At 39.1% G+C, this 72089-nt stretch overlaps 1 protein-coding gene, 1 non-coding gene and 2 pseudogenes across 2 annotated transcripts; 3 read left to right on the forward strand and 1 right to left on the reverse strand.

Moving 5' to 3' along the window:
* The first annotated feature begins 18892 nt into the window (after nucleotides 1–18892).
* Nucleotides 18893–20707, forward strand: LOC148545056 (uncharacterized). The gene is made up of 3 exons (XM_088499039.1): nucleotides 18893–19106; nucleotides 20019–20182; nucleotides 20381–20707. The coding sequence occupies exons 1-3, from the start codon at nucleotides 18893–18895 to the stop codon at nucleotides 20705–20707; spliced, it is 705 nt and encodes a 234-aa protein (XP_088355165.1).
* Nucleotides 20708–39538: 18831 nt separating this feature from the next.
* LOC148545057 (small nucleolar RNA R71) lies at nucleotides 39539–39646 on the forward strand. Its single transcript, XR_015901531.1, has one exon. It is a non-coding gene; the product is annotated as a small nucleolar RNA R71 (small nucleolar RNA).
* Nucleotides 39647–40550: 904 nt separating this feature from the next.
* LOC148545058 (pentatricopeptide repeat-containing protein At3g61360-like) lies at nucleotides 40551–42073 on the reverse strand (annotated as a pseudogene).
* Nucleotides 42074–69811: 27738 nt separating this feature from the next.
* On the forward strand, nucleotides 69812–70360 carry LOC148545059 (uncharacterized; annotated as a pseudogene).
* The last annotated feature ends 1729 nt before the right edge of the window (nucleotides 70361–72089 follow it).

Genomic DNA, 72089 nt, shown 5'->3' on the forward strand with positions numbered 1-72089 from the left:
ATTGGTTATTATAAATATTTTTTTTTTATCATGAATTCTTGCAAGTTGTTTTACTTTGATGAGTTGAATCAATTCTGTAGATTTTGGATGCGTTGGATTATTTCCTTGCTTGGCCCTAATTGTCTATACATGCTTGGAAACTTGATTGTTTGTTTTCACCAATTTCATATAGATACTATATATAGATATAGATAGTATATAATACACCTGCATGCATATAGATAGTTGCATTTAATAAGTTGATTACCCCTTTGATCATTCTCCTTGTTAGTTTGACATGAGGACATGCTATTGTTTAAGTCTGGGCGAATTGATAAGTCCATATTTGATTATATATTTTGACTCAATTTTGGATGAATTCTAGCACATGAACTCACACTTAAGCACCAAAATAGCATACTCTTGTCTTTTGTCCCTACTTTGATTCTAAATGAGAAAACATGCAATTTTGTGCTTTAATAGGCAATTCAATCCCACTTTCATGTCATTCGATGTCGTGATATGGTTTGTGAGTGATTTCAGGCCTTGGAGGCAAGAATAGATGGGAAAAAGTGGAAGAAAGCATGTACAAGGAAGAAAACATGAAGAAGCTAGATTAGGAATTTCATTTAATATGTAATTTGATTTCAATTTCAATTTTCATTTTCATTTTGTAAAGTCTATATAAAGGCATCAATTCCATTTCAAAAAGGAGGCTGGCTCTGCTAGAGAGCAAGAGGAGTAGGGTAGAATAGAAAGTCCTCTTTGGAATCCTTTAAATATTTCTGCACTTTCTATTTTTTAATCTTGAATTCAATTTATGCAAAATTTCAATTTCTTACACCTCTCTACTGCAATTTTCTCTTCTGCTACAATTTCCTATCTGCAATTATATACTTCAGTTTACATTGAGCTTGAATTTAAATCTTCTGTTCCAATTACTTCCAATTTACTTTCATGAAATTTAAATCTTCCCATTCCTCTGCACTTTACATTTGAGTTTGCTGTGAGCTTGATTTACATTTCCTGTAAATTTACATCTTCTGCAATTGTTTTAAGTTCTAATTTACTGCTTTCTTTAATCTCCAGCACCCAGCCCCCTTTACATTTCACGCAATTTACCTTTCTTGTCATTTAAGATTTTGCCAATTTACTTTTCTTGCTCTTTAAGCTACTGCCAATTTAAGCTTCTGTCCATTTTACTTTCTGCAATTTACAATTCATTGCAATTTACTTTCTGCCAGTTCAATTTCATCCAATTCACCAATGTTAGCTTGACTAAACTAATCACCCACTAAAGTTGCTTGATCCATCAATCCCTGTGGGATCGACCTCACTCTAAGTGAGTTTTACTACTTGATGCGACCCAGTACACTTGCCAATGAGTTTTGTGTGGAAATATGATTTCCACCCATCAAGTTTTTGGCACCGTTGCTGGCGATTGATTTAGATCGACAATGATTAAGTGGGTGAGAAGTCTAGATTAAGCATTCTCTTTGTTTTTGTTCTCTGTTTTAAATTGACACCAAGGTGTTTGAGTTATTGCCTCACTAAGAAATTCTTCTCTGAGATATGAATTTCAATTTTCAGTGGTTATGTGTTTTACAAAATTCAAATGGAGTTCAACTCATCTTGTGATCAAACAATTTTTATGGGATATTCACCATCACCAATTGACTATTCTAATGGTGGCTGGGAATATCACCAAGAGATCAAAGATTCTGAGCACTCCAATCAATAGAGATATGCCTCAGAGCCATAAGATGAGCAAGAAAATCATATGGGATATTACCCACCACCACAATATGATTCAATTTATTATCCTAATGGTGGCTGGGAGTATCACCAAGAATTGGAAGACTCTGAGCAACCCAATCAATAGGGAGATGCTTCAAAAAATGATAAACACAATTTCATGAGATATTGCTCACCACCACAAGATGATTCAAGTCATTATCCCAATGGTGGATGGGAATATCAATAAGGAATGAGGGAGTATGAACAATCAAGTGAAATGAACTATTTCCCAGAGCCACAAAGTGACTCATATTGCTATGATACTGACATAAATTGTGGCTGGGAAGGGAATTTCAATGTTTCATCTTCTGTTCATCAAGGAACATCATCATTTGATTGTGCTATCAATGCATATATGGAAAATTGTTCCCCAATGCCACAAGATGATTCATACTGTGATGAATTCAATAATTCTTCAAGTTGTGCTTGGGAGAATCAAAATCAGAAAGCATTTGACAATTCATACTCCACTTATCAAGAGCTATCATCACTTGAGCAAACCTTTAATTCATTCATGGAAAGCTATCAAACCTCACCTCCCAGTTTTTCATCTGAAAATTCTTCATCACTTAACTATCCCTTGACACAAAATCTCTTCCAAAACTCACAGTCCATACAAACTTCCATGAACCAAAGCCTCTCAAGGCTTGAAACCATGCTTGAAAGATATGAAAAGGAAGCACAGAGGTCCTGGAATGACCAAGAGAACTCCCTAAAAAACATGGAAGTGCTACTAAATCAAATGTTAAGTGTGAAGGAGGAAGTGAAAGAGCAAGAAGAAGAGGCCCCTATGTCAAGCAAATTTTTAGTGAAGAATGAGGTTGTGGAGATAGTTGAACCTGAGACTTCATATCTACAGAAGCCACTTGAGATGACAAAGGAACATGAACATTCACAACCCTCACAAACTGCCCTGAACCAAAACGTCTCAGCACTTGAATTCATGATTGAAAGATATGAAGAGGAGATGAAGAAATCTTGGGAAGATCAACAACCCTCCTACATGAAAGAGCTATTAAGTCAAATGTTGAGTGCAAGGGAGGAAGTAGAAGAACAAGAAAAGCTCAAGGGGAGAAAGTTAATCAAGAAAATTCACACTAAAGTAAAGCAGAGAAGTACATAGAGGAAAAGCTCATGGAACCACTAATTCAAAAGGCTCTTGATGAAGAAAACACTCTAATAATCATACAACAACCAAGTCTTGAATCCAAAGAAGTGAAGGCAACTAACAAGAGCACCAATCCTACCCCTGATCCAGCAAGCAAGCTCAATCAAGCCATTTACAAAAGAAAGCTTGCTGAGGAGAGACCGAGACAGGGGACACTAGCTGGTTCATCTCTCCCCTTGAGGTCATTCCTCTTAACAAACTGGAAGAAGAGGAAGAAAGTGAAGAATAACATGTCAAGCTAATGACACTAAAAGAGCGCTTGTTGGGTGGCAACCCAACCGTAGGTAACATTTCATTTCTTTGCTTTGTTTACTCTCTTTGTTTGCTTTGTTTATTTTCTTTCTTTGCTTTGTTTAAATTTCAATAAATTAGCATATGATTACATTCTAAGTCTGGTGTTTCCCTGCAACAATTTGTTTTCAATCCTTATGGATGATTGCCTCAAATAAAAAATGAAAGTGTCACACTAAGATTCTAAGTTTGGTGTGCCACTTATTTTCTATGCAAGAAATCCAGCAACACCACTTGTCTGCATAATCATAATGCCTCTGCAGTGTTATTCTTTTCTTTTGGTTTGACACTTTGTTATTCTATTTGCTTTAGTTATTTCTTTGTTTTTAATGTTTTCATTTATTTTACTTCTTAACTGTTTTTGTTAAATACCTCATCAAGAAATCCTTATTCATGACAGATTCTTTGCTTGGTGATTGTACTTAACATATAATAGTTTCATTTGCTTAGTTTTAATTCAAATGAATTGACATATGATTGTATTCTAAGTTTGGTGTTGCTATGCAACAAAATTTGGTTCCAATCCTTACTAGATACTTGCATCAATTCCAAGTGAAAGTGTCACACTAAGTTTGGTGTGCCACTTATTTTCTTTATGCAATGTATCATGCACACCCTCTATATTTGCAATCACAATGTCTCTGTCTCTTGTGCCTTGATTGTTATCCTTAATTTTGCTTGCTTAAACACATGTATTGCTAACATTTCATTGTGTAAGACATACATGATCCATCTTAGCCCCATAGCCATTGTTCTCATTGCTGCTTGAGGATGAGCAAGCATTCTGAGTTTGGCAAGGAAAAGGGGGAAGGATGAGAAGAAAATGACAACAATAGAGAAGATGAATTAAAAGGTTGTAAAGTTCCTTTTCCTCTCATTTATTTCCAGCACTTTAAATTGCATGATTGTCTTTATCTTCTCTGTTTACATGTGTGTATGAATAAGCATAACCTGCATCATGATTTGTAACATGTTGCTGTGCCACTATAACTACCAACTTGAGTTTTGTAAAGTTCAAAGCAATAAAGTATCACGATCATTAACAAACAATGAATTAAAGAAGAACTTAGTATGTGCATACAAGTATTGGAAGGCTAGTATGATTAATTGTTTCTCAATTGCATTAGATTTTATTTAATTGAAGTTTGCATCTAGAACATTTTGTGAACTCTTCAGAAATCATAAAAACCTTGAAGAAGCAATTGCAAATTAAGGCAAGAAAAAAAAAAGGGAAAGAATGAGAAAGCTGAAGGCTCTGAGTACCAATGACAATTAAGTTGTTAAGTACTTGTGGTGTTTATGTATCAAGCAAAAAGCTTAAAAACAAAACACTTAGAGTCAAGGTTAGGCTCAAGTGCAAATGCACTCCCTCAAAGCTCAAGGCTCTGAGCATCAATGATTAAAGAGTTAAGAAAAGAAACAAATGAGCTTAAAGAAGTCCTCTAATTAAATGCTTGTGGTGCTTATGTGTCAAGTGGTAATACTTGAAAACAAAGCATTTATAGTCGTAGATTTGTTATCAACTCATGGGGCAAAGCACCCAAAAGGAGAAGCTAATAAGAAAATCAAAAGCTTGTTTCAAGGAAGAAATATAAGGAAAAGATTTCATAAATTGAGCTAGATAGAAGCATCAATCATTTACATTTCTTTTGTGATTGTAGCATGCATAGAAAACTAGCCAACCATGAACATTGAGTTGCTATTCTTCTTACCTTGGATTGTCAATCTTTATTGCATGATTCTTTTCTTGCTTGGGGACAAGCAAGGTTTAAGTTTGGTGTTGTGATGACATATTTTTCTATGCTTTTTCATACAAGAAATTGATGATTAGTGCTTAAATATTGCATTCTTTTATGCTTAAATGGTATATTTCCTTAATCTTTTGATTTTATAACTTTTGTAGGAAATAAGTGAAAAAAGAAGCAAAATAGCACAAAAATAGCTCAAAAGAAGAAAAGAAAAATTTTGTGGCACGCTTTGAAGATTGAGCACGTTTTGGAACCTTAGGCCACACTTTTGAAAGCGTGGCCCATGACCATGAAGCCATGGCATGCACTAATGCCTTATGCATGCATGAATTAATATCTAAGGCATGCATTTAATTAAGAATGAATTAAATGAATGCATGCTACGTTGGCTTAGTCATACTAATATCATTGGCTTATTCATTAAATGAATAAATGCCACGGCCAATGAAAGTATGCATGCATTTAATCATTAATGCTAAGTGTTAATGAATGCATGCATAAAATCTTCATTAGTAAATACCCAATTGTCACTAACGGATCAAGTTATGCTAATTGGCATTTTTAATTGATTAAACAAATGAAAGCATGCATACATTATTAAAGCAAGCATTCATTAAAGCAATTGGAAGCCTAGCGTTCATTAAATTGAACGCCACGTTCAAAACAATGAACGTTTTCTGCTTATGGAAGCAAGAAAGCAAGCATTCATTAAGCAAAGCTATGGGCGCTACGTTAAAAAGAGAAGCCTAGCGTTCAAAAAAGCAAGCATTTTTGGGAGGCACACACCAAGGCTCAAAGAGGGAAACCAGCGCAGCATGTGAGCGCTACGTTGCATCTCTTCACTGAGCGCTATGGGCAAGGAGAATTGGCACGAGGGAGGCACACAAGGCAAGTGAGCGCAACGCTCACTAACTCAACGGAGCGCTCTACTGGAGCCTCACCAAGCAACCCTGACTCACCTATCCAAGGCCAAAATCCAAATCAACCCATTTCATTGAAGCCCCAAAGCAAGAAAAGCCTATTGACATGACACAAAGGCACAAGAACAAGCTAGATTAGGAATTTCATTTAATTTGTAATTTGATTTCAATTTTATTTTCATTTTCATTTTGTAAAGCCTATATAAAGGCATCAATTCTATTTCAAGAAGGAGGCTGGCTCTGCTAGAGAGCAAGAGGAGTATGGTAAAATAGAAAGTCGTCTTCGAAACACTTTTAATTTTTCAGCACTTTCTATTTTTCAATCTTGAATTTAGTTTATGCAAAATTTCAATTTCTTACACCTCTCTGCTGCAATTTCCTCTTCTGCTACTTGATGCGACCTGGTACACTTGCCGGTGAGTTTTGTATGGAAATCTAATTTCCACCCATCACCCATTTCAATTGATTGTTCACACTCTTCTTGACATGTCCAAACACCTTGAGGGTAATGACATAATTATCTTATGGTTCTGGATCATATCTCATGTGAACTGCTTCATCATCTGTCATTTCTTGGTGATACTCCCAGCCACCATTAGAATAATGACTTGAATCATTTTGTGGTGGTGGGAAATATTCCATATGATTCTCTTGCTCATCTTGTTGTTCTGAAGCATATCTCCATTGATTGGAGTGCTCAGAATTTGTATTTTCTTGGTGATATTCCCAGCCACCATTAGAATAGTCAATTGGTGATGGTGGATAATATCCCATAAAATTTGTTTGATCACAAGATCAATTGAACTCCATTTGAATTTTGTAAAACACAACACCAATGAAAATTAAAATTCATATCATAGAGAAGAATTTCTTAGTAAGGAAATAACACAAACACCTTGGTTTCAGCAGAAAATAGAAAATTAAAAAGGACAGAAACAAAGAAAATGCTTAATCTAGACTTCTAACCCACTTAATCATTGTCGATCTATATTAATCCCCGGCAACGGTGCCAAAAACTTTATGGGCAAAAATTAGATTTCCTCACAAAACTCACCGGCAAATGTACTGGGTCACATCAAGTAGTAATAACTCACAAGAGTGAGGTCGATCCCACAGGGATTGATGTATTGAGCAACTTTAGTTAGGTGATGAATTTAGTTAAGCGAATATTTGATAATTTGATTGAAACTTGATTAACAGAAGTAAAATTGCAGGAAAATAAAAGGGAGAGGGTAAATTGACAAAATCTTAAAGTGCAAAAGAAGTAAATTGCAGAAACTTAAAGTGCAAGAAAGTAAAGAGCTGAAACTTAAATTGCAAGAAATGTAAATAACTGAAACTTAAAGTGCAAGAAATATAAATTGCAGAATCTAAATTGACAAGATACTTAAATTGCATATAAAGTAAAGGGAATTGGGTATTGGGATTCAAATTGCACTAGAAAATGTAAATTGAGTAAATCAGAGAACTATAAGATGTGATCTAGATCTCAGTAGCAAAATAGAAATGGAAGATTTGCAAAGGAGTTAAAACGGAATGAGAACTTGGATCAAATCTAAAATCTTAAAGAGAAATCAACAATTGCCTTCAAATAATAAAACAGCAAGAAGCTTAAATGTCAATTGCTCTCTTGACAAAAACAGAAAAGGAGAAATTGCAAAAGAAGTAAAATAAAACAGGGAAGAAGATTTAGATCCAATTTCCAATACTTATAACTATAAACAGAAAAAGTAAAAGATGATTCTCAGATGAAGAGATTCAGTGGTGTTCTTCAATTTGAATTCAAAACCCAAAACTCGAAAATAGAAGTTGCAGAAGAAAAGAAAATGAACACTGAAAGCCAAACTCAGATCTAATCCCAATTCCCCGAATTCCAAAGAAAATTCAAAGAGAGCCAAAAGTAAAAGTAAAATAAAAATGAAGTCCCCCCCTCAAATCAAAATTTCTCCTATTTATACACTTTCTATTTTTAGTCATTGAGCAATTGGAATGGGCTTTTGATTTGGCCTTAAAGAAGTGGATCCGGATTTGCTTGGTTTAATTGGATCAGGGTGTATTTTGTGGTCCCAGTGGAGCGTTCAGTTCACTTTGTGAACTCCACGTTCACTTTGCTTGCATGCTTCCTCACGTGCCAATTGCCTCCTACTAGCGTTCACTTAGTGAACGTTAAGTTCACTTGTTGAGCGCTCTCTTTGTTGCGCGCCCTGGTTCCTTGGCCCATTTTCCCGAAAACGTTCACTTGGTGAACGGTACGTTCACTTGTTGAACGTTGCCTAGTGCGTGGCCCCTTGGTGCGTTGCATTAGTGAACTCCAAGTTCACTCATTGAGCGTTGCTTAGTGCGTGCCTTCCTTGCCTCCCATTTGTGAAAGTCACGAAAAAGGTGACTTATTGACAGCCAAGTTCACCTTTTGAGCGCCACCCTTTTGCTCCTTTGGTGTGTGGTGGCACAAGCTTTCTCCCCAAGGTTTGAGAATCACGAAAACGTTGGAAAAGTGAGCGCTACGTTGAGTATTTGAGCTCTGGCTCTAGTACGGATGGCCAAAAGCTTACCTCCCAGTCTGAACTTCACAAAAACGTTCACAAAGTGAACTCCACGTTCACTTCCTAAGTGAACGATAAGCCCAAAAGCGTGTCCGTTGAGCGTGGCATTGCTTCTTTGAATGCAACCCTTCCCTGATTCTTCATTTTGATAATTTCTTCACCTATAAGCAATCAAACAAGCAATCAAAGTCTCACCAAATTCAAAAGATTTTTGCATCATTCATGAAATTAGTTAATTCTAGCATAAAACCTATGATTTTGTTGAAAATAAATGATGTTTGATTGATTCAAAATAATCATGAAAATCCACTCCAATAACTTACTTATTGTGCAAGAAAGTGCATAAAACCTAATGAAACAAGTAAAAAATGCTTGTAAAACTAGCATAAGATGACTTGTCATCAAAATTCAGGTGAAAAAGACATCGGAAAGGGGAAGAAAACAACAACAAAAAAGCTGGGCGTGTGAAACTGGCGTCCCACTTGGATCAAACGCCACAAAGATGTATGGGCGTGGCACGCCAGGAGCTGGGCGTGGCACGCTAGTATTGAATTCCGGTCATCAAGTTTTATGGCGCCATTGCCGGGGATTGGTTTGAATTTGACAATGATTAAATTGATTGGAGAGCTAGATTAAGCAATTTAATTACCTTGTTATATTTTTTTGTCATTTAATTTTCTTTTGTTCTATTCTATTTTAATTTTACTTTGGATTTTAGTTATTCATTGTTCATATTTCCATTCTTCTAACTGTTTGATTAATTGCATCAACCAAGCTAACCATTGATGAGCGGATAATTTATACGCTTTTTGGCATTATTTTTACTTAGTTTTTAGTATGATTTAGTTGGTTTTTAGTATATTTTTATTAGTTTTTAATTAAAAATCACATTTCTGGACTTTACTATGAGTTTGTGTGTTTTTCTGTGATTTCAGGTATTTTCTGGCTAAAATTGAGGGAGCTGAGCAAAAATCTGATTCAGGCTGAAAAAGGACTGCTGATGCTGTTGGATTTTGACCTTCCTGCACTCAAAGTGGATTTTCTGGAGCTACAGAACTCCAAATGGCGCGCTCTAAATTGCGTTGGAAAGTAGACATCCAGGGCTTTGCTCAAGGATAGATGACGTAAACTGGCGTTCAACGCCAGTTTCATGTTGCAGTCTGGCGTCCAGCGCCAGAAACAAGTTACAAGTTGGAGTTTAACGCCAGAAACAGGTTACAACCTGGCGTTGAACGCCCAAAACAGCCCAGGCACGTGAGAAGCTTAAGTCTCAGCCCCAGCACACACCAAGTGGGCCCCAGAAGTGGATTTCTGCGCTATCTATCATAGTTTACTCATTTTCTGTAAACCTAGGTTACTAGTTTAGTATTTAAAGAACTTTTAGAGATTTATTTTGTACCTCATGACATTTTTAGATCTGAACTTTGTACTCTTTGACGACATGAGTCTCTAAACTCCATTGTTGGGGGTGAGGAGCTCTGCAGCGTCTTGATGAATTAATGCAATTATCTCTATTTTCCATTCAAACACGCTTGTTCCTATCTAAGATGTTCATTCACGCTTTACTATGAAGAAGGTGATGATCCGTGACACTCATCACCTTCCTCAATCCATGAATGTGTGCTTGACAACCACCTCCGTTCTACATCAGATTGAATGAGTATCTCTTAGATTTCTTAATGAGAATCTTCGTGGTATAAGCTAGAATTGATGGCGGCATTCATGAGAATCCGGAAAGTCTAAACCTTGTCTGTGGTATTCTGAGTAGGATTCAAGGATTGAATGGCTGTGACGAGCTTCAAACTCGCGATTGTTGGGTGTAGTGACAGACGTAAAAGAATCAAGGGATTCTATTCCGACATGATCGAGAACCAACAGATGATTAGCCGTGCTGTGACAGAGCATTTGGACCATTTTCACTGAGAGAACGGGAAGTAGCCATTGACAACGGTGACACCTTACATACAGCTTACCATGGAAGGAGCCTTGCATGTGTGAAGAGGAGTACAAGAGAAAAACTGAAATAAAGAAGACAAAGTATCTCCAAAACCCCAACATATTCTCCATTATTGAGTAACAAATATTTGTTTTATGCCCTTTGACTTTTTATAATTAAAACTAAGAATTATTATTGATATTATATCCTGACTAAGTTACAAGATAACCATAGCTTGCTTCAAACCAACAATCTCCGTGGGATTCGACCCTTACTCGCGTAAGGTATTACTTGGACGACCCAGTGCACTTGCTGGTTAGTGGTACGAGTTGTGAAAGGTGTGATTCACAATTCGTGCACCAAGTTTTTGGCGCCGTTGCCGGGGATTGTTCGTGTTTGGACAACCGACGGTTTATTTTTTTGCTTAGATTAGGAAAAATTTTTCTTTTTGGTTTAGAGTCTCTTATTATTGTTTTTGGTTAAAATTTTAGAATCCTTATTTTCTCTTTCAAAATTTTTTTTCGAAAATTATTTTTTTTTATTGAATTTTTCTTGTTTGATCTTTAGTTTTTCTTGTTTTGTGATTTTTCTTGTTTTTCTTGTGCCTTTTCAAAACATTAGTTTTCAAAAAAAAATATTTTTTCATTCTTAGTTATTTAAAAATACTTCTTCAAAACAAGTTTTACATTTATAACTCAGTTGGCTAGAGCGTTAGTCTGTGTTCTTGGTAATTGGGTCAGAATCTTTTATATTCTTTTCAAAATCTTCTTTTTCAAAAATAATTTTTCTATTAAATCTTGTACCAAACTTTAAGTTTAGTGTTTTCTTGTTGATTTTTCTTTGTTTTTCGAAAATTTTAGTTTGGTTTTCTAAAAATTTTAAGTTTGGTGTTCCTTCTTCATGTTCTTGTTGTTCTTGTGAGTCTTCAAGGTGTTCTTGAGTTTTCCTTGTGTCTTGATCTTAAAATCTTTAAGTTTGGTGTTCCTTGGTGTTTTCCCTCCAAAATTTTCGAAAACAAGGAGCATTAGATCTAAAAATTTTAGATCTTGTGTTATTTTATTGTTTTTTCTCTTTCCTCATTAAATTCAAAAATATCTTTTTCCTCTATTTTAAAGCAATTTTTCAAAAATCAGTTTTAAAATTCAGATTTTTTTTCAAAATTTAAAACCCTTTTCAAAAAAAATCATATCTTTTTCAAAACTTCCTAACCACTTTCTCTCTCCTCATTTTTTCAAAAATCTTCAACCATTTTTATTTATTTTATTTTCAAAATAAATAAATAATTAAATAAATAAAAATATTTCTTCTCTATTTTACATCATCTCCCTTTCTCCATCATGGATCTAAGTGGAAATGAACAGTCCAAAAGGACTCTGGGGTCATATGCTAACCCCTCTACTGCTTCATATGGGAGTAGTATCAGTATACCCTCCATTAGAGTCAGTAGCTTTGAGTTGAATCCTCAGCTCATTATCATGGTGCAGCAAAGTTGCCAGTATTCCGGTCTTCCATAGGAAGAACCTACAGAGTTTCTGGTACAGTTTTTACAAATTGCTGACACAGTACATGATAAGGAAGTAGATCAGGATGTCTACAGATTATTACTGTTCCCATTTGCTGTAAAAGACCAAGCTAAGAGGTGGTTAAATAACCAACCTAAGGCTAGCATAAAGACATGAAAACAGCTGACAGAAAAATTCCTGAATCAATACTTTCCTCCAAAACGGATGACACAGCTAAGGCTGGACATCCAAGGCTTTAAACAAGGAGATAATGAATCTCTTTATGATGCCTGGGAGAGATACAGAGAGATGCTAAGAAAATGCCCCTCTGAGATGTTTTCAGGGTGGGTTCAGCTAGACATCTTCTATTATGGGCTTACAGAAAGAGCTCAGATGTCTCTAGACTACTCAGCTGGTGGATCTATCCACATGAGGAAGACAATTGAAGAAGCTCAAGAGCTCATTGATACAGTTGCCAGAAATCAGCATCTGTACTTAAGCAGCGAACCTTCCATGAAAGAAGAGGCTAAAACAGTGACTACTGAACTCAGTCCTGCTGAACAAGCTACTGAATTCAATCAGCAATTGGATTTTTTAACAAAGCAGTTAGCCGAATTCAAGGAGAGACTACAAGAGACAAGAATGGCTAATATAAATATGGAAGAACAATTAAAGCAAACAAAGAAGTAGCTGTCAAAACAAATAACAGAAGAATGCCAAGCAGTTCAATTAAGAAGTGGGAAAACATTAAATACCCCACCTCAAGGCAGCAGGAAGCCAAGAAATGAGAAAACTACCCAAATTCCATCTGAAGACAGTAAGAGCCCAGGGAAAAATAATTCTGGCGCTAAAACGCCAGAAATTGGGTGGAAGGCTGGCGCTGAACGCCCAAACCATGCTCAGGACTGGCGTTCAATGCCAAAAACAAGCAAGGAACTGGCGTTGAACGCCCAAAGGAAGCACAGTTCTGGTGTTCAGATGCCAGGAATAGATGAGGAGTTGGCGTCTAACGCCACTCTAGCTTCCAACCCTGGCTTTCAAATGCCAGTGAGGGATCAGACACCTGCAAGTGCTGATAATAAATCCCTCAAGAAGGCTTCTCAACCTACCTCTGTAGGAAATAAACCTGCAGCAACTAAGGTTGAGGAATACAAAGCCAAGATGCCTTATCCTCAAAAACTCCGCAAAGAGGAGCAGGATAAGCAATTTGCCCGCTTTGCAGACTATCTCAGGACTCTTGAAATAAAGATTCCGTTTGCAGAGGCACTTGAGCAAATACCCTCTTATGCCAAGTTCATGAAATATATCTTGAGTCATAAGAAGGATTGGAGAGAAACTGAAAGGGTTCTCCTCACTGAAGAATGCAGTGCAGTCATTCTGAAAAGCTTCCCAGAAAAGCTTAAAGATCCCGGGAGCTTTATGATACCATGCATATTAGAGGGTAACTGCACCAAGACAGCTCTATGTGATCTTGGGGCAAGCATCAACTTAATCCCTGCATCCACTATCAGAAAGCTTGGCTTGACTGAAGAGGTCAAACCAACCGGGATCTATCTTCAACTTGCTGATGGCTCCATTAAATACCCATCAGGCATAATTGAGGACATGATTGTCAAGGTTGGGCCATTTGCCTTCCCTACTGACTTTGTAGTGCTGGAAATGGAGGAGCACAATAGTGCAACTCTCATTTTAGGAAGACCATTCCTAGCAACTGGACGAACCCTCATTGACGTCCAAAAAGGGGAGATAACCCTGAGAGTCAATAAGGATGAGTTTAAGTTGAATATTGTCAAAGCTATGCAACATCCAGACACATCTGACGACTGCCTGGGCGTTGATATTATTGACTCCCTGGTGGAAGAGGTCCATATGACTGAGAGTCTCGAATCAGAGCTAGAGGAAATTTTTAAAGATGTTCAGCCTGATCTGGAGGAACTAGAGGAAATAAAAGAACCTCTGAAAACTCCTCAAGAAGAGGAAAAACCTCCTAAACCTGAGCTCAAACCACTACCACCATCCCTGAAGTATGTATTTCTGGGAGAAGGTGACATTTTTCCTGTAATCATAAGCTCTGCTTTAGGGCCACAGGAAGAGAAAGCACTAATTCAGGTGCTAAGGACACACAAGACAGCTCTTGGGTGGTCCATAAGTGATCTTAAGGGCATTAGCCCAGCCAGATGCATGCACAAGATCCTATTGGAGGATGATGCTAAGCCAGTGGTTCAACGACAGAGACGGCTAAATCCCGCCATGAAGGAGGTGGTGCAGAAAGAGGTCACTAAGTTACTAGAGGCTGGGATTATCTATCCTATTTCTGATAGCCCCTGGGTGAGCCTTGTCCATATTGTCCCTATGAAGGGAGGAATGACAGCGGTTCATAATGAAAAGAATGACTGGTTCCTACAAGAACAGTTACAGGGTGGCGTATGTGTATTGACTACGGAAGGCTCAATACAGCCACCAGGAAGGATCATTTTCCTTTACCATTCATAGACCAGATGCTAGAGAGACTAGCAGGTCATGAATATTACTGCTTTTTGGATGGCTATTCCGGTTACAACCAAATTACAGTAGATCTTCAGGACCAAGAGAAAACAGCATTCACATGTCCTTCTGGAGTGTTTGCCTACAGAAGGATGCCTTTTGGTCTGTGTAATGCACCTGCAACCTTTCAGAGGTGCATGCTCTCTATCTTCTCTAATATGGTAGAGAAGTTTCTGGAAGTCTTCATGGATGACTTTTCAGTATTTGGAGACTCATTCAGCTCCTGCCTTAACCATTTAGCACTTGTTCTGAAAAGATGCCAAGAGACCAACCTAGTTTTAAACTGGGAAAAATGTCACTTTCTGGTGACTGAAGTGATTATCCTTGGGCATAAAATTTCAAACAAGGGAATAGAGGTGGATCAAGCTAAAGTTGAAGTAATTGAAAAATTACCATCACCTGCCAATGTTAAGGCAATCAGAAGCTTTCTGGGGCATGCAGAATTCTATAGGAGGTTTATAAAGGATTTTTCAAAAATTGCAAAACCTTTGAGCAATCTGCTAGCTGCTGACACGCTATTTGTGTTTGACACCAAGTGTCTGCAGGCGTTTGAGACCCTGAAAGCTAAGCTGGTCACAGCACCAGTTATTTCTGCACCAGACTAGACATTACCATTCGAACTAATGTGTGATGCCAGTGACCATACCATTGGTGCAGTATTGGGACAGAGGCATAACAAGCTTCTGCATGTCATTTATTATGCTAGCAGTGTTTTAAATGATGCCCAAAAAAATTACACAACCACAGAAAAAGAATTACTTGCAGTGGTTTATGCCATTGACAAGTTTAGATCCTACTTAGTAGGATTAAAAGTGATTGTGTACACTGACCATGCTACTCTTAAATATCTACTCACAAAGCAGGATTCAAAGCCCAGGCTCATAAGATGGGTGTTGCTTCTGCAAGAGTTTGATATAGAAATAAGAGACAGAAAAGGGACAGAGAATCAAGTAGCTGATCACCTGTCCCAGATAGAACTAGTAGCAGGAGCATCCCTCCCTCCTACTGAGATCTCTGAAACCTTTCCAGATGAGCAATTGTTTGCTATTCAGGAAGCTCTGTGGTTTGAAGACATTGCAAACTATAAGACACAAGGTTCTCCTTCTGTAACCATGGAAAGGAAGCATGAAAAGCTTCTCTCACTGCAGAGTCAACCAAAGCCCCCACAGTCAAACTCTAAGTTTGGTGTTGGGAGGCCACAACCAAACTCTAAGTTTGGTGTTGGGAGGTCCTAACCTTGCTCTGATTATCTGTGAGGCTCCATGAGAGCTCACTGTCAAGCTATTGACATTAAAGAAGTGCTTGTTGGGAGGCAACCCAATGTTATTTAATTATATCTATTTATTTTCCATTGCTATTTTATGTTTTCTTTAGGTTGATGATCATGTGAAGTCACAAAAACAAATGAAAAATCAAAAACAGAATGAAAAACAGCACACCCTGGAGGAAGATCATTTTGGCGTTTAAACGCCAGAAACAAGCATCTGTCTGGCGTTTAACGCCAGAAACAAGCACCAAGCTGGCGTTTAATGCCAGAAACAAGCATCAGTCTGGCGTTAAACGCCAGAAACAGGCTACATTTGGGCGTTTAACGCCAGAAACAGGCAGCAGTCTGGCGTTAAAAGCCAGGATTGCACAGTAAGGGCATTTTGTACGCCTAATTGGAGCAGGGATGCTAAATCCTTGACCCCACTGGATCTGTGGACCCCACAGGATCCCTACCTACCTCACCATTCAAATTCAAACCATTTCCCTCCCAAACCCACCCATTCACACACTTCTATCTCCTCCATCTTCTCCACTTCTTTCTTCTTTTGCTCGAGGACGAGCAAACCTTTTAAGTTTGGTGTGTTAAAAGCATTGCTTTTGTTTTTCCATAATTTAGTGGTAGAGTAATTGACTGCAGATCAAAGAGCTATGAGGAAAGAGCAACAAAGGCAAGGAAGAGACATAAAGGAGCTCAAGAGCACCATTGGTTCTTCAAGAAGAGGAAGACGCCACCCTCATTAAGGTGGACCCATTCTTAAATCTCCTTGTTCTTATTTTCCTGTTTTTCATTTACTATGCTTCATATTTAATTATGTTTGTGTCTTTACTATATGATCACTAATACCTAAGTGTCTATGTCTTAAAGATATGAATGTCCTATGATTCCATCACCTTTCTTAAATGAAAATTGTTTTCTGAAAAAGAAAAAGAAGTACATGAATTTCGAATTTTAAAATAGTTTAATTATTTTGATGTGGTGGCAATACTTTTTGTTTTCTGAATGAATGCTTGAACAGTGCATATGTCTTTTGAATTTGTTGTTTATGAATGTTAAAATTGTTGGCTCTTGAAAGAATGATGAGAAAGGAGAAATGTTATTTGATAATCTGAAAAATCATAAAAATGATTCTTGAAGCAAGAAAAAGCAGTGAAGAACAAAGCTTGCAAAAAAAAAAATACGAAAAAAAAAGAGAGCAAGAAAAAGAAAAAGCAAGCAGAAAAAGCCAAAAGCTCTTTAAACCAAAAGGCAAGAGCAAAAAGCCAATAGCCCTTAAAACCAAAAGGCAAGGGTAATAAAAAGAATCCAAGGCTTTGAGCATCAGTGGATAGGAGGGCCTACAGGAATAAAATCCTAGCCTTAGCGGCTAAACCAAGCTGTCCCTAACCATGTGCTTGTGGTGTGAAGGTGTCAAGTGAAAACTTGAGACTGAGCGGTTAAAGTCGAGGTCCAAAGCAAAAAACAGAGTGTGCTTAAGAACCCTGGACACCTCTAATTGGGGACTTTAGCAAAGCTGAGACATAATCTGAAAAAGGTTCACCCAGTTATGTGTCTGTGGCATGTATGTATCCGGTGGTAATACTGGAAAACAGAGTGCTTAGGGCCATAGCCAAGACTCATAAAGTAGCTGTGTTCAAGAATCAACATACTGAACTAAGAGAATCAATAACACTATCTAAATTCTGAGTTCCTATAGATGCCAATCATTCTGAACTTCAAAGGATAAAGTGAGATGCCAAAACTGTTCAGAAGCAAAAAGCTAATAGTCCCGCTCATCTAATTAACACTGATCTTCATAGATGTTTTTGGAATTCATTGTATATTCTCTTCTTTTTATCCTACTTTGTTTTTAGTTGCTTGGGGACAAGCAACAATTTAAGTTTGGTGTTGTGATGAGCAGATAATTTATACACTTTTTGGCATTGTTTTTACTTAGTTTTTAGTATGATTTAGTTGGTTTTTAGTATATTTTTATTAGTTTTTAATTAAAAATCACATTTCTGGACTTTACTATGAGTTTGTGTATTTTTCTATGATTTCAGGTATTTTCTGGCTGAAATTGAGGGAGTTGAGCAAAAATCTGATTCAGGCTGAAAAAGGACTGCTGATGATGTTGGATTCTAACCTTTCTGCACTCAAAGTGGATTTTCTGGAGCTACAGAACTCCAAATGGCGCGTTCTCAATTGCGTTGGAAAGTAGACATCCAGGGCTTTCCAGCAATATATAATAGTCCTTACTTTGCTCAAGGATAGATGATGTAAACTGGCGTTCAACACCAGTTTCATGTTGCAGTCTGGCATCCCGCGCCAGAAACAAGTTACAAGTTGGAGTTCAACGCCAGAAACAGGTTACAACCTGGCGTTGAATGCCCAAAACAGCCCAGGCACGTGAGAAGCTTAAGTCTCAGCCCCATCACACACCAAGTGGGCCCCAGAAGTGGATTTATGCGCTATCTATCATAGTTTACTCATTTTCTGTAAACCTAGGTTACTAGTTTAGTATTTAAACAACTTTTAGAGATTTATTTTGTACCTCATGACATTTTTAGATCTGAACTTTGTACTCTTTGACGGCATGAGTCTCTAAACTCCATTGTTGGGGGTGAGGAGCTCTGCAGCGTCTTGATGAATTAATGCAATTATCTCTGTTTTCCATTCAAACACGCTTGTTCCTATCTAAGATGTTCATTCGCGCTTCACTATGAAGAAGGTGATGATCCGTGACACTCATCAACTTCCTCAATCCATGAACGTGTGCCTGACAACCACCTCCATTCTACATTAGATTGAATGAGTATCTCTTAGATTTTTTAATCAGAATCTTCGTGGTATAAGCTAGAATTGATGGCGGCATTCATGAGAATCCAGAAAGTCTAAACATTGTCTGTGGTATTCCGAGTAGGATTCAAGGATTGAATGGCTGTGACAAGCTTCAAACTCGCGATTGTTGGGCGTAGTGACAGACGCAAAAGAATCAAAGAATCCTTGTCTTGAGGTTACATGAAGAAAAGATGGTCTTCAATGTCTTCAAAGGAATGAGTTACCCCAAGGAATCCATAGGAGAGTGCATGATGGTAGATACCATAGAAAAGATAGTTCAAGGAGTTTTGGAGGAAGAACAATGTGAAGATATTATGGATCTAGAGCAATAAGCAGAAGGTGGTGAGTTATCACAAGAAACCACAAAGAATACAATCATGCTGAACAAAGAAGTGGAGGCACCAAAACTAGAGCTGAAGACCCTGCCTCCAAGCTTAAAGTATGCATACTTGGGTGACAACAACACTTACCCAGTGATCATCAATGCAAGCTTGAGTGTGGAGCAAGAGGAGCTTATCCATGTGCTGAAGCAACACAAAGATGCTATAGGATGGACACTTGCAGACCTGAAGGGAATCAGTCCTTCAATGTGTATGCATAAATTCTTACTTGAGGAACGTGCCATGCCCTCAAGGCAGCAGAAAAGAAGATTAAACCCAACCATGAATGAAGTAGTCCAAAAGGAGGTGTTGAAATTGTGGCAAGCTGGGGTGATTTACCCTATCTCAGACAGCCCTTGGGTAAGCCCAGTGCAAGTAGTCCCTAAGAAAAGAGGGATCACTGTTGTACCAAATGAGAAGAATGAGCTGATACCTACAAGAATAGTGACCGGCTGGCGCATGTGCATTGATTATAGGAAGCTTAATGAAGCCACCAGGAAGGATCACTTCCCCCTACATATCTTGGATCAGATGCTGGAAAGACTAGCGGGACATGAATATTATTGCTTCTTGGATGGTTACTCTGGTTACAACCAAATAGTTAAAGACCCCAAGGACCAAGAAAAGACCTCATTTACATGTCCCTATGGTGTTTTTGCTTATAGGAGAATGCCTTTTGGATTGTGCAATGCACCTGCAACATTCCAAAGGTGCATGCTCTCCATATTCTCAGACATGATTGAAAGTTTTATTGAAGTATTTATGGATGACATTTCTGTATTTGGTAATTCATATTCTAACTGCTTGTACCACTTAGCCTTGGTGCTAAAGAGATGCCAAGAAACCAACCTTGTTTTGAACTGGGAAAAATGTCATTTTATGGTTACAGAGGGGGTGGTTCTTGGCCACAAGATCTCAAAAAGAGGCATAGAGGTGGACAAGGCTAAGGTGGAGGTGATTGTAAAGTTACCCCCACCTTGCAATGTCAAGGCAGTTAGAAGTTTTCTAGGACATCCTGGCTTCTATAGGAGGTTCATTAGAGATTTCTCAAAGGTTGCCAAACCTTTGAGCAACCAACTTATCTCTAATGTACCTTTTGTTTTTGATAAATATTCCATGCTAGCCTTTGAAGAGCTTAAGAACAAGCTTTCCTCTTCACCTATCATAGCACCACCTTGCTGGGATCTACCCTTTGAGTTGATGTGTGATGCATCTGACTTTGCTGTTGGTGCTGTTTTAGGACAGAGGAGGGACAAATTAGTGCATGTTATTTATTATGCCAGCAAAGTCCTCAATGAGAATCAAAGGAACTATACCACTACAGAAAAGGAATTACGTGCCATTGTCTTTGCTTTTGATAAGTTTAGATCATATCTTATTGGCTCTAAAGTAATTGTGTTCACTGATCATGCAACACTCAAATATTTGCTTACCAAACAAGAGTCCAAACCCAGACTAATAAGGTGGATCCTACTACTCCAATAGTTTGACATTGAAATAAAAGATAGGAGTGGAGCAGAGAATAAGGTGGCTGACCACTTATCAAGGATCCCACAAAACGAAGATGAGACACACCAATTTGCAGTGAATGAGAGCTTCCCTGATGAGCAGTTAATGATGATACAAGAAGCCCCTTGGTTCGCGGACATAGCCAATTTCAAGGCTATTGGGGAACTACCAACTAACATCAACAAACACATGAGGAGAAAGCTAATAAAAGATGCTAAACACTACATTTGGGATGAGCCCTATTTATTCAAAAAATGTGCTGATGGGATCTTGAGAAGGTGTATTTCCCATGAAGAAGGGTAGGAAGTGCTTTGGCAATGCCACGGATCCGCCTATAGAGGCCATTTTAGTGGGGAAAGAACTTCAGCCAAGGTGCTACAATGTGGGTTCTATTGGCCAACCTTGTTTAAGGATGCAAAGGAGTTGGTATCAATGTGTGATGAATGCCAAAGGGCTGGCAATCTACCAAAGAAAAGTGAGATGCCACAGAGGTTTATAATGAAGTTAGAATTATTTGACGTGTGGGGATTGACTTTATGGGACCTTTCCCATCTTCCTATTCAAACAATTATATATTGGTGGCTGTAGATTATGTGTCAAAGTGGATAGAAGCCATAGCCACAACAACAAATGACAACAAGGTTCTGATGAGCTTCTTGAGGAGGAATATCTTCAGCAGATTTGGAGTCCCAAGAGACCTCATTAGTGATGGAGGAACACACTTCTGCAGCAAGCAACTTGAAGCACTCCTCTCTAAATATGGAGTGAAACACAAAGTGACAACTCCATATCATCCACAGACTAACGGACAAGCTGATATTTCAAACAGGGAGCTCAAAAGAATTCTTGAAAAAACTATTGGAAGCTCAAGAAAGGATTGGTCTAAAAAGTTGGATGATGCTTTATGGGCCTATAGGATAGCCTTCAAAACACCTATTGGGATGTCTCCATACCAATTGGTGTTTGGCAAGGCTTTTCATTTACCAATTGAGCTTGAACATAGAGTATTCTGGGCTCTAAAATGCTAAATTTTGATGATCAAGCCGTTGGAGAAAAGAGACTAATGCAACTTAATGAGCAAGAAGAATTAAGAAATCAAGCCTATGACAATGCAAAGATTTACAAGGAAAACACAAAAAGGTGGCATGATCAAAAGATAGTAAGGAGAGAGTTCACAGAAGGACAAAGAGTGCTGTTGTACAATTCAAGACTTAAGTTCTTCCCGGGAAAGCTTAAGTCTCGATGGTCTGGACCCTTCACCATTCTCAAAGTGTCACCTTATGGTCATGTAGAGCTCATGGAAGACAAATCACAAAGAACATTCACTGTGAATGGCCATAGACTCAAGCATTACTTGGGAGACTCACTGGATGAGAAGAGAGTGAGCTACCATCTCAGCTAAAGAAGGAAGAACATCAAGCTAGTGACGATAAAGAAGCACTCGTTGGGAGGCACCCCAACACTTTATATCCATTTGATTTACTGCTTTCCTAGGAGTAGTCACAAGTGTCAACTTAGATCGTTTAAGTTCCAGTTTAATATTTTGATTTCATTGCTTTCTGAAGGTAGATTGTAGGTAGTAGATTAGGAAGTTTAAATTTTAGTTTTTGATAGTTAGAAGATCTTCAGTTTAGTTTCTTTTTCTGAAAGTGCAATTTGATGAATATATTTACTGATGATGAGTGATTGGGCTGAGAACTAGCAAAAAGCTAAGTTTCGTGTGGCCACCAATCTACTTAATCTAGGCTTACAACCTATTGAACAGATTAAATTTGAAAGTAAGCCCAGAGATTAAGTTTGTTGTGGCCACCACCATACGAAATCCCACCTAGCAAGCCCAATACCATCCAAATTGAAAGCATTTAATAAATTGGCAAGTGTATGAAAGTTGGTTTTAATTGTGTCCGGAAGGGGGTTAGAAGCAAAAGAATGTGAAAGGATTAAAGTTAATTCACCCTTATGAACACATTAAAAACCCAATGATGAACACAATTTATTAGATGCAAGGGAATTAAGTTTGGTGTCCCAAGGGACACTCATAAGTTGCAATTTTAATTACTCATATTAAAAAGAAATGTGAAGGATTCTTTTGTCATTACTAATGGGGTTTCAGTTTTTATTTTTCAAGAGAGAGAATGGGGCAAACATGATTGATATCTCATAAAGCAAGAAGTCAAAGTGTACTTGCACTTTGGAACTCAACACATGCAGGAAGCAAAGAGGGGTAAGGATTGGCACCTTTTTCCACGCTAGGCGCCATTCCCCAAGTGGGAAAACATTGAATTGCTTCCACTTTCCACCATTCAGACCACACTTTCCACCCCTATAAAAACCCCCTTACTTTTCCCACCTTTCCCCCCACTTCAAACCCCAACCTCACACACGAAAAGACCCTCACAATTCCTTCTTTCTTTTCATCTCCTTCTTTCTTCTCTTTACCTTTTTTTCTTCTACTTGATTAGGGACAATCAAGCCCTAAGTTTGGTGTCGGAGCAAAACTGTGTTTTACTTGCTCTCTCTCTTGCAACTTTCTTCAACTTTCTTTAACACTTCAAACACATTTTCTTTACCACAATGGCACCACCAAGAGCCTCATCAACAAGGAAAAGAAAGACCAAAGAACTAACCTCAGGGTCCTCAAGCCACAATGAATACAAGTTCCTCTCATCATTCAACTAAAACCAATTTTATGGTAGGGTGAGTGAGAGGCAAATCATTCCACCCTGAGATCAACAGGAAGATAAACAGTAGAGGCTGGGCACTCTTGTGCAACCCACCAAGGAAGGTGGTGGAAAGCTTGGTAAGAGAGTTCTACGCTAATGCTGTTCCTCAGCCAGGGCAACACTATGGCTATTTTAGCTATGTTAGGGGAAAATCCATTGACTACAGCCCCTTCAACATAGATAGGATGCTCATGGTGAAGCAAACAAGCTTCACTTAGAGATATTAAGAAAGAAGGAAGCAAGAAAACCCAGGATTTAATGAAATCCTTAATAAGATTTGTGTGTTGAATGTGCAATGGATAAATGACAAAGATGGGAGATCCAACCAGCTGAGGAGAAGAGATTTAAGCCCCCAAGCTAGAGGGTGGCTGGATTTTGTAAGAAGATCTCTCAACCCAATATCCAACACATCTGAGGTAACACTTGAAAGAGCTATGCTCATATACAGCATCATCAAAGGTGAGAATGTGAATGTTGGGGAGATGATAGCCAACAACATCAACAGGGTACTGAAAAGTGCCAAAGATAGCACAAGGCTAGCATTCCCCAGCATCATCCAAAGGCTGTGTGATGAAGTAGGGGTGGAGAAGATTATTGATGAGGTACTGGTAGAACAAGACAAGCCCATAACTGCCAAGAAGATGGCCAAAGTAGTGGCTGTCAACCCACTTGAGAGGAGAAGGGAGCATAGAAGACATGCTCATGTGCCACAAGGCCAACCACAACAAAAAAAGGAGCAACCACATCACCTATCACTTCAACTTCCACCATATCAACAATACCAACAATTTCCTGAAGGTTTCAACTAGGAGCAATTGCAAGGAGACATACACCAAATGAAGGGAGACATACATCATCTGAGAGAGGATGTCAACCAACTCAAGGGTAATCAACAACAACAATAGGACCAAGTGAATCAGAACATACAACAACTCCAAGGGAGTTTGGAGCACATGAGGAAGTAGCAGCAAGAACAATTTGACTGGGGAAAAATGCAAAGTGCACTCAACAAGATAGTAGAGCAAAATAAATGGCAGCAGAGGAACCTTGCTGAGTTCAGAATTCTTTATAATGCCAGAACTATTTCAAGGAGGTAATATGATATCAACACATAAGCGAAGCTGAATCACTTGTGTAATGCGGTGGCTGCCTTAAACCCTGGATTCCCAACATTCATGCAAGGAATGGAGGAGTTGAGTGCAAGACAAGAGGAAATTCTGGCCAAGAACAAGGAGGATGAAAGAAATTACATAAGGAGGCTAGGATTTTGGAAGCCCAAGGACACAAAGGCTCAAGAGGGATCCTTTAAAAAGGATGAAGATGACTCCTCCCCTTCCACAAAGAAAGACAAAGGAAAATGGCCAATGAACTGAAACTGCTAAGGTTGTTGAGTTCCATGGTTGACACTCTCAAATTTCTAAATTTCTGTTTAGTTTCTTTATGTTTTAAATTTCTGTTTAATAATAAATAGCAATGCTAGGATAGTTTATGTTTATGCTTAGTTTTTTTAATATCCTGAAGTCTTGTATGAGTCATTTGAATTACAAGAAAGAAAATGCAATATTAAAGTTCAAGTTTCTTCAACATCAATAAAAGTTTAGTTTGTTTCCTTAAGAGTTATTGTGAGTGTTACAAAAATAAGAGCAAAAGAGACTAAGACCAAGTCTAACTGTAAAAAAAAAACTAAAGAGATAAGGAACTAAGTGTAGAACCTTGAATTAACTGAAAAGAAAATGAGTCATGAAAAGCAACTAGGCCTAGAAGGTATGACAAGTAAAAGCTAAGGGGTGTTCCTTGAATATCTATAGTACCAAGAAGTAGTAAGCAATAAAGACCCAAGGCTCTGAGCATCAATTACTAGGATGGAAAGAAACACTAAATAGCTAAAAAAGAGTTAGAAAACCTAGTAGATGCTTGTGGTGAAGATGTGTCAAGAAGAGACCTGGGCAAGTAAATTTTTATAGGGGTATCTCAACACCTAGTACCTTAAAGCCAACTGGTTTAGGAGTGCTAATTGAAAGCCTAACTAAAGGGTTGTCTTGAGACAAAATATTTTGAGTCGTGGTCAATAAAAAAGAAAAAGTGAAAGAATAGAACAATCAAAAGAGAATGAAATAACTTTTACTACTTCAAAGTGACAATCAATAAAAAGGACCCCTGAAACTTAAACTTAGAATAACCTTCAAGAACCTAGGAGTTCTTTGTGACATTGAAATAGAAATGTTCATGTTTTAAACACTTAGCCTCATCCTTAGTAATGTTGCATCCATTCAAGGTCAAGTCTCAATTCATCTAAGAACTACTCACATTGATTTGCTTGGGACAAGCAAAGCTTAAGTTTGGTGTTGTGATGACTTGCATCATCTACCCTTTTTTCTTTCATAAAAAGGACCATAAAAGAGCATAATCTCATTTGATCATTGCAATTCATGCACTATTTGATGAATATTATGGTACATTACTTTGAAATGGGTTTGTGCTGAATTTCAGGTGAAAAAGACATCAAAAAGGGGAAGAAAACAACAAAACTAGCTGGGCGTGTGAAACTGGCGTGCCACTTGGAGCAAACGCCACAAAAATGTATGGGCGTGGCACGCCAGTATTGAATTCCGGTCATCAACGCGCACGCGTCAGGCACGCGTACGCGTGGGTTGCTGCACGTGACTCACTAAAGGCAACTCGTGGTCAGCAATTTCTAGAGCATTTTGGGCCCAATCCTACTCATTTTTGATGCTATTTCATGCAGAATTCAAGCTTGGACAAGGGGGAGCAATTGTTTTGGAGTTTTTGAATCATGTAGCTTAGTTTTTAGAGAGAAAAGCTCCATTTTCTCTCTAGAATGAGGGTTCCTAGGGTTAATTGCATCATAGATCCATGTTTAATTCCTTGCTTTCATCTTGTTTCTTCTACATTTTTATGCTCAAGTGATGTAACTCTCTTGCTCTCTCTTGTTAATTTTCCTTTTTGCTCTCTTTTGTGATGATGAACTCTTGATGGATTTGGATCTCTTTTAATGAATTTTGATATTTGATGTTTCCTTATTATTTTATTGAGTTCTTGATTTTACTTTCCTTGCAATTGGTAGTTGTTAGATTTTATTATCCCTGCACATTTACCATGATTTTCATTTATACCCACCAAGTGTTTGACAAAATGCTTGGTTGGGCTTTAAAGTAGACCTTGAGCATTCTTGGCTTGGAAAGAGTAATTAGGTGATCTTGAGTCATGAATACCCAACTCATGTTGGTGACCTAGAGTTGTTTGCTAATATTGTTTCTATTGACACTAATCTCTTGCTAATTCAATTAGTAGGTGATTAGGACTTTTGGATTGAGATTAGCTAGTCTTATTAGACTTTCTTCAAGTATGAGGATAACATGATACCTTCCTCCATCATCGGGGATGACGTAATAAGATAAATTCTTGTTTATTATTTTGATATGATTGATTAGTCTTATTTGACGTTCTCCCTATGTGAAGATAACATGATACCTTCTTCCATTTGCTGGAGCTGACTAAATTGGATGAATTAATCATTGTATAACTAGGATAGAGAGCCTATGTTCTTGATCCTTGCCATGAATATCTCTCTTTAATAATTGCTTTCTTTAAATTGCTTACTTGATTTATTTTTCTTTCCATTTAAATTCTTGCCCATTTAATTTCTTGCCCTTTTATAAATCAAACCCCCTTGCATCTTCATAGCCAATAATCATTCACTTCATTGCAATTCCTTGTGAGATAACCCGGAGTTTAAATACTTAGGTTAATTCTTATTGGGGTTTGTACTTGTGACAACTCAAATTTTTATGTGAGAATTGTTTGTTGGTTTGGAGCTATGCTTACAACAAAGTTCTTATTTCTATAAGAGAAATTCTAAACCGACACGACAATTCTTCGCTATCAAGCCCGTCATCTTCATCATCCAGAGCAGGCACTATCTTGCCATCCTCTACCAAATTGTCCAAGCTGAAGAGAGTCAGGTCGAGTTCAGGAGCAAGAACTTGGACCTGTGCCTTTAAATTGTCATAAGCACCCGTCACAGTATCGACCAGATGACCTTGGAGATCGGCGTAATCCGCATGGGTAGAAGCAAGTCTCTCCTTCAACTCCAACAGCTCGGCATAAGTATGGGTATAACTTTTCTTGTGTTTCTTCGTCATCTCCTCCGCCAAATTTGCAGCCGCCTCAGCCCTGGTAGCTCGAGAATTTTCCATCTCCAAGTCCAAGTCTAGCTTAATTACCTTGGCATCAAGCTCATCCTTCACCCCCTTTATTCTATCGAAATCCAATTTAGCATCCTCCAGAAAAGCCTTAGTCGTATGGACTAGGGAACTCTGAACAGTACGGAATAAGGCTGCACCCATATGGGCCATCCGAATACTGTTACTGGTGATGAAATTCAAGTGATGAAGGATGGACACATCATCCATTGGAAGTCCACTATAAGGAGCAATTTGGTTATCAACAAACCTCACAGCATCAAAATCAGGAGCATCCAAGTCATAAGGATCCATAGTCTTCTGTGTTTTAGGAGGAGGACCAGCAGTAGGAGAGGAGGCAACACAACAGGTTGACTGGAGAGGAGCAGAAGGAACCACACGAACCTGAGGAGTCAGGATGATCTTCCTCAGTCTAGAAGTGTCCAAGGTCGGCTTCTTCAGAGGAATATGAGTAGATCCTTCTCCAGAAGCTTTCGCCGAGATGTTTTGAGCAGCAGTCGCCTTCTTAGCCCGACGATAGGTCTTCATGGAATCTGTAGACTTCACCATTTCTGAAAAAGGAAAACGGCAAAATCAAGTCGCAAGTAAGAAAGGGATAGATGGAAAACAAACAAACAAATAAAGAAAAGCTAAAAAAAGAAGTCGGCAACTACCCAATTCGGCCCGAAGAAGGGAAGGATCTCCTAGAAACTTCTTCGTGTCGAAATGGGGGGCTCTCCCCAATTTTCCTCCAATACATGCACAAAGGCCTGCTCGACCTCATTCAGACTTTCCCAAGAATACCTAGCCACTACCACATTCTTTTGCCAGCACAAAAGGAAGGCAGGTTCATTATTTTCATCCAAAAATAAGGGCCGAGCTCCCTCAACAACTCGAACCTTGAAATAGTAATTCTTAAAATCCATAAAGGATTCGTCATACATGGAGAACACTTTCTTCCTTTGGGTAGCTTGGAAAGAAATCTAGGAAGCTTTCTTCTTAGCTACCCTAGGCTTCGTCAACACAAAAAGGTAAAGGAAGAAAGTTTGGGTAGGTCGGATATCCAATTCCTGACATAACAATTAGAAGATTTTTATGAAACCCCGTGAGTTCGGATGGAGCTGAGAAGGAGCTACATCGCAGGACCACAACAGCTCGGTCTCAAAAGGGGTAAAAGGAATGGTAATGATTAATTGACTGAAAAAGTAGTCATAAGCATAGAAAAAAGGACACTCCCCTTGAGTCAAAAGAGGAAAACTAACCCTTTCCTCAGGGTCAGGTGACAACAACTCATAATTTTTATCCTGGTCCCTATTACTACAAATTATATGGTGCCTCCTAAGTCGCACACAGTACTCAGGATCAGCCACAGTAACACATGATGTAGCGGAAAACGATCCGACACAAAACTCACCGGCAAGTGCACCGGATCGCATCAAGTAATAATAACTCACGGGAGTGAGGTCGATCCCACAGGGATTGAAGGATTGAGCAATTTTAGTTTAGTGGTTGATTTAGTCAAGCGAATCAAGGTTTGGTTGAGAGATTTGTGATTTGCAGAATTTAAATTGCAGAGAAAGTAAAGGGAGTGGGTAAATTGCATGGAAGTAAAGAGAACTGAAATTTAAAGTGCTGAATCTTAAAGAACAAGAAATTAAATGGCAGAAACTTAGAACGCAAGAAATGTAAATTGCAGAATCTTAAAGAGAAAGAAATGTAAATGGCTTGAATTGTAAAGGGAATTGGGAATTGGATTTGCAGAATTTAAACAAGGAAAAGTAAATTGCAACGAACAGAGAAGTAGAAGATAACTTGGATTGAACCGGATCTAAAAACAGAATTGTAAATGTGCATGAAAAGCATTAAACAGAGGATGTAAAATTGGAATTCAGATCTCAGGACCCAAGAGACTAGATAACCATGTCTAGATCTCAATGCCTTCCTAGATCCAACAAGAGTAATTGCAAAGGAAATGTAAATTGCAGAGAAAGTAGATGAGAGAGCAAGTAACAGAAACTGAAATTCAATTAAGCAGAAAATTAAACAAGATCCCCAAGGTGAGATTGAAATAGAAGTTCTTCAATTCTCCACCCAAGATCCGAAGCAAGGAAATTAAAGAGTGCTGGGCAAGAACAAGGAAGAAGAGAGATCAATTCTCCTCCCCAATTCTCTTGAATTAAAACAACAATGCTAGAATGTAAAATGAGCTCTCTACTAAGTGCACTAATCAAACTGAAAAGAAAAGCTCCCTAAAAACTTAAATCCTATGCTATTTATACACTTTCTTCAAATGGTCTTCAAGCCTTCAATTGGGCCTTTTCTCTTGATGGAATTGGGTTGATAGAGGCCTTGGTTGATTGCTCTTGGAGTTTGGAGAAGAACCGAATTGAACCGGGTTTGGAATCATGAAAGCTTGAGTAAAAGTTTGAGTAAAAGTTTGAGGCAAACTTTTACTCCAACTTTTCACATCAGCCACCCTCTTTTGCTGATACCAACGTTGGGGCAAAAGTTTGGGGTCTAACTTTTGCTCCAACGTTGGCCTCCCCTTGCACACTCATGGCGCCAACGTTTGCCAAAAAGTTAGAGGCAAACGTTGGCGCAAACTTTTGCTCTCCAGGGTGTGTTGTTCATGCGCCAACGTTTGCCAAAAAGTTTGAGGCTAACGTTGGAGCAAACTTTTGCTCTCCAGGGTGTTGATTTGTGATGCCAAAAGTTTGCCAAAAAGTTTGAGGCAAACTTTTGCTCAAGCTTTTTGCCCAAAAGTTTGCACAAAAGTTTGAGGCAAACTTTTGCTCCAGCTTTTTGCCCAAAAGTTTGCCCAAAAGTTTGAGGCAAACTTTTGGTCAAGCTTTTTGCTCCCTGGTACGTTTTCAATTAATCCAAAAGTTTGAGCTAAAGTTTGAGGCAAACTTTTGCTCAAACTTTTTGTCCTCTCTTCCTCCTAGCCATTCCTTCTTGCTTCAACCTTTCTCCAAGCTTTCTTCACCTATCATTAATCAACCAAACACATCAAAGCTATGCTCAAAATCATGAGATATTCATTCTTTCATAATATGTGACAATTATAGCATAAAACCTCATGAAATTGCATTAATTCATCTATGGTTGATTAAATCAAAGGAAGCATGAAAATCTACCCAATTGGCTTGCTTATGGCTCAAGAAAGTGCATAATTCAAATGAAAACAAAAGAAAAAGGCTAGTGAAACTAGGCTAAGATGACTTGTCATCACAACACACATCAAAATAATGGAGTCTAGCCAGTCAGACATGCCATCCGAGATCTTAGTAGACATCTCAATAATGTTTTTGCAAGAAGACATGGGTCAACTATTCCTACAGTAAGAAAAAGAAAAAATGGGTTACTACCAAACAACTCGGGCAAATATGGAAATAATTCGAAAAATAACATATGAACATCAAGATTCAGACACGGCAGTAAAAGGGAAACCCCAGCATTCATACTAAAGTCCAGGGCACCCTTTGGAGGCAGTAACAAAGCAAGAACCAGGAAAGTAGGAAATCGACGGTCTATGCCCTAAACATCTCGCAACAAGAAAACACAATCCTTCTCTAGTAACATCACTCCACACAAAGCAGCAAGAAACCCATCATCATTAACAAAAATCATCAAAAGCTACAATCTTTCTTTTCCAACAGTTCAGACAAAAGTAGTGAACCTAGAGATGAGGACATGCAAGGATGAAAGAAACAGGAACAGCGAGAATAAAACCCTAAGAAAGAAAAAACTACTAGGCACACATCACAGCCAAAGAATGCAGGGATCACCACAAGGTTGCAAGCTTTTTTAGAAAATCGTGAAAACAATATGTCGAAAGGAAAGATACAATCTTTTTTCAAAGAGGTCAGGATTCTCAGAGACAAAATCAGTAAAAATCACACGCAACAATGGAGACATACAAGAAGGCGAATATCAAAAACATAAAAGGGAAAGAAAATGCCAACCTGTAGAGGATGAAGAAGCAAGCGCGAGGGAAGGATCAGGAAGAAGCGAGCGACCAAATCTGCGCCAACAAAATGCTCTCGAGCAAAGGAGATGGAAAGCTTGGGGGCGTGTAGACCAGAAGATATCAGAAGGAGCAAAACGCCTTGCAAATGATGAGTAAAGAAGACAAAGAGGAATTAGAGAAAGAAATTATAAAATGACACTTTGAAAATTTCAAAAATGAAGGAGCAAAGAGGGAAAAAGGAAACGACGAAGGGGTATTTATGAGCTTTTAAACCCTCGCAGATTCCCAAACAAGCGCAACGCGTGCTGCAATTAAAGAGAAAAAAGAAAGAAAAATGTTCCACATTCAAATCCCAGCAGGAGTCATACTAGAGGACGACCTAAGGCGAAATGCTCAAGCTCGATTTTCTCAAAATGATCGAAGTCTAAAGGACATGACCTTAAGGGAAAAAATCGAGCTCAAGCAGGGGCACTGTTCATACCCTGGGTCGAGCTATCCGACCTAGGCTGATTGAAGACAGAGCAACCGACCTCTTCAGGTCAGGTCCCCTGACCTCTTCTTCAAAGAGTTCGGCCAAATCACCACAAAGAAGCCCAAGTAGGCCCAAACAAGGGATATAGCCCAATCTAAAGACAACAAAAGCCTAGAAAGATAAAGGCGATTCCCCTTAGAGATAAGATGACTTCACTTAAAGATAAGATAAGATAACTAACTTATCTTATCCAGAAAGGCCAGCCCACACTACTATAAATACACTGAGCACCCAGGTATAACTCATACTCTGATTCTATTAAAAACCTGCTTAAAGCCCATGCTAACTTAAGCATCGGAGTCTCTTGTAGGTACCACCACCCTCTGGTGATCAAGGATCAATAGCACCACCAGGCTCAACAAGTTAGACATGACAGCTCCGGCGACCATAGCAGATCTCATCCGAGACCGACCTTCAGTTTCAAGTAACCCTCGGAACACTATGTATGTGAATGCAACTATATGTTAAGATGTTTCTGCCTACTTTATTAAAAGTAAATAAGTTCTCCAAGACAAACATAAATCAGATTTCACAAATTTAAATCACACAATAAAAGATAGGTAAACTTGTGAGAAGATAGCTTATGAAAGCAGCGAACATAGAATCAAGCATTGAACCCTCACTGGTAGTGTATATGCACTCTAATCGCTCAAGTGTCTAGGGTCAATCCACTCTACTCTTCTCTAGTCATGCTTTCTAAACTTTGTTCTTCATCTAACCAATCAACAAATATTTACTGTACCAATGCAAACATCATGAGGTCTTTTCAAGGTTGTAATGGGGCTAAGGTAAGGGTGAGGATATATGTATGGCCAAGTGAGCTATAATATGAATCTTTGACTAACCTAAACTCTCACCTAACACACACACACTCTATGTAATTCTAAGCTAACCAAAGATTGAATTGGGTAATTAATTATTTTTCCGCTTAAGGCTAGTGATGTAGTAAAATATAGAACAAATGGGGATTAAAAGCTCAAAGTGGCAAACAAAGATAATTGAAATGGTAGGCTATTTAGGATAAGTGAGCTAATAACAAATGATGGCCTCAATCATATGTATGCATGTAAATATAATAAACAATGGACATATAGAATGGAACAAACTATAGATTACAATCATAGAGAAGAAAACTGGTACGCGGAATCGTGATTACACTTTAATTATGTAAAGTTCATTGCTCTTTCTTTCCCTGGAAATGGCGCCAAAAACATGATGCCAAAACCACGGTTCACAACTCCGTGTAACTGACCAGCAAGTGCACTGGGTCGTCCAAGTAATACCTTACGTGAGTAAGGGTCGAATCCCACGGAGATTGTTGGTATGAAGCAAGCTATGGTCACCTTGCAAATCTCAGTTAGGCGGATCTAAATTGATAATGGTGTTTTCGAATTTAATATAATAAAATAGGGATAGAAATACTTATGTAATTCATTGGTAGGAATTTCAGATAAGCGAATGGAGATGCTTTCGTTCCTCTGAACCTCTGCTTTCCTGCTATCTTCATCCAATCAGTCTTACTCCTTTCCATGGCTGGCTTTATGTGATACATCACCACTGTCAATGGCTACTTTCGGTCATCTCTCGGGAAAATGATCCAATGCCGTGTCACGGCACGGCTAATCGTCTGGAGGCATCACCCTTGTCAATGGCTTCATCTTATCCTCTCAGTGAAAATGGTCAACGCACCCTGTCACGGCACGGCTATTCATCTGTCGGTTCTCGATCATGCTGGAATAGGATTTACTATCCTTTTGCGTCTGTCACTAACGCCTTGCAATCGCGAGTTTGGAGCTCGTCACAGTCATTCATTCATTGAATCCTACTCGGAATACCACAGACAAGGTTTAGACTTTCCGGATTCTCTTGAATGCCGCCATCATTCTAGCTTACGCCACGAAGATTCTGATTAAGAGATCTAAGAGATATTCATTCAGTCGAAGGTAGAACGAAAGTGGTTGTCAGGCACGCGTTCATAGGGAATGATGATGATTGTCACGTTCATCTCATTCAGATTGAAGTACGAATGAATATCTTAGAAGCGAAGTAAGATGAATTGAATAGAAAACAGTAGTACTTTGCATTAATCTTTGAGGGACAGCAGAGCTCCACACCTTAATCTATGGAGTGTAGAAACTCTACCGTTAAAAATACATAAGTGAAAGGTCCAGGCATGGCCGAATGGCCAGCCCCTCTGATCTAAGAACCAGGCGTCCAAAGATTCTCAAGATTCAAACATCGTTCAAAAGATGTCTAATACAATAGTAAAAGGTCCTATTTATAATAAACTAGCTACTAGGGTTTACATGAGTAAGTAATTGATGCATAAATCCACTTCCGGGGCCCACTTGGTGTGTGCTTGGGCTGAGCTTGAGTGTTGCACGTGTAGAGGTCCTTCTTGGAGTTGAATGCCAGCATTTGTGCCAGTTTGGGCGTTCAACTCTGGTTTTGGATCCTTTTCTGGCGCTGGAAGCCAGATTTGGGCAGAAAGCTGGCGTTGAACGCCAGTTTACGTCATCTATTCTTGGCCAAAGTATGAACTATTATATATTGATGGAAAGCCCTGGATGTCTACTCTCCAACGCAATTGAAAGCGAGCCATTTCGAGTTTTGTAGCTCCAGAAAATCCACTTTGAGTGCAGAGAGGTCAGAATCCAACAGCATCAGCAGTCCTTCTTCAACCTCTGAATCTGATTTTTGCTGAAGTCCCTCAATTTCAGCCAGAAAATACCTGAAATCAAAGAAAAACACACAAACTCATAGTAAAGTCCAGAAATGTGAATTTAACATAAAAACTAATGAAAACATCCCTAAAAGTAACTAGATCCTACTAAAAACATACTAAAAACAATGTCAAAAAGCGTATAAATTATCCGCTCATCACAACACCAAACTTAAATTGTTGCTTGTCCCCAAGCAACTGAAAATCAAATAGGATAAAAAGAGGAGAATATACTATAAATTCCAAACTATCAATGAAACATAGCTCCAATCATATGAGCGGGACTTATAGCTTTTTGCCTCTTGAATAGTTTTGGCATCTCACTTTATCCATTGAGGTTCAGAATGATTGGCATCTATAGGAACTCAGAGTTCAGATAGTGTTATTGATTCTCCTAGTTCAGTATGATGATTCTTGAACACAGCTATTTCATGAGTCTTGGCCGTGGCCCTAAGCACTTTGTTTTCCAGTATTACTACCGGATACATAAATGCCACAGACACATAATTGGGTGAACCTTTTCAGATTGTGACTCAGCTTTGCTAAAGTCCCCAATTAGAGGTGTCCAGGGTTCTTAAGCACACTCTTTTTTTGCTTTGGACCTTAACTTTAACCGCTCAGTCTCAAGTTTTCACTTGACACCTACACGCCACAAGCACATGGTTAGGGACAGCTTGGTTTAGCCGCTTAGACCAGGATTTTATTCCTTTAGGCCCTCCTATCCACTGATGCTCAAAGCCTTGGGATCCTTTTTATTTGCCCTTGCCTTTTGGTTTTAAGGGTTATTGGCTTTTTCTGCTTGCTTTTTCTTTTTTTTCTTTCTATATTTTTTTTTGCCTATTTTTTTTTTCTGCAAGCTTTGTTCTTTGCTGCTTTTTCTTGCTTCAAGAATCATTTTTATGATTTTTCAGATTATCAAATAACATGTCTCCTAGTCATCATTCTTTCAAGAGCCAACATTTTTAACATTCTTAAACAACAACTTCAAAAGACATATGCACTGTTCAAGCATACATTCAGAAAACAAGAAGCATTGTCGCCACATCAATATAATTAAGCTAAGTTCAAGGATAAATTCGAAACTCATGTACTTCTTATTCTTTTGAATTAAAACATTTTTCATTTAAGAGAGGTGATGGATTCATAGGACATTTATAACTTTAAGACAAAGTTACTAACTACTAATGATCATGTAATGAAGACACAAACATAGATAAGCACATAACATAGAAAACGAAAAACAGAAGAAATAAGAACAAGGAATGAATCCACCTTAGTGATGGTGGCGTTTCCTTCTTGAGGAACCAATGATGTCCTTGAGCTCTTCTATGTCTCTTCCTTGTCTTTGTTGCTCCTCCCTCATTGCTTTTTGATCTTCTCTTATTTCATGAAGCATGATGGAGTGCTCTTGATGTTCCACCCTTAGTTGTCCCATATTGGAACTCAATTCTCCTAGGGAGGTGTTGATTTGCTCCCAATAGTTTTGTGGAGGAAAGTGCATTTGAGGCATCTCCGGGATGTCATGGTGATGAGCTTCATATGCCTCTTGAGCTCCATGAGTGGGCTCTCTTTCTTGCTCCATCTTTTTCTTAGTGATGGGCTTGTCCTCTTTGATGAGGATATCTCCCTCTATGTCAATCCCAGCCGAATTGCATAGGTGGCAAATGAGGTGAGGAAAGGCTAACCTTGCCATGGTAGAGGACTTGTCAGCCACCTTGTAGAGTTCTTGAGGTATAATCTCATGAACTTCCACCTCTTCTCCAATCATGATGCTATGGATCATGATGGCCCAGTCTATAGTAACTTCAGACCAGTTGCTTGTGGGAATGATTGAGCATTAAATGAACTCCAACCATCCTCTAGCTACAGGCTTGAGGTCCAATCTTCTTAGTTGAACCGGCTTGCCTTTGGAGTCAACCTTCCATTGAGCTCCTTCTACACATATGTCCATAAGGACTTGGTCCAACCTTTGATCAAAGTTGACTCTCCTTGTGTAGGGGCGTGCGTTCTCTTCCATGTTTGGCAAGTTGAACGCCAACCTCACATTTTCTGGACTAAAATCTAAGTATTTCCCCCGAACCATTGTAACATAGTTCTTTGGATCCGGGTTCTTACTTTGATCATGGTTCTTGGTGATCCATGCATTGGCATAGAACTCGTGAACCATTAGGATGCCGACTTGTTGGATGGGATTTGTTAGAACTTCCCAACCTCTTCTTTGAATTTCATGTCAGATCTCCGGATACTCATTTCTTTTGAGTTTGAAAGGGACCTCAGGGATCACCTTCTTCTTGGCCACAACATCATAGAAGTGGTCTTGATGGGCTTTGGAGATGAACCTTTCCATCTCCCATGACTCGGATGTGGAAGCTTTTGTCTTCCCTTTCCCCTTTCTAGAGGATTCTCTGGTCTTAGGTGCCATCAATGGTAATGGAAAAACAAAAAGCTTATGCTTTTACCACACCAAACTTAGAGTTTTGCTCGCCCTTGAGCAATAAAAGAAAGAATAGATGAAGAAGAAGAAGAAATGGAGGAGAGGGAGAGTGGGAAGTGTTTTCGGCCAAGAAGGGTGTAGAGGGGTGTGTTGTGTGAATTTGATGAAGAATGGAGGGCTTTATATAGGGAAGGGAGGGGCGGAAAGGTTTCGGCCATATGGGTGGGTTTGGGTGGGAGAGAGATGTTGAATTTTGAAGGTAGTGGGTGTATGGATGTGAGTGGTAAATGAAAAACAGAAGGGATGATCATGAATGGGAAGAGAGATGATGAGGTAGGTGGGGATCCTATGGGGTCCACAGATCCTGAGATGATCCTGTGGGGTCCACAGATCCTAAGATGATCCTGTGGGGTCCACAGATCCTGAGGTGTCAAGGCATTTACATCCCTGCACCAATTTAGGCATGTAAAATGCCCTTGTACACAACTCTGGGCGTTCAGCGCCAGGTTGGTGGCCATTTTGGGCGTTCAACGCCCATTTGTGTGCCATTTCTGGCGTTGAACGCCAGAACCATGCCTGTTCTGGCGTTCAGCGCCCAGAAGTTGCCCATTTTGGGCGTTCAGCGCCAGAACCATGCTCTGTTCTGGCGTTGAACGCCAGGCAGATGCTCCTCCAGGGTGTGATTTTTCTTCTGCTGTTTTTGACTCCGTTTTTAATTTTTATATTTATTTTGTGACTCCACATGATCATGAACCTAAGCAAACATGAAAAACAAGAATAATAGAGTTAGATAAATAAACATTGGGTTACCTCCCAACAAGCGCTTCTTTAATGTCAATAGCTTGACAGTGGGCTCTCATGGAGCCTCACAGATGTTCAGAGCATTGTTGAGACTCTCCAACACCAAACTTAGAGTTTGGATATGGGAGTTCAACACCAAACTTAGAGTTTGGTTGTGGCCTCCCAACACCAAACTTAGAGTTTGACTGTGGGGGCTTTGTTTGACTCTGCTTTGAGAGAAGCTTTTCATGCTTCCTCTCCATGGTTGCAGAGGGAGATTCTTGAGTTTTAAACACAAGGGAGTCCTTATTCCATTGGAGGACTATTTCACCTCTGTCAACATCAATCACAGCTCTTGCTGTGGCCAGGAAAGGTCTTCCTAGGATGATGGATTCATCCTCTTCCTTTCCAGTATCCAGGACTATGAAATCAGCAGGGATGTAAAGGCCTTCAACCTTTACTAACACGTCCTCTACTTGTCCATATGCCTGTTTTCTTGAATTGTCTGCCATCTCTAATGAGATTTTAGCAGCTTGCACCCCATAGATTCCCAGTTTCTCTATTACAGAGAGGGGCATGAGGTTTATCCCTGAACCAAGGTCACACAGAGCCTTAAAGATCATGGTGCCTATAGTACAAGGTATTATGAACTTTCCAGGATCCTGTCTCTTCTGAGGCAATGTCAGTTGATCCAGATCACTTAGTTCATTGATGAACAAGGGAGGTTCAACTTCCCAAGCATCAATGCCAAATAATTTGGCATTCAGCTTCATGATTGCACCAAGAAACTTGGCAGTTTGCTCTTCAGTAACATCCTCATTTTCTTCAGAAGAGGAATACTCATCAGAGCTCATGAAGGGCATAAGGAGGTTCAATGGAATCTCTATGGTCTCTAGATGAGCCTCAGAGTCCTTTGGTTCCTCAGAGGGAAGCTCCTTATTGATCACTGGACGTCCCAGGAGGTCTTCCTCCTTGGGATTTGCGTCCTCCACTCCCCTTGTAGGTTCGGCCATGGTGCTTATGTCAATGGCCTTGCACTCTCCTTTTGGGTTCTCTTCTGTATTGCTTGGGAGAGTACTGGGAGGGATTTCAGTGATCTTTTTACTCAGCTGGCCCACTTGTGCTTTCAAATTTCTAATGGAAGACCTGGTTTCATTCATGAAACTCACAGTGGCCTTAGATAGATCAGAGACTAAGTTTTCTAAATTAGAGGCATTTTGTCCAGAATTCTCTATCTGTTGCTGAGTGGATGATGGAAAAGGCTTGCTGTTGCTAAACCTGTTTCTTCCACCATTATTAAAGCCTTGTTGAGGCTTTTGATCCTTCCATGAGAAATTTGGATGATTTCTCCATGATGGATTATAGGTGTTTCCATAAGGTTCACCCATGTAATTTACCTCTGCTATTGCAGGGTTCTCAGGATCATAAGCTTCTTCTTCAGGAGAAGCCTCTTGAGTGCTGTTTGATGCAGCTTGCATTCCATTCAGACTCTGAGAAATCATATTGCTTGCTGAGTCAATATTTTGTTCTGAGCCAATATGGCATTCAGAGTATCAACTTCAAGAACTCCCTTCTTCATAGGCATCCCATTACTCACAGGATTCCTTTCAGAAGTGTACATGAACTGGTTATTATCAACCATGTCAATGAGTTCTTGAGCTTCTGCAGGCGTTTTCTTTAGGTGAATGGATCCACCTACAGAAGTGTCCAGTGACATCTTTGATAGCTCAGATAAACCATCATAGAATATATCCAGGATGGTCCATTCTGAAAGCATGTCAGAAGGACACTTTTTGGTCAACTGTTTGTATCTTTCCCAAGCTTCATAGAGGGATTCACCTTCTTTCTATCTGAAGGTTTGAACATCAGCTCTAAGCTTGCTCAGCTTTTGAGGAGGAAAGTACTTGGCTAAGAAAGCTGTGACCAGCTTATCCCAAGAGTTCAGGCTGTCTTTGGGTTGAGAATCCAACCATAATCTAGCTCTGTCTCTTACAGCAAAGGGAAAAGCATGAGCCTGTAGACTTCAGGATCTACTCCATTAGTCTTAACAGTATCACATATCTGCAAGAATTCAGTTAAGAACTGAAAAGGATATTCAGATGGAAGTCCATGAAACTTGCAGTTCTACTGCATCAGAAAAACTAATTGAGGTTTCAGCTCAAAGTTGTTTGCTCCAATGGCAGGAATGGAGATGCTTCTTCCATGTAAATTGGAATTAGGTACAGTAAAGTCACCAAGCATCTTCCTTATATTATTATTATTTTCGGCTGCCATCTCCTCTTCCTGTTCAAAAATTTCTGAAAGGTTATCTCTGGATTGTTGTAATTTAGCTTCTCTTAATTTTCTCTTCAGAGTCCTTTCAGGTTCTGGATCTGCTTCAACAAGAATATTCTTGTCCTTGCTCCTGCTCATATGACAAAGAAGAGGGCACAGAAAAAAATAATAATAATAATAGAGAAAAGGACAAATAGGTCCTTGACCTTTTGCCTTGCGGACATTTTAGTCCCTGAGCATTTGAAAATACTTTTAAATCCCCGACCTTCCCAAATCTTGGACGGATGAGTCTCTCCGTTGAATTGCCTCCGCCAGACCCGTCGGAGAAGTCTGACGTGGCTCTCCTGAGGATGACGTGGCACCACTGGTTGACACCTAGACTGCTGAGTGGAAAGGTGCATTCAAAAATTGGACAATTAAGTCCCTGAACCCTAAACTACGTCGTTTTGCCTTCATCCCTAATCCTTAAATTGATTGCGTTTCTTTCATGGAGGCCAGTGGTGAGGAGCTCAACCTGCAACAACCATGGCTGCCAATGTAACATCAGCAACCTCGAGAAGAAGCCGCAGGGGAGTAAGAGAAGAAAATTCTGCTTCAAGCTCATACCTAGTAGCATGTCCTCTTGATGGTGGTAAGATACTTTGCAATTTTTAATCATTTGATCAGATTCTTCAACTTTTCTTTGTGACCAGCCTTAAGTAAAAAATTTTCCATCATTGAAAATGAAGCAGTGCTCATATGTCTTCCTCTTTCTAACAATTGTTTGGAGCACTCAAAAGCTTCTTGCAATAAATCCCGGGAGCATAATCCAGTGACTAAAATATCCAAAGCATGAGAATGAGGACAATGCCCTCTCTCAACCATGTATTTTCATAAACTCAAACCTAAATCAACACGAGAATTTTGGCAGAAATATTTCATTAGTGTCACAACTGTTCTTGTTTTTGGAACAAAATTCCTTTCCGAACAAAATTACCCCATCAAGCTCAATGTGTTTATCAACCATCTCGTCCATCAAGGAAAGCGCAGATTCAATATCTTTGACTCTAACCAATGTACTAATCAGAGCATTATAGGCACCAGTATCCACAACCAAGTTTCTAGATGAAATCTCGTTGAACAATTGCTAAGCCTTTCCTTTGTTTCATGTCAACCCTGCTCCATGGATTAATGTGGTGATGGTGGAAGGAGGGAGGTGATGTAGCAGTATGGTGTGAAGGGGTTGGTCAGGGAAAGGGTGGTCATTGATGATTCTGGTGATGGTGTCCACATCAATTGGTTTTGTCTCCAAAGATGTTTTAGGTTGAGTGCACAATTTGAATGTGGAACATGGTAAGAGCTTGTCTTATTGAGGAGTATGAGGTTGTCAATTTCTGTTGTTTGCAAAGATGATTGAGATTGAGGTTGAGTGCAAAATTTGAGGGTGGAACATAGATACCAAGTTGTGTTGTGTGGAATTCTAGTGACGAATTTTTTTTGGTTCAGCCTAAGTATTGTGAGCATGATGTTGTGGTGAGACGCCCACCATGTGTTTGATATTTGAACCACCTATGGATGATTATTGGTTTGGGTTTAGGAGGATTAACATATCTCAAACGATAAACTTTAATTGATTTTAGTTTGGTTTAGAGTTTAGGAAGTTCTTTTCCGAACAAAATCCGAAAGAATCAAAATGGGGTTGGTGTAGTTTTTGGTTCCCTGCCATGACATATTTCAAACAAAAATCTCTCTTGATAACAAAGTTACATATAAAGAAGAGAACTAAATTTACATGAAGTTTGCAGAGAGTATGAAACAATTGTGTTATTTGATGTAGAAAGAAGAGAGAGAGAAGCAAAACGACGTAGTTTAGAATTAGGGATGAAGGCAAAACGACGTAGTTTAGGGTTCAGGGACTTAATTGTCCAATTTTTGAATGTACCTTTCCACTCAGCAGTCCAGGTGTCAACCAGTGGTGCCACGTCATCCTCAGGAGAGCCACGTCAGACTTCTCCGACGGGTCTGGCGGAGGCAATTCGACGGAGGGACTCATCCGTCCAAGATTTGGGAAGGTCGGGGATTTAAAAGTATTTTCAAATGCTCAGGGACGAAAATGTCCGCGGGGCAAAAGGTCAAGGACCTATTTGTCCTTTTCTCATAATAATATGGATCCTTTATACCACAGTATAGGGATCCCTGTGTGAGTAGAAGAAGAGGGGGAGACAAAGAATGTAATATAATGGAAGAAACACAACTGTGAGGAGGGTTGAGATGTGAGATGAGATGTTAGTAGATGAATAAATAAATAGAATAAGATGGGAGAGGGAGAATTTTCGAAAATATTTTTGAAAAAGAGTTAGTGATTTTCGAAAATGGTTTTTTGAAAAATGTTAGTGTTTTTCAAAAATTTTTTTAAAATCAAAAATAAAAATAAGAATAATTAGTTAATTAAAAAGAAATTTTTGAAAAAGAGGGAAGACATTTTCGAAAATTAGAGAGAGGGAGTTAGTTAGATAGTTTTGAAAAAGTTAAGAAACAAACAAAAAGTTAGTTAGTTAGTTGAAACAAATTTTGAAAAGATAAGAAGTTATGAGGTTAGATAAGATATTTTGAAACCAACTTTTTGAAAAAGTTAAGATAAGAAGATATTTTAGAAATTAGTTTTGAAAAAGATTTGATTTTTAAAATCTCAATTAATGACTTGATTCATAAGAAATCACAAGATATGATTCTAGAACTTAAAGTTTGAATCTTTCTTAACAAGTAAGTAACAAACTTGAAATTTTTGAATCAAAACATTAATTGTTATTGTTATTTTCGAAAATTATGATATAAAATTAAGAAAACGATTTTTGAAAAATATTTTTTTGAATTTTCGAAAATAACTAAGAAGTTTGAAAAAGATTTGATTTTTGAAAAAGATTTTGAAAAAGATAAGATTTTCAAATTGAAAATTTGATTTGACTCATAAGAAACAACTTGATTTTAAAAATTTTTAAAAAGTCAACTCAAATTTTCGAATTTGATGAGAGAAAAATGGAAAGATATTTTTTTTTGATTTTTTTTTTTTGAATTTTTATGATGCAAGAGAAAAACACTAAAAAGATGCAATGCATGAAATTTTTAAATCAAAACATGTGATGCATGCAAGAATGCTATGAATGTCAAGATGATCACCAAGAACACTATGAATGTCAAGATGAACATTATAGACACAATTTTGAAAAATTTTTAATGCAAAGAAAACATGCAAGACACCAAACTTAGAATTCTTTAATGCTTAGACACTAAGAATTCAAGAATGCATATGATAAACATGAAAATACACAAAACAAAAAATCATCAAGATCAAACAAGAAGACTTACCAAGAACAACTTGAAGATCATGAAGAACACCATGAATGCATGAGATTTTCGAAAAATGCAAGATGCATATGCAAGTGACACCAAACTTATGATATGACTCAAGACTCAAACAAAAAACAGAAAAATATTTTTGATTTTTATGATTTTCTAATTTTTTTGGATTTTTTTTTTGAAAATTATATGAAAAACAAAAATAAGGATTCCAAAATTTTTAACATGAATTCCAGGAATCTTGCCATGTTAGTCTAAAGCTTCGGTCCAGGAATTAGACATGGCTCACTAGCCAGCCAAGCTTTCAATGAAAGCTCCGGTCCAAAACACTAGACATGGCTAATGGCCAGCCAAGCTTCAGCATGTAACATAAGAGAATATACTGCTCATTACTTATCGAAGTAACTTGCCTCTATGCTAATGGTTTGGAAGCCTCAGTCCAAAAGAATTTAGACATGGCTTTACAGCCAGCCAGGCTTCACATGCTTCATGAAACACTAGAATTCATTCTTTAAAAATTTTGAAGCCATAGAATAATTTATTTTTGAAAACATTATATTTTCTTTTTCGAAAACAAAGGAGAAAATTTTGAAAGATTTTTTTGAAAAATTTTTGAAAGGAAAACAAAAAGAAAATTACCTAATCTGAGCAACAAGAAGAACCGTCAGTTGTCCAAACTCGAACAATCCCCGGCAACGGCGCCAAAAACTTGGTACGCGAAATCGTGATTACACTTTAATTATGTAAAGTTCATTGCTCTTTCTTTCCCTGGAAATGGCGCCAAAAACATGATGCCAAAACCACGGTTCACAACTCCGTGTAACTGACCAGCAAGTGCACTGGGTCGTCCAAGTAATACCTTACGTGAGTAAGGGTCGAATCCCACGGAGATTGTTGGTATGAAGCAAGCTATGGTCACCTTGCAAATCTCAGTGAGGCGGATCTAAATTGATAATGGTGTTTTCGAATTTAATATAATAAAATAGGGATAGAAATACTTATGTAATTCATTGGTAGGAATTTCAGATAAGCGAATGGAGATGCTTTCGTTCCTCTGAACCTCTGCTTTCCTGCTATCTTCATCCAATCAGTCTTACTCCTTTCCATGGCTGGCTTTATGTGATACATCACCACTGTCAATGGCTACTTTCGGTCATCTCTCGGGAAAATGATCCAATGCCGTGTCACGGCACGGCTAATCGTCTGGAGGCATCACCCTTGTCAATGGCTTCATCTTATCCTCTCAGTGAAAATGGTCAACACACCCTGTCACGGCACAGCTATTCATCTGTCGGTTCTCGATCATGCTGGAATAGGATTTACTATCCTTTTGCGTCTGTCACTAACGCCCTGCAATCGCGAGTTTGGAGCTCGTCATAGTCATTCATTCATTGAATCCTACTCGGAATACCACAGACAAGGTTTAGACTTTCCGGATTCTCTTGAATGCCGCCATCATTCTTGCTTACGCCACGAAGATTCTGATTAAGAGATCTAATAGATATTCATTCAGTCGAAGGTAGAACGAAAGTGGTTGTCAGGCACGCGTTCATAGGGAATGATGATGATTGTCACGTTCATCTCATTCAGATTGAAGTACGAATGAATATCTTAGAAGCGGAGTAAGATGAATTGAATAGAAAACAGTAGTACTTTGCATTAATCTTTGAGGAACAGCAGAGCTTCACACCTTAATCTATGGAGTGTAGAAACTCTACCGTTAAAAATACATAAGTGAAAGGTCCAGGCATGGCCGAATGGCCAGCCCCTCTGATCTAAGAACCAGGTGTCCAAAGATTCTCAAGATTCAAAGATCGTTCAAAAGATGTCTAATACAATAGTAAAAGGTCCTATTTATAATAAACTAGCTACTAGGATTTACATGAGTAAGTAATTGATGCATAAATCCACTTCCGGGGCCCACTTGGTGTGTGCTTGGGCTGAGCTTGAGTGTTGCACGTGTAGAGGTCCTTCTTGGAGTTGAACGCCAGCATTTGTGCCAGTTTGGGCGTTCAACTCTGGTTTTGGATCCTTTTCTGGTGCTGGACGCCAGATTTGGGCAGAAAGCTGGCGTTGAACGCCAGTTTACGTCATCTATTCTTGGCCAAAGTATAGACTATTATATATTGCTGGAAAGCCCAGGATGTCTACTCTTCAACGCAATTGGAAACGCGCCATTTCGAGTTCTGTAGCTCCAGAAAATCTACTTTGAGTGCAGGGAGGTCAGAATCCAACAGCATCAGCAGTCCTTCTTCAACCTCTGAATCTGATTTTTGCTCAAGTCCCTCAATTTCAGCCAGAAAATACCTGAAATCACAGAAAAACACACAAACTCATAGTAAAGTCCAGAAATGTGAATTTAACATAAAAACTAATGAAAACATCCCTAAAAGTAACTAGATCCTACTAAAAACATACTAAAAACAATGTCAAAAAGCGTATAAATTATCCGCTCATCAAAAACGCACAAGAATAAAATATTATGGTTAAATAATGTAACCATATAATTAAGCTCAAAACCTCACAGGTTATGTGTTCTTAGCTATAAACCATGTTCCAAATTAAAATCCTCAAACAAGTTTAACACAAAAATTATTAATTTAAATTAGTAAAATATTATAAAATAGGGTCTTGAAAAGAAACTCATTACTTTAACCAAGCAGAACATAGATGCAAGAAACTATTATCATGCAATCTATCCTACCTAACAAAAGAAAAAGTCAAATGTTGGTGTTAAGAGAGAGAGATTACCTCTGGAAGTCAAGGACTGTCCTCCCCACACTTAAGTCTTGACACGGTCCTCCGTGCCATCAGTAAGGAGCAAGGTCAGGCTGGAAGCATCGCCTCCGCTTTCTGGTTCGCCATGGCTTCCTGTGCTACTGGATGAAGGGGAGGCCGGGGTGTCCTTCTGTTTTGGAGGTGGGTGACTACCAACAGATAGTTGTATCGGTGCTTGTTACGGCACTCCATTTCCTCCATCCGCCGGTTTAGCCGGTCGAACCTCTCAAGGATCTAAAGGAACATCTGATGGGTGGGTGGTGCTTGTGGTGTGGGTGATAGTGGAGTAGAAGAAGGAGGAGTATCCAAAGATGGGCCTGCAGGCCGGCTCGCAGAGGGAACTGGTGGCCTGATGTACTTCCCATTTGGGACATACTGGTCGGCCCTAGGAATCATGACCTTCGTGTTTCCTGCCCAATAGGACACACCTGCTGCTGAAACCAAGGCAGGAAAAGGCAGGTTACCCACAATTTGTACATGTCCCATTACCTGCCGGATGAGTCGGGGCAGGTTGAGATGTTGCTCTGTCAGGATGAACCAAATGAGAACAGCCATGTCCGCCGTGAAGGTGGACTTGTGAGTGCTCGAAAAGATATAGTGGGACATAATATGTGCCCACACGCGAACCTCCAAGGTGAGTTACTGGGCTGAGATGCTTTTAGGTTTTGATAGATGCTGCCTGTAGATCCAGGTGCTGCCAGGTTGGGATATAACTCCAAGGATGCTATCCCAGTCGAACTGATACATCTGGCGCTTAAGAGAGGCTTCTTGATATGCATCCAATTCCTCTGGGCTAGGTGGAAGATCCAGTGCTCACTGTATGGCACTCTCGGAGACAGGGACTTGCTTCTGACGGACATAGATGGTCTGCAGAGTAGGCCAGTAGAAGTTGGAGTAGAATTCAACGACCCATGATAAGTTGGTCTCTCGCGGCTACCTCCTCGAAAATTCCCACTGTCTCCTCTCAATTCGGGGCTCCACAAAATCAACAAAGTGTGTTGGGACAATGAGTAGATGCTCATTTTTGTAGTTCCTCTCGGCTAGGATGGGGAATATCTGTTCGCAATAACGGTTAGTGAACCATGTGGAGTCCCGTGTGGGAAAAGGCTTTCTCTGCTTCATCAATTTTAATGATCCTCTTCACCCGCTTTGTTGGCAGCTTGACGCTTGTAGATGGTGGTGCCTTAGCCGGTGCCTCTTGGTTCCTCTCCTTGGCGGTGGCTTGTCAGTGGCCTTCTCTTTGCCTTTCCTGGTACCCATGCCTAAGGAAGAAAGAAAGAGGAAGATTGTTAAATATTTATAACTAAAGAACCGGAAGGAAGAAATTCCAAGTGATAATGAATGCCAAAGAAAAGATAATAGCTTAAATACATGGTAGCTACAATATGTAGGTAAGATATCAATTAAGATCAAGAAGGCAACTCATAATAATTAGATGCAAGAGGGTAGAAGCATGCAAGTAATAGGCATGAGAAGCATAACTCAAGCATCAATTATTAAATGTACCAAATCAAAGAGCACTTAGATTATGACAATTGTGAATGATAATCCCAATACATGTGGAATGCAAGTGTTGTGAAAAAGAGGCACTAAAGTAAAAGAGTAAAAGAAAATAGGATTCAAAATGCCATAAGAGCTTTATCACAAACACTTGGTGTGCAAGTTAAAATAGGAATAAAAATAATAAATCCAAATGTAAATGAGAGCCAAATTTAAATGTCAATTGTCAAATTACTCCTCATTAAATCCACATGGTCCAATAAAATAAAATAATACCCAAATAAAACTCCAAAATCAACAAAAAAATGCATGAAAAAGAAAGAAAAAAGAAACCATAAATAATTAAGCTAAAAGAAAAATTTGAGAAGAAGGAAAAATAAGTAAATGCAATAATAGAAAAAAATGAAAGAGTAGATGGGAGGAAGAAAAGAACCTCAGGTAGAAGATGAAAAAGGGAAGAAGAAAGTAGTAGATAGTAAGAAAAAATAAGGAAGAAAGAAGAAAAAAAATAAAGAAGGGAGAATTAGGATTGAAAAAGAATTAGGATTTGGGGAGGGAAGTATTGAAATCAGGCGGCGTACTAGTTTAATTGTGCGTCGCATGGGACACGTGCGCATGTAGCACGCGTACGCGTGGGTCGCGCAAATTTGATAGTGACGCGTAAGCGTCTGGCACGCGTGCGCGTGCCTCTGATTGTACGAATAGCGCAAGACCAGCCTCGCGCCTGCACAACTCTCTGTTCAGTCTGGGCTGGGGGCCAAAATTGCATACGACGCGTGCGCGTCAGGCACGCGCACGCGTGGTTGGCCATTAAGTGAAAATGACGCGCACGCTTAAGGGACGCGTATGCGTGATGGCGTTTGTGCTTCTAGCACAGTTCCAGCCCCAAACCAGCACAACTCTCTGGTCAAACACCCATTGATGAGTCCATATTTGATTATATACTTTGACTCAATTTTGGATGGATTATAGCACATGAACTCACACTTAAGCACCAAAATAGCATACTCTTGTGTTTTGTCCCTAATTTGATTCTAAATGAGAAAACATGCAATTTTGAGCTTTAATAGAGCAATTCAATCCCACTTTCATGTCATTCGATGCCGTGATATGGTTTGTGAGTGATTTTAGGCCTTGGAGCCAAGAATGGATGGGCAAAAGTGGAAAAAAGCATGTACAAGGGAGAAAAAATGAAGAAAACATGGAAAAGCACACAGAGCGAAGTGTGCGTGCGCACAGCCCTGCGTGCGCGCGCACAAGCAAGAATTTCCATGTGTACGTACGCTGATAAACCACTATTTTATGGTTTATAAGGTGTTTAATTGTGTTGTTTTATCATGATCTTTACCCACTTATTCATATGATGAGCATGCATTTATATTTCCTTCCTAAAATTATTACAGGATTGAAAACTTGCTTGCTAGAGACTTTTAATTATGTATTTTAATTCTCCTTTATTCCATTCGATGTCGTGATCTGTGTGTTAAGTGTTTCAGGCTTTATAGGGCATGAATGAGTTGGAGATTGGAAAGGAAGCTTGCAAAAATGGAAGAAACACAAGAAATTGAGGAGATGACCAGCGAGAAGTGACGCGGCCGCATGGCTCACGCGACCACGCGGAAGAGAGGAAATCGTAGTAACGCGGCCGCATGGCTCACGCGACCGCGCGGATTGGAATCGCACAAGTGACGCGGAGGCATGGACGACGCGCCCGCATGGCAAAGAAAAACGCCAAATGACGCGTCCGCATGCATGACGCGATCGCGTGACGTGCGCGATCTGCATAATCTGCAGAATTCGCTGGGGGCGATTTTGGGCGCTGTTTTGACCCAGTTTTCGGCCCAGAAAAGCAGACTAGGGCCAGAGAACATGCAGAAACCAAAAGAACATTCATTCTACACAGTTTTTAGTTTTAGATCTAGTTTTACTCCTCTTCTAGGTTTTCTCTCTACACATTCATAGTTCTTAGGATTTTTATTTCTATTGCTCTTTGCATTGGGATATTGAGAAGAGTTATTACCTCATCAAGACTTCGTCATTCTAGTTCGTTTTCTTTACTTGGCTTTACTCTTCCATGTCCTTTAATTTACTCAATTTTACTATTGGATTATTTTAGAATTTATTAATACAAGAGTTACTTTTATTTTTAATTGATTCCTTTAAGTTTTATTTATCATGTCTTTCTTTAATTCCCTTTCCTATGTTATGAGTTCTACATTCACAATGAGCGAGTAGTTCCTTAACTTGATGGGGAGTTGATTGAAAGGAACCCTTGAGTTGGAATGCTCAAAAGAGAAATTGTAATAGGGTTTATTGTTGGATTGCTCTCTAGTCACTAACGCCAGTCCTTCCAAGTAAGTGGATTGGGACTGGTGAATAGAAACAGCATTCCAACTTGTTTGACTTTCCCTTACCTAGTAAGGGATAACTAAACAGAACAACCTTCAATTATCAATTAATCTGGAGAGTACTGCAACAAGAATAGGGCTTCCAACTAATCTACTCCCAATCAAGGCCTTTATTTAAATTACTTAATTTCCCCAATTTAATTTCCTGTTTATTCAACTCAAACTCTTTTTGAAAACATCTGATTAATAAAATAGCACACCTTTCTGCAACTCGTTGGGAGACGACCTGGGATTCATACTCCCAGTATTTTAATTTTAATTTTTGTGACAACCCTTCTAAATTTTTGGCAACGCACCTAGGAGAACTATACTTGCAACGCATATCGTATAACAATTCTTAACTCACCAATTTCCGCCACGTCAATTTTTGGCGCCGTTGCCGGGGAGTTGCAATAGAGTGCTAAAGTTATTGATTGGATTTTATTTATTTGCATTTTATTTTATTTTGCTACTATGAGCTACTTGTTTCTTTCGTTAGATGACGCGTTCACTTCCTGATCCAAGCTTGCCAGTATTCGATCCTGAGATTGAAAGAACTATTTCACGAATAAGGCAAGCTCGGCGTCGGTTAGTCCTCTCTGAGGGCGGATCTGAAACGTCGTTTGAGGAAGAAACCAGCCCCCATTCTACTGATTCGGTTGATTTACGTATAGGTGACATGGCAGCACCTAGGAGAGTTACTATCCAGGAGGCTGGAGCCCCTGATTTTACAATGCAACCATTTCAAGCACATCACCCAGCGGTGGCTACAGACTTTGAAATAAAGACTGCACTGCTCAATTTGATGCCTAAGTTTCATGGCTTACCTGCTCAAGAGCCTATCAAGCACCTGAGAGATTTTCAAGCAGCCTGTTCTACTGTCAGGCGTGATGGTGCGAATGAAACTTCTATTTTGCTAAAAGCCTTCCCGTTCTCTCTTGAGGGAAAGGCGAGAGAGTGGTAATATACTCAACCCGCAGCAATTGCATCCAACTGGGATACACTTAGAAGAGAATTTTTGGAAAAATTCTTTCCAGCTGAAGTTACTGATAAACTGAGGAAAGATATTTCCATGATTGTTCAGGATGAATCCGAGACTCTTTATGAATACTGGGAGCGCTTCAATAATCTTCTGGAAGCTTGCCCCCACCATATGATTGACAAGATAGTGTTACTCGGTTACGTCACACAGGGCATGAGGCCCCAAGATAAAACCACATTGGAAAGTGCTAGCAATGGGTCTATGAAAAAGTACAAGACCACTGATGAGGCATGGCAATTGATCAGCGACTTAGCTGAATCTACTCGGAATCACAGGCAGAAACAAGGCCATTCAAAAGCCATTGCAGAAGTATCCTCTTGCAGAGAGACTGCTGCTCTAACTCAGAGTATCTGTGAAATGACCAACTTACTGAAGCAGATGCAATTGAATCAACAACAAGTTCAGCAAGTCCAACCTTCTCCACCACAGCGAAGCCAACAGTTAGTCCCACAGAAAGTTTGCGGAATCTGTGCTGATTATAGCCATTATACTGATGAATGTCTGCAGCTCCAGCAGAAAGACAACACCGTGGCAGCCACTCATAACTTCTATGACTGTCCCAACCAAGGGTACAATCAAGGTGGCAATTACAGCAATGGATGGCAGGACAATTCTAACCAGAATTAGAGGGACAACAACAACAGAGGAGGCAGAGACAATCAGGGAAATCAGAGGTGGAATAATAATAACAACAAGCAGTAGAACCAGAACCAGCCTTACAGAGCACCTCACCTGAGGCAATCCCAAGGACCACAGAATACCAAATAGCAAACCTCTCAAATTACTTATCCTTCCTCATCTTCTAATGATGATTTTCTACAATCCATTGATTGGAGATAACAGACCATGAAAAATAACCTTTATGCTACACTAAATGATCTGAACTCTACCCTGCAAGCTCTTGTCTCACAGATTGGCTCAATGAATAACTCCAATAACCAGCCTTTGAGCTCTAGTGGAATCCCCTCTCAACCATTACCCAATCCAAAGGGTGGCATTAATGCCATCACCCTAAGGTCCGGAACCACACTACAGGAGAGGAATCAGGAGGAGCCAAGCTCACCAGAACACGCCTCAGCTGAAGAGGTAGTGGAAGTAGAAGATGTTGAAGAGGAAGCGGACATACAGGACATAGCTGAAAAAGAAGAAATTCAACCACAGGAGGAAGCACCACAAGGCGCAGATACTGCAGAAGACACCACTCCCATTCTATTTTCACAACTTGCAAGGAAGCCCAGGAAGCAGCTGGAACCTGATCCCAAAATGGTAGAGATATTCAAAAAGGTTGAGGTAACTGTTCCTCTTTTTGATGTTATTCAACAGGTGCCTAAATATGCAAAGTTTTTAAAAGATTTATGTATACATAAAGACAAAATTAATGAATTAAAAACTATTCCTTTAGGTAGTTCCATATCTGCTTTAATGGGAGGTTTACCTGAAAAATGTAGTGACCCAGGTCCTTGTATGCTTAATTGTACTATTGGTGGTGTGATAATTTCTGACTGCATGTGTGATTTAGGAGCATGTGTGAGTATAATGCCTTTGTTTATATATAATATTTTGAGGCTCCCTCCCTTAAAAAGGTCGGCAGCTCATTTTGTGTTAGCAGATAAAAGCATTATTACAGTGGTTGGAGTTGCTGAAGATGTATTAGTGGGCATTAAGGGGCTCACATTACCCACTGATTTTTATATCCTGGAGATGCCCCAAAATGACTCAGAGAAGCCATCATCAATCTTACTTGGAAGACCATTCCTGAAGACATCAAAGTTCAAATTGGATGCTTTTTCAGGAACATACTCTTTTGAAATAGATGGCCGATTAGTAAGTTTCAATCTGAATGGAGTTATGAAGCACCCTCCAGAAGATCATTCTATCTTCTAGTGTGACATCATAAATGAAACTGTAGCTGAAGTTCACCAGGAGGAGTTAGAGGAGAAGCACACAGGATAAGGTCCGAGTGTGGGGACACTCTTGAACGACAATTAGGGCAGTTTGCCATTATCACCAGCTCCAGACAATCCAGAGCCTAACCATGAGCAAAAGTTAGAGTTGAAACCCCTTCTCCCACACCTCAAATATGCTTACCTTGAGGACAAGCAGAAGTTTCCAGTTATCATTGCACGGGAACTCACTTCTCAATAAGAAGAGCAGTTACTTAGTGTGCTGAGGAGGCACAAGAAGGCAATTGGGTGGAGTTTGGCAGATATAGTAGGCATCAACCCTCAAGTATGTGAGAACAGAATATTTTTAGATGAGGGAGCAAGGCCCGTTCGTCAACCCCAGAGAAGACTGAACCCCATTATCTTAGAGGTTGTCAAGAAGGAAGTGACCAGACTACTGGAGCCAGATATCATCTATTCCATCTCAGACAGTGAATGGGTAAGCCCAGTACAAGTGGTGCCAAAGAAGTCTGGAGTCAGTACAGTGAAGAATGAGCATGGAGAGCTCATAGCAACCAGAGTACAGAACGCTTGGAGGGTCTGCATTGACTACAGACGCCTCAACCAAGCAACCCGTAAGGATCACTATCCTCTTTCATTCATTGATCAAATGCCGGATCGCCTGTCAGGTAAATCACATTATTGCTTTTTAGATGGTTATACAGGATATTTCCAGATTCATATAGCTCCTGAGGATCAGGAAAAGACTACTTTTACATGTCCTTTTGGGACTTATGCTTACAAGAGAATGCCCTTTGGCTTGTGCAATGCACCAGCTACCTTCCAAAGATGCATGATGAGTCTTTTCTCTAATCTTATTGAGGACTGTATGGAAGTTTTTATGGATGATTTTAGTGTTTATGGCAATTCCTTTAGCCTTTGCTTAGATGGATTATCTAGAGTATTAGATAGATGTGTCAGTAAAAACCTTGTATTAAATTTTGAAAAATGTCATTTTATGGTTAAACAAGGTATTGTGCTAGGACATGTTGTGTCTAATACTGGCATTTCTGTAGATCCAGCAAAGGTGGATGTTATTTCTAGTTTACCTTACCCCTCTTCTGTGAGGGAAGTCCATTCGTTCCTTGGCCATGTAGGTTTTTATAGGAGATTCATTAAGGACTCCAGTAAGGTAGCACTTCCCTTATCCAGACTACTGCAGAAGGATATTGAGTTCGAGTTTAGTAAGAATTGCAAACAAGCGTTTGATAAGCTGAAGACCGCCCTGACTCAAGCTCCAATTGTGAGAGGACCAAACTGGAGCCAGCCATTCGAAATAATGTGCGACGCTTCCAACCATGCAGTAGGACCAGCATTGGCTCAGCGTGAAGGTAAGGATCCTTTTGTTATTGCTTATGCGTCTAAAACTCTAGATGCCGCACAGTCCAATTACACTACTACTGAGAAAGAGCTTCTTGCTATTGTTTTTGCTCTGGATAAATTTCGAGCCTATTTACTTGGTACGAAGGTAGTAGTGTACTCAGACCACGCACCTCTAAAGTATCTATTAGCTAAAAAGGAGTCCAAACCAAGGCTTATACGTTGGATACTACTATTACAAGAATTTGAGTTAGAAATTAAGGATAGGAGTGGTAACCAGAATTTAGTGGCAGACCACTTGAGTCGCCTTGAACACATTACAGATGACCCCACTCCTATAGCTGATAATTTCCCATTTGATAACCTGCAAGCAGTTTCTGAGGTAGTCCCTTGGTATGCACCTGTAGCTAATTATCTAGTTAGCCTCACCTTTCCTCCAAACTTTTCTAAGCATCAAAGAGACAAGATAAAAAGCGAGTCTAAATATTATATATGGGATGACCCATATTTATGGAGATGTAACGCTGACCAGGTAATTAGACGGTGTGTGCCTCAATCAGAATTCCAGTCCATCTTAGAGGCCTGTCACTCATCTGAGAGTGGAGGACATTTTGGCCCTCAAAGAACTGCTAGAAAAATTTTAGACTGTGGATTCTGGTGGCCTACTTTTTTTAGAGAGCTGCTGAGTTTTGTAAATCTTGTTTCCCATGCCAAAAATTTGGTAATATATCCAAGAGGGATGAGATGCCTCAACAAATTATGCTTTTCTATGAAATTTTTTATGTTTGGGGCATTGACTTCATGGGTCCATTTCCAAATTCTAATGGTTATTTTTATATATTGTTAGCTGTGGATTACGTTTCCAAATGGGTGGAAGCAATTCCTACCCTCACTGATGATGCTAACACTATTGTTTCCTTTGTGAGAAACCACATTATTTGTCGCTTTGGATTACCACGAGCAATCGTGAGCGATCAAGGCACCCATTTTTGTAACAGGAGACTAACAGGATTAATGAAGAAGCATAGAATAATTCATAAGGTTGCAACAGCCTACCATCCTCAGACTAATGGGCAAGCCGAGGTGTCAAACAGAGAGATAAAACGTATCTTGCAGAAGATAGTCAAACCTCATAGAAGAGATTGGAGCACCAGGCTACAAGATGCACTCTGGGCATACAGAACAGCATACAAAACACCCATTGGGATGAGTCCTTTCCGCTTAGTTTATGGAAAAGCTTGTCATCTCCCTGTTGAAGTAGAGCACAAAGCCTTTTGGGCAGTAAAGGAGTGCAACATGGGAATTGCGAAAGCCAGAGTTGAAAGGAAGTTGCAACTGCAAGAACTGGAAAGCCTTCGCCTAGAAGCTTATGAGAACTCAAGACTATACAAGGAGAAGATGAAGGCTGTACATGATCAGCACATTAAGAGAAAAGAGTTCCAACCTGGGGACTTAGTCCTCCTTTACAAATCTCGACTGAGGCTCATGCTAGGTAAGTTGAGATCAAGATGGGAAGGTCCATACAGAGTAGAGAAGGCCGAACCGTATGGAGTTTATCACCTAAGTCATCCTTCAAGCTCTGAACTTATCAAAGTCAATGGACATCATTTAAAGCTGTACCATGGCGAGCAGATGAAGAAAAACAAGGAGCTTAAGATCTTCCTCTTGGAAGATCCCCACATAGCCGAAGCCTGAGCTAGTGGAGCGTTCAACTTACGAACGTTAAAGCAAAGTGCTAGGTGGGAGACAACCCACCATGGTATGATCGTTCTTTTCTTTATTTTTAGTTTTCCTATTCAATAACTCTTCTCCTTATTAGTGCATTTCGTGCATCTGCATTTCCATACTTTTATTTAAAAAAAAAAAAAGAAGAATTTTTCACACGACGCGACCGCCTCATTGACGCGTCCGCGTCGCAGGAGATGGGAGGAAATAATAAAACAAACAGAGAGTCACGCAAGAGTGTGGCTGGAGGCGTGCCAGTGGCACAAATCGCCCCACGCGACCGCGTCGCCGACGCGTCCGCGTCACATGGGAATATTGGCCTCCCACGCGACCGCGTCACTCACGCGGCCGCGTGCCCTGGAATTCGACATCAAAAGGGTGCACGACCGAAAGTTATGCTAGAGTGGTGCTGGATTGGGGCTGAACGCACAATCCTTCCCATGCGGCCGCGTGACCGACGCGACCGCGTCATATCCTTCTCATGACCACCCACGCGATTGCGTCACCCAATATTTGGCAATTAATGATTTTGAACAGCGAGTTGTGCGAGTGCGAGGCTGCCCTCGCGCCAGTGGCATAAAACGGGTCACGCGACCGCGTGACCGATGCGACCGCGTCAATCAGTATCAACGCAAGTCGCGCGACCGCGTGCCCCACGCGATCGCGTCGATTGCGCCGTACAGCTTCCCTGATTTGCCGCTTATCTTATCTTTCTCTTCCCCAAATCCTATTTTTCCTTTTTCCCTCCTTAATTCTTCTTTCTCTCTTCTTCCTTCTTTCTCACTTTCTACTCTCTCTCTCTCATCCCCATTAACAAGGTTTTCTTTTCTTCTTCCCTCCTTCCTTTTCTATTTTTCTTCTTATTTTTATATGTTATCTTCTTTTCTTTTCTTTTTTTTCCTTTTTACTTGGTGTTAGAAATTTATTTGAGTCATTATTTCTCATTATATGCTTGTGGATTGTTGTAAATTTGTTTGGCAATTATATATTACTTTTTAAAGGGTTGCTTGCATGTTCAATTTAATACTTTCTATACCTTAATTATCATGCATGCTATGTGCTTGTGAAAAAGCCCATATGGCATTATGCATTTTTCTACATTATTCTACTATTCAATGCTTGCTTTTCACAAATTCTCTTTACTATTGTATTAATTGAAATTAATTGTCAATACAAACGTGATGGTTTGTTACGAGTGATGCTTGATCTATGCTACTCATGCCTTTGCCAGCATGCCAATAAACACCTTGCATTCACTTGTCATCATATGCACTAACTATTTTCCATTGATGACTTTTCACATGTCGTCATGACCATGTGTTAACATCATTTACCTTTTACTGTGCATTCATCACCACCCTTTTCCTTTCTCTCCCTTGCTCTATCTCTTTGAATTTAATTTACTTTCTCTTTCCTTTTTCAGAATGGCCACCAAGAAGGGCAAAGAGAAAGCTACTCCCAAATCAACAGCAAGGAGAGGAACAAAGAGAGCACTAGTGGCAGAGCCTTCTTCAACTGCGGTAAAGCCCTCAACAAAGAGACTTAAGAGGATTATAAAGGTTGATGATAAAGAAAAAGCCTTCCCAGTAAAGGACATTGCGCGATTTCCCAATCGCTACTGTGAGCAGATGTTCCCCATCCTGGCAGAAAGGAGTTACAACAATGAATACCTTCTTCTCCTCCCAAACCATATTGCTACATTTGTTGAGCCGCAAATTGCACAAAGACAATGGGGTTTCCTACAGAGACAGCCGAGGCAGGTCAATCTTTCTTGGGTAGTCGAGTTCTACTCCAACTTCCACCTGCCAACCCTACAGTCTGTCTTTGTCTGTCACAAGTAAGTCCCCATTACAGAAGTGGCCATTCAAAAAGCTCTCGGTCTTCCCCGTGTTCCAGAAGGATTGGACGCCTTTCAAGAAGCCGCACTCAAGTGCCAGATGTACCAATTTGACTGGAACGCCGTTCTCAGAGTTATTGCACTACCTGGCAGCAGATGGATCTACGGATACCATCGTACCCACCCTAAGGGAATTTCGGCTTCAGCACTTACCTTGGAGGCTCGCGTATGGGCACAGATCATGTCCCATTACGTCTTTCTGAGCACTCATGAGTCCTCCTTCACTGCGGACATGGCCGTTCTACTATGGTGCATCCTTACAGACCAACCTCTGAACCTACCAAGACACATCCGGAATGCCATGGGACACGTACAAATCGCGGGCAACTTACCTTTCCCCGCCTTGGTCTCAGATCTTATCTCAATAGCCGGAGTCTCCTTCAGAGCTGGGGACACCAAAGCCATGCTTCCACGGGATCATCAATATGTCCCTAATGGGAAATATATCAGACCCTCAGCAGCCACTACAAGCCAGCCTATTGAACCGGTTGCAGACATTCCTCCTTCAACACCACAAGCACCTACAACAGACCAACTGCTCCATCAAATACTCGAAAGGTTGGATCGGCAGGAACACAAAGCTAAGATGAGAGAGCGCCGTAACAAGCGCCGATTCACATACCTCAAGGAGCTGATCATGGGAAAATTCAAGGACTTATACACTCCGGACTCCACTTCCTTTACCAACACAGGGAGCCATGATGGTCCCAACTGTGGAGATACTGCTACCAGCCCACCCCTGTTCCTGACAAATGGCACCGAAGACGGTGCAAAGCCTTAAGTGTGGGGAGGTCGGTCAGTACCTGACTTCCGGAGGTAATTTCTCTTCTCTAAACACCAATAAATTAGGATATTTCGTTAGTTTTTCTTTTGTAGAATAGGATAAATTGCATAGTAATAGATTAGTTGCATGCATGTTCTACTTGATTGAAAAGACAATAAGTTTCTTCTAAGACTCTATTTTTGGAACAAATTTTCACTAATTTTAATTAAAATTTTTATGTTAAATTTTCTTGAAGTTGTATTTGGAACATGAGTTTTAAGCTAAAGAACACACAACCTGTGAGATTTGAGCCTTTATGCATGGTTACATTATTTAACCATAATTATTTTATTCTTGTGTGTTTACTTCTCTATGATTGCAATCTATATTTTGTTTCATCCTATATGTCCAATGTTTATTATATTTATATGTTTGCATATGATTGAGGCCATTATTTGTTTAGCTCACTTATCTAAATTAAGCCTACCCTTTCAATTACCTTTGTTAGCCACTTTGAGCCTTTAAATCCCATTTGTTCTATATTTTACCACATTACTAGCCTTAAGCAGAAAAACAATTATATATCCCAAATTGAATCTTTGGTTAGCTTAAGATATAATTGTGTGTGCTAATTAAGTATGGGAAATTGTGGAAACAAAAGATAATAAGGGAATGTGTCAGGATAATATAATGGAAATTTGGATACCTACTCATGTGAAACTATAAGAATTAAAAATCTATGTGCATTGATAAGCTATGTTTATTTTTATGCTTATATTGAAAAAAAAAAACAAAAATATTCAATAAATAAATAAGGAGACAAAACTACCCCAATGTTAAGTTAAGAATTCAAAGATCAATGCACGTATGATAAAATTAAAATAAAAAGTTGATACATGAGTATGGAATGTGAAAGGGAAATTCTGGGTAACTAGGTATGAATTCTAAAGTTATATAGAATATATATATATATAGGTTATGTTAAAGCTTGGGTTAATTAAAGATTTAGTTTATAAGCTTACTTAGCCATATGTGTATCCTTACCATTACCTTGGCCCCATTACACCTTGAAAAGACCTCATGATGTTTGCATTGGTATATTAAATGTTGTTGATTGATTAGGAGAAGAACAAAAAAAAATTAGAAAGCATGATTAGAGAAGGATAAAGTGATTACCCTATACACTAGAGACACTAGAGTATACATACATCATCAGTGAGGGTTCAATGCTTGAAATTTTATGTTCCCTGCTTTCATGAGTTATCTTCTTGCACTTTTATCTATTATTACTGTATAAGAATTGAATTAGTGGAATTTGATTTATATTTTGAAGAGCTTATTTGCTATTGATCAAGTGGACAAGAATCATATAGTTGCATTCATATATATAGGTTGCATTACATTGCATGAGTTTTACATGTTCCTACTCATTTATTTTATCTCCTTCAACTAAGCATGAGGACATGCTAATGTTTAAGTGTGGGAAGGTTGATAAACCACTATTTATGGTTTATAATGTGTTTAATTATGTGGTTTTATCATGATTTTTACCCACTTATTCATATGATTAGCATGCATTTATATTTCCTTCCTAAAATTATTACATGATTGAAAACTTGCTTCCTAAAGACTTTTAATTATGTATTTTAATTCTCCTTTATTCCATTAGATGCCGTGATCTGTGTGTTAAGTGTTTCAGGCTTTATAGGGCATGAATAAGTTGGAGATTGGAAAGGAAGCTTGCAAAAATGGAAGGAACACAAGAAATTGAGGAGATGACCAGTAAGAAGTGACGCGGCCGCATGGCTCACGCGACTGCGCGGAAGAGAGGAAATCGCAGTGACGCGGCCGCATGGCTCACGCGACCGCGCGGATTGGAATAGCACAAGTGACGTGGAGGCGTGGACGACGCGTCCGCGTGGCAAAGCAAAACACCGAATGACGCGTCTGCATGAATGACGCAATTGCGTGACGTGTGCGATTTGCATAATCTGCAGAATTCGCTGGGCGCGATTTTGGGCCCTGTTTTGACCTAGTTTTCGGCCCAGAAAAGCAGACTAGAGCCAGAGAACATGCAGAAACCAAAAGAACATTCATTCTACACAGTTTTTAGTTTTAGATCTAGTTTTACTCCTCTTCTAGGTTTTCTCTCTACACATTCATAGTTCTTAGGATTTTTATTTCTATTGTTCTTTGCATTGGGATATTGAGAAGAGTTATTACCTCATCAAGACTTCGTCATTCTAGTTCGTTTTCTTTACTTGACTTTACTCTTCCATGTCCTTTAATTTACTCAATTTTACTATTGGATTATTTTAGAATTTATTAATACAAGAGTTACTTTTATTTTTAATTGATTCCTTTGAGTTTTATTTATCATGTCTTTCTTTAATTCCCTTTCCTATGTTATGAGTTTTACATTCACAATGAGCGAGTAGTTCCCTAACTTGATGGGGAGTTGATTGAAAGGAACCCTTGAGTTGGAATGCTCAAAAGAGAAATTGTAATTGGGTTTATTGTTGGATTGCTCTCTAGTCACTAACGCCAGTCCTTCCAAGTAAGCGGATTGGGACTTGTGAATACAAACAGCATTCCAACTTGTTTGACTTTCCCTTTCCTAGTAAGGGATAACTAAACAAAACAACCTTTAATTATCAATTAATCTTGAGAATACTGCAACAAGAATAGGGCTTCCAACTAATCTACTCCCAGTCAAGGCCTTTATTTAAATTACTTAATTTCCCCAATTTAATTTCCTATTTATTCAACTCAACTCTTTTTGAAAACATCTGATTAATAAAATAACACACCTTTCTTCAACTCGTTGGGAGATGACCTGGGATTCATACTCCCAGTATTTTAATTTTAATTTTTGTGACAACCCTTATAAATTGATAAGCGGATTTCTGGTTGGTTAAGAACTATACTTGCAACGCATATCAATTCTTAACTCGTCAATTTCCGCCACGTCATATGCACAGGTCAATTTTCAACCGCGTGTGTGGACGCACACGTCTGTGAGTCTGCACAGGTCCCTACACGTAATTTCATTAATGAAATACGTGCTGCGCGAAATTGGAGGCCCTTGACTCTTTTTTGGAAAGCTGAGATGCTGAAATAAAGTGCTATATAAGGGGAGGATCAACACATATGAAGGCATTAGGACTTAGACTTTGATTTTACATAGTTTTCATAGTAATTAGGAGTAGGAGTAGGAGTAGTGTAGCATTGCTCTCTTAGGGTTTCATTTTCATTTCCATTGTAGCATTTTATAGCAAGCTTTGATTTTGGATTTTTACTTCTTCAATTGTAAGTACTCTCAATTTCCTCTTTAATTCAAGAACTTTTACTTTCATTTCCTTTGGTTCAAGTTACTTTGTTCATATTGCAATTTTGTGTTTGTTGAAGTTTTGATTAATGAATTTTACATTTCATGCTTTCTTTATGTTTGATTGCTTGTTTATGCTTGGTTTTGTTGATAGTTGGTTATAGTTTTCCATTTTACTTTGCAATTTCCCATGTTTTACTTTTATGCACACAAGGTGTTTGTGAAAATGTCAACTCTAGATTTTGAGTAGATTTTCCCACCTTGGCTTGTGGTTTGAGTTCCTAGGGTACTAGAGTCATAATGTCTGACATTTAGTCATAATTCTTGGGTAGTTAGTTGACTCTTGTTTCCATTGACGCTAGCCTTTTACCAAGGAGTTTGATAAGTTAGTTAGGACTTATGGATTAGGGTCAATTATGCTCTTACTCCTCGATGGTTGGGGTTTACTAGGCAAGATTGACTCATGATAATTTCCATAGTTGTGGTTATGACGACGATAGGATTCCTTGGATGCTCAGTCGCAAGTCAAGATCCTTTATTATATTCATTACATTTTTACTAGTTTTGATCTCATTTCCTTTTTACTTGCATCAATTACAATGTTGAGCATTGCTTAGTTCTTTTATCGCTTAGTTTCTTTAATCTTTTGTTCTTTGATTGCACGAACCCCTTTTGTCCCCTTGACAACCGAAAGCATAGCATTTCATTTGCATTCCTAGGGAGAACGACCCGGGGTTGAAGTACTCTTGATCTCGATTATTATAATTTGAATTTATTATTTGATTGAGAGAATTCATTATTGGTTTAGACTATGCTACCAACGAATTGATTCTTGATTTTAAACCGACAAAAATCCTCAATATCAAATTTTGCGCCGTTGCCGGGGAGTTACAACGGTGTAAAGTTAGTGGCTATTGTAAATATGTTAATATGTAAATAGCTTGCTTTTGGTTGTCTTTGTTGATGGCTAGGATTGGGATCCCGGAGGACATTGGACATTCTAGCATTGGTGGAGAAGTTGAGCACAAGCCACCATAGCAAAGGCTCTCCCAATTGTCTAACTTAAAGACTTTAAATAAAAGTGTTTGGTAACATTGTTCCTGCTCTTCTCTTTTTGTATATATTTTGGTTTCTTGCATGTTTGTTTGGTTGGTTAGCTTAGAATTAGTTTAATTTTGATATTTGTAAGTTAATTTTGGTTTGGATCATGAATTTATGGGTTCTTGCATGTTTTGGGGTTTGGTTTTGATTAAACTAAGGTTTGGTACCTTAGAATTTTGAAGAAATTTTTTTGCAAAACAGGGCATCTGTGCGGACGCACGTACTTGTGCGTGCGCACAAAACAGCTATTTTCTGCTCCAGTGCATTCGCACCGACCTATGCGCATGCACACACATGATTTTGCCCTCTGTTCACAGTGCCAGCACGCCTTGTGCGTGCGCGTTCCCCTGCTTTTTGCGACCTGTGCGTACGCATCTAATCGTGCGTATGCACACATACCCTTTTTTGCGCTCCTTGTGCGTCCACACGCCAACCTGCAACCACTCTGGTGGGAGCGTTGGCACAGCGTGTGCGCGTGAACCCCTGCCCCTTACGCTCTTGTGCGCACACACGGACCTGTGTATGCACGCACACATGATCCATGTCAAAAAAAAAGTGTTCTGTGCGTGCGCACACGCTTGTGCGAACACACACCCTCTAATCCCTTCTCTGTTCAGAGTGCTTGCACGGACTTGTGCGTCCACTCACCCTCCATTTCTTTACCTTCTGTGCGTGCGCACACCTAGGTGCATACGCACGCATCTTGATTCCCTCTCTGCTGATAGCGTTCGCACACCTGGTGCGGACGCACACCTTCCCTTTTTCTCATAGTGTACGCACGCACACACCCCTGTGCGTGCACATGCCCCTGTTTTCTCACTGTGCCTCTTTTCTTCTCTTCTCCTCTTCTCTCCTCTCTTCTTCTTCTCTTTCACCCAATTTTCTACTTGTTTTTGTTCATTTTGTTCGCATTCCATTTTTATTTTGATAATTATATTAGCTTTAGTTTAGTTGTTTGACAAATAAATAAATTGCAAGTGTTTGCTTCTCGTTTGATTGGGTTGCTTCTTGCTTGAATTTGGTTTCAAGTTTGATAAATGTGTGCACTGAGCATTAAAAGCCTTGTTTAAATTCCTAGATGAATTGTGAGTTTGATTCATATGTTGTAGCTACCATATGCATTAAACTTTATCCTTGTTTGGCATCTTAAATTTTGCACTTTCACTTTGGCGAATTGAGTTGAAATTACTTGTTCATCTTGATTTTCATATCATATGGATCACATGTCCAGTACTTGTTTCTTTTTAATGCTTTGCATTTGTTTGAGTGACTTAACTTGATTGCTCTCAAGTGTATCACTTTTTGTAACAAGTACCTACACCATGTGACTTTTTCCTTGTGTTTCATGATGAATAAGTAGTTTTCTTTTTATTAATGGATCGGGTGTTATTTATTGTGCTATTTTATATCACTCTTGAGCTCTCGCTTGCACAATTTCAATATCCAATATTCTTAATTCATTTCATTCTTGTTGCAATTGCCTAAGTTTTCTTGTGTTTGATTGATGCTCATTTATTGCTTGCTTCTTGGGCCATTTATTTGAGAAACTCATGCTTACTTTTTCATTGTCTGGATGCCACGTTAGCCAGACGTTGATGAGACATAAAGGCAAGGAGCCGGGAGAGGAGGAGGATACTGAGGAGGGAGATGCCGAGCATACATGGACTCGGCAATTTCCACACAACCCTAGCCCCAGCATCCGCCAACCGAAGGTGGAGCTCTTGAGAGACATTCTCCCCGGATTTTGTTTGTGCACGGAGGACCGTGCAACGTTTTAGTGTGGGGGAGGATTCGCCATTTTAGGGTGTAAACTTTCTTTTTCCAAAGACCTTGAACTTTATTTTTACTTCTTTTAGTAGGTTTCTTGTATATATTTGGAGTGTTTTTTACTGTTGCATTGTATTTTCCTTTGGTATATATATCATAGTTTATATCTAGCTATTGCATGTTGCATTTTTGCATCTTTTCCTTAGTATATATTTTATAGATAGAAGTTGTGATTGGATGATGTGAATAGTATAATGCCTAGTCAATTTTGTCCTAATTGTTCATGTTAATTTTTCCTTGTTGAAAATTAGGAATAGAACTAGGAAAAATTTTAAAATTGCATCCATCACAACATACATACATACATACATATAGTAAAAAAGTTTTGGTAAAATAACAAAGAATTTTCAAGAAATCTCTTTTTGGGCATTCCATTGATTATATTTGAAAATTATTTTTGAACTTGCTTAAAGTATTTTTACAGAACATAGAAAAGAGTTTGAACAAATTACCTGGTGAGATTTGAGCTTCAATTGGGTGGTTGCACATTATCAACCACAAAATTTTGTTCTTGTGTGATAAACTTCTTTTATGATTGTGATCTTTGATTTGCTTCAGTCTACATGTCCTATATTTATTGTTTTGAATTGCATTTAGTATGATTGAGGCCTTTTTTGAAATTAAACTCACTAACCATATGGCCAACCCTTACATCTATCTTTGTAAACCACTTTTGAGCCTTTTAATTCCCCTTTATTCCCATTATAAGCACATCATTCACCCTAAGTGAAAAAATATTATGTCCATTGATTGTATCTTTGATTAGCTTGGGTTTGAGTGTGTGTGTTAATCAAGTGTGGGTGGAATTTGTGGGAAACATTGGTAGTTAGTTAGCTTTGGGTGTTCATTGAAAATATGGAAAAATGGGTAACTACTCATGCATCTATTGGTTAAAACATATGCATCTCTTTTTGTTGATAATAAGAAAAGAAAAGAAAAGAAAAAAATAAAGAAAAAAGAAAAAGAGAAAAAAAAAGAAAGAGAAATGATAATAAGAATGTAAATTAGAGATGCATATGTAGTTGAATTGGAAAGAGTATGCATGAGTGAATGTGAGAAAGAGAATAAATGGGTAGTTAGGTTGTTTTGTTATGTATATGGGATGATATAGGATTAGTTGGGATACTTGAGCTAATCAAAGATCCAATCTATTAGCCCACTAAACCATATTAATCCTACCCTTACCTAAGCCCCATTACAACCCACAAAAGTCCTCATGATATTTGCATTCATTCATCAAGTATTAGTTGATTGTTAGATGACTTGTAAATCTTTGAGAAACATGATTAAAGGAGGATTGAGTGATTAAACCCTACACACTGAGCGATTAGAGTGTAAACACATCCAGTGAGGGTTTCAATTGCTCAATTCTATGTTTCCATTGCTTATTTTGTATCTTTTTGCAAGTTATTGAACTTAATTTTGAAAATTTCAAATCAATCATTCGACATTGATCATATTGCTATATTTTCCTTGTCTTGCCCTAAGTTCCTACTTTGGATTGATTGAGATTCTTTTGTTTGTTTTTGCCAAACTCAATAGGAATCATAGTGTAGATATATGTAGATAGCATTTAGTATAGTTACATGCATGTCGGTAGTTGCATTAATAATTACCCCTTCATTCATCTCCTTTGGTTGGTTTAGCATGAGGACATGCTTTGTTTAAGTGTGGGGGAATTGATAAATCCATATTTTACGATATATTTTGTTTTGATTTGAGTGGATTCCATTACATAAACGCATATTTATTCACCTAAATAGCATGCTTTTGAGATTTCTTCCTAAATTGTGCTTGAAAGTGAAAACATGCTCTTTTGTGCTTAATTTAGTCAATTTTATTCACTTTAATCCCATTTGGTACCTTGATGTATTTGTTAAGTGATTTTCCGGTTTTCAAGACAAGTATGGGTTAAAGAAGTGAGGAAAAGAGCATGCAAAAGGGAAGAATTCAAGAAATGAAGGATTTGGAAAGCTGCCAGCCCTGACCTCTCGGTACTAAATTGGTCATAACTTGAGCTACAGAGGTCCAAATGAGGCGGTTCCAGCGACATTGGAAAGCTAACTCCGGGGCTTCAAAATGAAATTCAATTTGCTATAGTGGACATAAGTCTAAGTGTGCATACGGACAGGTACTTGTGCGTACGCACAAGTCAGGATTCAGCATGTGTGCGGACGCACACATCTGTGGGTCCGCACAGGTCCCTGCACGTGACCTCATTAATTGCAACCACTGGAAGTGTTTTTTGGGCCCCCAAAACCCAATCCAACTCATTTTTTGAAGCTATTTAGGGCCAAATTGAAGAAGGATGAAGGGGGGCAATTATGTTTAGCTTTTATGGTGTTTCCTCTTAGTTTCTAGAGAGAGAAGCTCCCCCCTCTCTCTAGAATTAGGTTAGGTTTAGTTTAATTTCCTTTAATTTCAGCATTTAATTCTTGTTTTAGTGTAGTTTCCTTTATGTTTCTATGCTTTCTTGTCTTTATCTTCTTCATCTCTTTTGTTATTTTCTCTTTTATGTTAATTTTCATGTTATGAACACTTTTGTTATTTTAATTCTCATTAATGCAAATTTATATTTCGATGTCATTTATTGCTTTCTTTGGTTGTTATTGCTATTTTATTGCTTTGGTAGCCTTAGAATTTATTTTAATGCATTTTAATATTATTTTATTCTCATGCACACCAAGTGTTTGATAAAATGCTTGGCTTAGTTTTTACTTAGTTTTTCTCCACTCTTGGCTTGAATTTGATGACTTTGGTGATCCTTGAGTCATTGATGTCCATTCTTGTTTGATATATTAGAGTAGTTAGTTGATTTGGTTTCCTTTGACTCTATGTGACCCCTTAGTGTTGACATAGGACTTAGAGATTGAAATTAACTATGCCTATTTGACTTATCTTCGATGTAAGGTTGACTAAGTAGGATTAACTCTTCATAATCATCATATGTTTGTGGTCAACAATTACTTGCCAAGAGGTTTCTTGCATTTTACGTTTCCTTTACTTGCATTTAATTGCTTTGACTTTTATTGCGTTGACTTTTATTTGCTTTGATGTTTGATTTCTTGCATGTTTAATTTTCACACTCTTGGTTGAGAAATTGGATGTTTAGGTGGAATTGAGTTGTGGATGTCCATTCTGCATTGTGTGAGAATGGTTAATTGATTTGGTTTCCATTGACGCTAGTCTTTCACTAAGTAATTAGTGACTTGACTAGGACTTATGGATTGAGATCAATTACACCTTTTGACTAATTCTCAAGGAGGATTGACTAGCTTGTATTGCTTCCACACAATTGCCATGTTTGTGATCCACAACTAGGATATAAAGCCTAGATTACCCAATTCTTGCCAAGAGTTGCCATTTACATTCCTTGCATGCTTGTTTCGATTCCTTGCTATTTACATTTCAATTTCTTGCTCTTGCTTTCATTCCCAATTTCCCATGCTCTCTCTCTCATAGCCAATAATTAACACTTAATTACAACTCTTAAGGAAGATGACCCGAGGTTTAATTACTCTCGATTATAATTTGTTTGTATTGCATTACAGGTTCCATGTCATCCCCTATAGCCTGTTCTTTTCTATTTCTGTTTCACTTTCTTTACTGCTTTTGAACTCTGTTATAGTTCTTAGGTGGTTTTAGATTAGATGATTTCTAGTTTTCTGGTTTAAATATGTGATGTTGGCTGAGTATTTTGGATTGTTTTCTGGACTGGATGATATTGCTGTGTGTGAGGCTGAATGCTATTGCTTTTGCCTGCACTTTGAATGATGCAATGCATAGTGGACTATGATTGCTGCTCACAATTTTTGCACATGTTATGCTTGTTGAATTGCTTGAATGGGATTTTTTATTCAATCTCTGTGTCTGATCAACATAATTTTAAATTTTCTTCTATTTGACATTGTTAATTGCTGATTGTGCACATCTTATTTCATTCTATTTGCGGTCTGAGATGATTTGCTTAGTGTATTATGTGCTCCTGCTGGAAACATCAATCTGAACGTTACTTTGCCTTTGTGATTATCGTGTTTGATGTCAAATTTTGCTGAGCATATCATCCTTTGATAATTAACATGCTATTATGCACTTCTTTGCTGATTTTGTCCTGAAACCAAATTGGATTGGAATTCACATCTTTGATCCTCCTATTTGGTACTTTTAAGTGCATAACATGCTGATTCACTGCATTATATACTGACTGCCGAACCATTTTGTTTTAAACCCAAACTAGCTTGAATATTATCAATCTTCAATTCTGTTTGGTGCTTTTCGCAGTAGTACATGTAATGTTTGTTTGGTGAATTGACTAACTGCTTATTCATGTGCTTTTAACATCAAAACCATGTACATAGCCACTTGTTCCTTTATGGTTTTGAGCAATGCAACCTTGTTTTTCAATCAAGCATTGTTTTGGACAAGAAGCTATGTACATGTGGTTAATTCTTATCTTTTTAACATGAATAGGTACATGCTTTGACTGCGACCTTGATTATTGCTCTTTATGCCAAGTTTTGCACACTTTCCAATTCCTAATGTAAAAGCGCAATAATCGATGTCTTCCACCTCAATTCACATACATCATACACCTAAGTCCTATGTATGCTTTAATTGTTGTTTACTCATTGATTTGTCACTTAGGTTGCTTGATTTTGGGAAAATGCATTCTCTTTTGGACATTCTACTGTTTTACACATGTTTTCCCTGATTGAGTGTTTGTTTATTTGATTGGATCTTAATTTAATTGTTTGATTATATCCTTCTTCTTTCTGTGATTTTATCTGTTCCCTGAGTTGTATTCTGTTTTTGTCTTTTTCAGGATGGCCCGCAAAGGAAAGGAAAAATCCAATCCTTTGGCTCGTCCTCCTCCCGTGCCGCCAAGTGACCAACCAGACACTTTCATTAATTCCGAGGCCCAAGAATAATATAAAAAGCTAGAAAAGCACGCCTTTCATTATGAGAGGAAGCTAAACCTGCCTGAGAAATATGCGGATGCTATACTTGACAGAATAAATTTCTATCATTGGAGATTTGTAAAATCTGACCCGGTGGAAGTAAATGAACACCAGGTCAAGGAACTTTACACCAATCTCCTCAAGAGGGATGCCCAAACTGTTTTTCTAAGAGGTGTCACCTTGGACACCTCTAACACTGCTTTAGAGGCCCTCTTGGATATTCCGCATATTCCTCCGGCTAGGGATGCTTATACTCAAATAATGACGGACATGAAAACGGGCAAGATTTCTTTGGATGCTGTCCTAAAAAAGATTGGCCAGCCTGAGGCTACATGGGAATACAGCAAGGGAGAGCAGTCAGTACCCTTGAGCATTGCGTGCACGGACCTCAACCCAGAGGCAAGGATCTGGTAGCAGATCATTGCCGATTACATCCTTCCGAGCACGCATGCCACGCATATCAGAATCCGTGTGGCAGTTCTGCTATGGGCCATTCTGAAGGGGAAGAGGATCTCTGTTCTTCCCCTTATCAGAGAGTCGATGATGAAGGTGAACCAACAGTAGAAATTCAACATTCCCTTTCCATCACTCATCACCATATTAGCAGCTTTATCTGGTGTGGAGAGACGCCCAACAGACCGGACGTCTGTCTATATCAGTAAGCAGTCATTTCTGCCATACGGACACTATGATGGGCCGCCCTAGAAGAAGAGGAAGACTAACGAGCCTACTTCAGCCACAGCAGAGCCATCAGCACCTACTACAGCCCCTGCACCCATTCCCCGACCTCAGACACCATATGTGTTGTGCTAGGAACTCCTTCAGGCCATCCACCGATCCGAGCACCGCAACGCTCGCCGCTTCTAGTGGATAGTGGCGAAGTTTGAGGGTAGAGACCCTAGGTCACCTCCTCCAGATACACCAGAGCCTGAGGCCGAGGAGCCTGCATCTGAGGAGCCAGCAGCTGAAGCTGGCTAGGTAGTCGAGCACCCTGAGCAGAGACTGGACGAGACCATGGCTGAGGAGGTAGTAGTTGAGAGGGCTGAGGAGCACAGAGTCGAGGAGCAGCGACCTGAGGAGCCGGCAACTGTAGCCGAGCCGAGAGCTGAGACATCCTTATAGCCAGCTGGCCACACACTTGAGGAGCATCGAGTTGAGACTACCACACAGCCATCCAGCGCCCTCATTGTCTACCAGCGTCATCACCACCCACCACCGCCAGGCGGTGGAGCTTCACATGATTGATTCCCCCCGATTGATTCCTTTGGCACTGAGGACAGTGTAAGACTTAAATGTGGGGGAGGATCTTCTATTTTTGGGTGTAAATATTCTCTCCTGAACACTTCTATTTAGTTTACTTTCAGTTCTGATTATGCTTTTGTGGATATTGACAACACTTTACTTTTTCCTACTGTTTAGCACTTTTGGGTATATATATTAGTTGCTTCTAGTTATCTTTAGTATTGCATTTCTAGTTTTGGTATATATATTGCTAGTATGTAGTATAGATATAAATTGTGATTGGATGATGTGAATAGCCTATGCCTAGTCTATCTTGATCCTAATTATTCATGTTACTTTTTGGTTGTTGAAAATTAGGAAAAGAACTAGGAAATTTTGAAAAATTTTGCATCTATCACATCATACATACATATAGAAAATAATTTTGGTGAAAAACAACAAAGATTTTCAAGAGTTTTGTCAATGGCATGCTATTAAATTGATTGAGAAAATTGTTTTCAAACTTGCTTGAATGATTTCTTTTTGGAACATAGAAGAGTAAAGAACAATTACCTTGTGAGTTTTTGGGCTATATTGAGTGGTTACACATTTTAACCACTAATTTTGTTCATTGTGTGTTATATCTCTGCTATGATTGTAATCTTGGTTGTGCTTGATTCTTTATTTCCGATGTTTGATGTTTTGAATTGCATTGAGCATTATTGAGGCCATCTTTGAATTAAGCTTACTCACCCATATAGCCTTACTCTGGCATCTACCCTTGTTAACCCCTTTTGAGCTTTATTTACCCCATTGTTCTTGATATTAGCACATCACAACCTTAAGCGGAAAACCATAATTTACCTTGGATTGTATCCTTGATTAGCTTAGGTTGAGGAGTGTGTTTCATTTAAGTATGGGA

Source organism: Arachis ipaensis, chromosome B9 (assembly GCF_059453495.1).
Source record: "Arachis ipaensis isolate K30076 ecotype BB chromosome B9, ASM5945349v1, whole genome shotgun sequence".
NCBI lineage: Eukaryota > Viridiplantae > Streptophyta > Magnoliopsida > Fabales > Fabaceae > Arachis > Arachis ipaensis.

What these genes read in the sequence shown, in the direction of transcription:
- LOC148545056 (XM_088499039.1), top strand. Translation starts at nt 18,893, where the DNA reads ATGCTGAACAAAGAAGTGGAGGCACCAAAACTAGAGCTGAAGACCCTG. An exon ending in GGGAATCAGTCCTTCAATGT is followed by an intron (nt 19,107 to 20,018) that starts GTATGCATAAAT and finishes ATTCCATGCTAG; the next exon opens with CCTTTGAAGAGCTTAAGAAC. An exon ending in TTATTTATTATGCCAGCAAA is followed by an intron (nt 20,183 to 20,380) that starts GTCCTCAATGAG and finishes CTACTCCAATAG; the next exon opens with TTTGACATTGAAATAAAAGA.